Source organism: Zea mays, chromosome 1 (genome assembly GCF_902167145.1).
Source record: "Zea mays cultivar B73 chromosome 1, Zm-B73-REFERENCE-NAM-5.0, whole genome shotgun sequence".
Taxonomy (NCBI): domain Eukaryota; kingdom Viridiplantae; phylum Streptophyta; class Magnoliopsida; order Poales; family Poaceae; genus Zea; species Zea mays.
The window spans coordinates 280,641,242-280,713,118 of NC_050096.1; the positions used below are offsets into that span (position 1 = coordinate 280,641,242).

General features: G+C 48.0%; 2 protein-coding genes across 2 annotated transcripts; one reads left to right on the top strand and one right to left on the bottom strand.

Annotated features, from left to right (window-relative positions):
• Nucleotides 1-26,283: 26,283 nt before the first annotated feature.
• Nucleotides 26,284-29,736, bottom strand: LOC541769 (uncharacterized). The gene is made up of 9 exons (NM_001305810.1): nucleotides 29,492-29,736; nucleotides 29,204-29,386; nucleotides 28,986-29,083; nucleotides 28,125-28,215; nucleotides 27,842-28,045; nucleotides 27,489-27,745; nucleotides 27,124-27,214; nucleotides 26,827-27,040; nucleotides 26,284-26,742 (listed from the first exon to the last, which is right to left on the bottom strand). Exons 1-9 carry the CDS (start codon nucleotides 29,606-29,608, stop codon nucleotides 26,528-26,530), a joined length of 1,470 nt encoding a protein of 489 aa, NP_001292739.1. The 5' UTR covers nucleotides 29,609-29,736; the 3' UTR covers nucleotides 26,284-26,527.
• Nucleotides 29,737-29,878: 142 nt separating this feature from the next.
• On the top strand, nucleotides 29,879-35,296 carry LOC100194389 (Transducin/WD40 repeat-like superfamily protein). Its single transcript, NM_001139420.1, has 13 exons — nucleotides 29,879-30,271; nucleotides 30,365-30,423; nucleotides 30,585-30,665; nucleotides 30,757-30,830; nucleotides 30,910-30,992; nucleotides 32,497-32,600; nucleotides 32,954-33,093; nucleotides 33,165-33,212; nucleotides 33,334-33,386; nucleotides 34,376-34,460; nucleotides 34,539-34,605; nucleotides 34,839-34,949; nucleotides 35,046-35,296. The coding sequence occupies exons 1-13, from the start codon at nucleotides 29,955-29,957 to the stop codon at nucleotides 35,096-35,098; spliced, it is 1,275 nt and encodes a 424-aa protein (NP_001132892.1). The 5' UTR covers nucleotides 29,879-29,954; the 3' UTR covers nucleotides 35,099-35,296.
• The last annotated feature ends 36,581 nt before the right edge of the window (nucleotides 35,297-71,877 follow it).

Genomic DNA, 71,877 nt, shown 5'->3' on the forward strand with positions numbered 1-71,877 from the left:
TCTTCTTATGGGACATTACCCATGTTATTTAAATTCCGCCTTACTTTGATGTTGATACTTGTTAAAGATACAATGATTCAGATGATGTAATAAAGTACTCTACTCTCTTTACGCCTTTATTACATTGTCTTTTGATATATTACACTTGTGACGTCAACATATGTGTGGAAATGGATCTTAGCACACATATGGTGTGCGCTCGGTTCTACCCCCTAGAACCGGGTGTGTCGGGGACCATAATTAGGGGTACCCCCAAGACTCCTAATCTCAGCTGGTAACCCCCATCAGCACAAAGCTGCAAAGGCCTAATGGGCGCGATTAAGGTCAAGGCTCAGTCCACCCAAGGGACACGATCTCGCCTCGCCCGAGCCCAGCCTCGGGCAAAGGCATCCGACCCCGGAGGATTCACGTCTCGCCCGAGGGCCCCCTCAAGCAATGGACAAACCTTCGGCTCGCCCGAGGCCCAGTCTTCGCAGAGAAGCAACCTTGGCCAGATCGCCACGCCAACCGACCGTATCGCTGGAAGCATTTAATGCAAGGATTGCCTGACACCTTATCCTGACGCGCGCTCTTCAGTCGACAGAGCCGAAGTGACCGCAGTCACTTCGCCGCTCCACTGACCGACCTGACAAGAAAACAGCGCCGCCTGCGTCGCTCCGACTGTTGTGCCACTCGACAGAGTGAGGCTGACAGCAGCTAAGTCCAGCCTCGGGCGCCATAGGAAGCTCTGCCTCGCCCGACCACAGGGCTCGGCCCCCGTCTCGGCCTCGGAAGATGGACTTTGCCTCGCCCGACCCTAGGGCTCGGCCCCCGTCTCGGCCTCGGAAGATGGACTTCGCCTCGCCCGACCCTAGGGCTCAGACTCAGCCACGACTCAGAAGACGACGGACTCCACCTCGCCCGACCCAGGGCTCGGACACAGCCTCGGCCTCGGAAGACGGTCTCCGCCTCGCCCGACCCCAGGGGTCAGACTCGACCTCGACCTCGGAGGAGCCTCCGCCTCGCCCGACCTAGGGCTCGGACCGACCACGTCACAAGGGGGGCCATCATTACCCTACCCCTAGCTAGCTCAGGCTACGGGGAACAAGACCGGCGTCCCATCTGGCTCGCCCCGGTAAACAAATAATGATGGCGCCCCGCGTGCTCCATGACGACAGCGGCTCTCAGCCCCTTACGGAAGCAAGGAGACGTCAGCAAGGATTCGACAGCCCCAACAGCTGTCCTTCTGCAGGGCTCCAGCTCTCCTCCGATGGCCACGACATCACATGAACAGGGTGCCAAAACCTCTCCGACTGCCACGACGACATGTACTTAGGGCTCTAGCTCCTCCCTGCTAGACACGTTAGCACACTGCTACACCCCCCATTGTACACCTGGGCCCTCTCCTTACGCCTATAAAAGGAAGGTCCAGGGCTCTCGTACGAGAAGGTTGGCCGCGCGGGAGAACGGGCCGGCGCATGAGGCTCTCGCTCTCTCTCTCTCTCCCACACGAACGCTTGTAACCCCCTACTGCAAGCGCACCCGACCTGGGCGTAGGGCAACATGAAGGCCGCGGGTTTCCCCTTTGCCTGTTTCTTCCCCCCTTCGTGCTCCGTCTCACGCCGACCCATCTGGGCTGGGACACGCGGCGACAATTTACTCGTCGGTCCAGGGACCCCCCGGGGTTGAAACGCCGACAGTTGGCGCGCCAGGTAGGGGCCTGCTACGTGTTGACGAACAGCTTCCCGTCAAGCTCCAGATGGGTAGTCTCCAGCAACCTTTCTAGCCCAGGACGGTGCTCCGTTTCAGGAGTCTTGAGTTCATGTCCCTCGACGGCAGCTACGACATGATACTCCTTCCTCCGCCGTGCGACAGCGACAATGGCGGCCGTCAGCCCGCCCGCCGGCGGCGGAATCAACGACATTCGGGTTTGTCCCATCACCTCCCCCGCCGACGGAGGAGGAGGCGGGGCAACCATGGCCAAGCAGGAGGCGGCACCTCGTCGGCTGTCGAGCAAGTCGACGACGCCGGCGCCCCAGCGGGGGACACGTCGGGCTTCGACCTTGCGTCTGAGACGAAGACGAGCACCGTTTCCCCGCAACACGCCAACCCCAAGCAGACGAACGACGCCAGCACGTTCGCGAAGGACTTGCTGGGCGTCGCCCTCGTACCTGAGACAACGGTGCAGTCCGCCCCTGACGCGACTTCATCACCGCCCGTCGACCAAGAGGTACCGACCGATTCCCATCTTGTGCCTTTGGGATTCAGCCTCGACCCACCAAGCGACTTCGCTTCGGTGGAAGCCTTCATAGAGGCATGTACCAACCCTCCGGGGTACCATATGTGGTCGCCCTAGGATAGACTGACGGCCGTCTCGACCTACGGACCCTCGGGTTCCGAGGAAGATGACGAGCCCGACTTTTGTTGGGATTTCTCCGGGCTCGGTAACCCCAGTGCCATGCAGGACTTCATGACCGCATGCGACTACTGCCTCTCCGATTGTTCTGATGGTAGCCGCAGCTTCAGCGACGAGGACTGCGGCCCAAGTCGTGAATGTTTCCACGTCGATCTAGGTGGTCCCGGCGAAGGCAACCATCTTGGTATACCGGAAAACGGCGATCCCCCTAGGCCTGTGCCTCGCGTTGACATCCTTCGGGAGCTAGCTGTGGTCTCAGTCCCTGTGGGGGGTCAGGACGCACAGCTCGAGCAAATCCACGAGATGCAGGCCAGGCTCGACGAGGGAGCAGGAACACTTGAGCAGTTCCGGCGGAACATCGGGCAGGAATGGGCAGACCAAGCTCCGGCCGGAGAAGCGCGTCATCTACCCCAGGGCATCCAGCACCGCATTGCCGACGACGCCAGGACAAGGCCGCCACCGGCTTCCAGTGGGGTCGGCCAGAACCTGGCTGCAGCAGCAATACTACTCCGCGCGATGCAGGAACCATCGACCACCGAAGGGCGACGTATCCAGGGAGAGCTCAAGAATCTCCTGGAGGATGCCACGGTCCGACGGGCCGAAAGCTCTACCTCCCGAAGGCAGGGGTACCCCTCGGAGCATCGCGCCGCGACTTCCCTATTTATGCGGGAAGCCTCGGTCCACACCGGGCGCACGCGCAACACGGCGCCTGTGGCCCCGGGTCGCCTCGGCAACGAGCACCACCACCGCAACCGTCGAGCCCACCTCGACGAGAGGATGCTGTCGGTGTTTTGGGTCCGACCGCACACCCGGGGTTGCCCCTCAAGGTGTTTTTAGGAGTAGGACGGTGTCGACGACTGTAGCAAAATGGTTCGTGCCGATCGCACGAGGGACAATGGACAAGATTTGCAGGTTCGGGCCGCTTAGAAGTGCGTAACACCCTACGTCCTGGTGAGTATATGAGCGTGGTTACAAAAGGATTCTCTGGATAGAGGGCGCAGAGAGTTTTTGTGGGTGGCTAAGTAGAACAGGGTCGATCGATCTGAAGGGGTGCCCCCTAGGCCTTATATACTCGGCCGTGGAGCATTACATGTGTTACGATAACAACAAGTAGCTGAAAGATAGTGAACCTCTTGAGTTTATCCTTACGTAACCTTCGCCGACTTATCCTCGCATGGCTCCGTTGCATGGGGGCTTCAGCGCGGGAAAGTCGGGTCTCTGTTTGTGATTCATTCGTTCGACTTTGTGGGCCGCTTGTGTTTGCACTAATCAGTCCCACGTCTTCTTTATTGGTTGTCTTTCCCTAGGCCCATGAAAGAATGACCTTACGAATTATTGGGCCCTTGGGCTTTTCGTGAGGCCTTTTACTTCTTTAGTGGACCCAGGGGATATCTATCCCCCACAAGCCCCCGATCTTTGAGTTAATTTAGAGGTAATCAACTCAAAGATCCAAGGTCCAGAAAATGACTTCCTGCTGCCTCCTCTGGCTCTGATCACTCGTTCGACCAAAGTTTAGTTTTGTGCCTGTGCTTTAGAAATCGGCATTTTGGATTATAAGATTCTGGATTTCCTTGGGTGCACCGAAGGTGCACCCAATGGGTGTAGCCCCCGACCTTTGAGTAGATTTTAGAAGATAATCTACTCGAAGGTCTCCTCCGAAGATTTTCTCCATTCGCGCTCCTGCATCTCAGTTGAGGATTGATCTTTCCAATCTTGTTCTACGCCTTAGAGGTCGGCACTATATTGATTTAGAATGATAATCCATGGGGTGCACCGAAGGTGCACCCAATGGGTGTAGCCCCCGACCTTCAAGTGGATTTTTGAGGATAATCCACTCGAAGGTCTTCCTTCTGTGTCCTTTTGCTGAAAATTATCCTTTCTGCTTGTAAAAAATTGGCATGATGTCATCCGTGCTATGTCATCAATTTTATGCTTCAGAGGTCAGCATGTATTTTGTTTTTTGCAGCCGAGTTCGCAATCCATCCATATCTCGCTAGGTAGTGTAATTTATTTGCTCTGTGACTGATTGGACATTTGATGGACGTTCTCTGTCTAATCTTCAAGTCATTTCTGTCGACCATATTTTGCACTCTACTGGCTATATTTGGCTTCCCTCTAACTCTTGTTGATATCTCATTTTTGTCTTGAGGTATTCACTGCATGCCCTGCACGGATGTGACCGTTTGAAAAATATACTGATAATTCCTGGGCGTCCCCCCCCCCAATGGGTGTGGGCAAGGGACGGCTTGGTACGCTGAGTGTTTTAGCCTGGTTGCCTCTGAGTAGTAATGCGATGGGACGGCTAGTGTAATCATATCCTTTGCGCTGTTGACTGGAGTCCCAATGGGTGTAGAGTTGCATGAAACGGCGTCCGCTGTCTGACGTGTCTTCGGGTGGGTGGAAGTGCTTATTGAATGCCTTTCGACTGTTCAGTGACCGCGGTTAGAAGTGAGCGGTTGCCTTTCCCTTCTATAAATAACCCCTTTGCTTCTCTGGTTTCTTCACATCTCTTCGCTGCTCCTTACTGCCTCTTCCCTTTCTTCTCTCCCAAAACTTTAACCATGGGCAAGAACAACAAGCGCAAGCGTGAGCCGACTCCTCCATCGGAGGAGTTTGGTGACTCAGAATACTCGGAGGAGGAGTTCTCCTCCGAGCCTGAGGGGTCTCCGGCTCCCGCCTCTCCCCCGGCGTCGTCCGATGACTCGGACGACTCCCAGGGGATAGCCGCGGAGGTCTGGACATATATCCGGGCCGTCGAGCGCGCCGGGCTCGAAGGCTCAGATGAGTCGGAGTGCTCCTCGGATGAGGAGGACTCGGACGGCGGCGACGAGGGTGAAGACGACGACGACGACGACGACGACGACGACGACGACGACGACGGCTGGGGTGGCGGCGACGGCAGCAGGGACAACACCAAGGGCAGCAGCAGGGGCAGCACCAAGGGCGGCGGCGGTGGCAGCAGGGACAGCACCAAGGGCAGCAGCAGGGGCAGCACCAAAGGCGGCGGCGGCGGCAGGGGCAGAGGCAGGGCCAGTGGCTAGACGCCACTGGTCTTCTTAGATATTAGTATAGTTTAGTATAGCTAGAATAATGTAGTAGTAATTAGTGTAGTTTAGTAGTAGTGGTAATGTAGAGTAGTATATTGTAGTTTAGCAGTAGTAGTAATGTAAAGTAGAATTAGGGAAGTACCAACTCATAAAGAGTTGGTTTGAAAGTTCGTCAACTTCCCCTTAATGAAGTATATCGTTTTATCCCCTCTTTTTGATGACTTGCCACTGCTTTTGCTGAATGCTGAACTGGTTCTTTTGATATAGTAGAAACAGCGCCGAGCGATGTGAAGATTGACATCAGCGTTTTAGAAGTAGCACTGAGCAATCGAACACAAGACCAGCGTTTTAGAGGCAATGCCGAATGATAGAAGGTCGGCATCGGCATTTTAGAAGTAATGCCAAGCGACAAAATACGGGGCCAGCATTTTAGAAATAACACCGAGTGATAGAATATCGGCATCAGCATTTTAGAAGTAATGCTGAGCGTTTGAACACGTGGTCGGCGTGTTTAGAGGCAGCGCCAAGTGATTTGAAGGTCGACGTTGGCATTTTAGAAGTAATGCCGAGCGATTGAACACATGGTCGGCGTTTTAGAGGCAGCGCCGAGTGATTGAAGGTCGGCGTCAGCACTTTAGAAGTAATGCCGAGCGATTGAACACGTGGTCGGCGTTTTAGAGGCAGCGCCGAGTGATTGAAGGTCAGCGTCGGCATTTTAGAAGTAATGCCGAGCGATTGAACACGTGGTCGGCGTTTTAGAGGCAGCGCCGAGTGATTGAAGGTCGGCGTCGGCATTTTAGAAGTAATGCCGAGCGATTGAACACGTGGTCGGCGTTTTAGAGGCAGCGCCGAGTGATTGAAGGTCAGCGTCGGCATTTTAGAAGTAATGCCGAGCGATTGAACACGTGGTCGGCGTTTTAGAGGCAGCGCCGAGTGATAGCCAGCTTCTTCAAGTTTCTTTGAGGAAAATGGCCGAGTGATGAGGTGGCACATCGGCTTTCTTGGAAATAACTGTTAGATATCCACGTGGCATGCTGGGATTTCGGAGATGACCGCCGAGTGATGACTGGGCACTTTTGAAAAGGTATCTGGCTCAAGAATATCCCTTAAGTGTCGCGCTTTCAGCCGCCTTTGCTTTCCGTGCCCTAGTTCTTGCATTTCCGCATCTGAGTCTTCTCTGCCACTCGCCTCCTGCTCTGTTTCGCCAGCGAGAAGCAAGATGGCGCCCAAGAGGAAGACCGCGAACTCGTCTGCTGCAGTGATCCCCGCCATCGATCCCAACAGTCAGTTACCCTTCGCAGGTAACCATATGTTTGTGATTTCTGAAGTTGAGCTTCTCCGCCTTGTTTCCATCGGGGTTCTCCCTCCACGGGAACTCTGTTCTTGGCGCTCTTGCCATGGGACTACTGTCCCAACCGAAGATACCCACGAATCAGTGGTTTACACTCCTTTCCTTCTTCGCGGCCTCGGCCTTCCCATATCTCCTTTTTTCCGTGGCATCCTTGATTTTTATCATATCAACCTGACTCACTTGAACCCTAACTCCATTCTCCAAATCTCTATTTTCGTTCACCTTTGCGAAGCTTATCTTGGCGTGCTGCCGCATTTTGGCTTATGGAAGTATCTGTATCACTGCCGTCCTGGGATGGCCGGGGGGCAAGATCAATTGGTCGGAGGTGCCAGCTTAGAGATGCGTCGGGGGCGGAAGACTGAGTATCTCGAGATACCCCTTAAAGACAGCATTAAAGGTTGGCGTCTGGAGTGGTTTATAATGGATAACTATGGAAATTCTCTCCCTTCCCGCTCGGGAAGACAAGCAGACGTTCGTACTCCGAGTTGGACTGAATCTCCCACGGACCAAGAAGTAGCTGAAGCGGGCGTGTTGCTTACTGAAGTTGGATTACTAAAAGAGAGAGGTCTGACTGCCGAAGCCGTGGTCACAGATTTTGTTTTCAAGAACATTCAGCCACTGAAGGACAGGGCCTATCCGGCATATCTTTACCGAGGGCTGGCCGACTCAACCCGAGTTACCAATAGGAGAATTCCTTCTGTTGATTTGGTGAGCCGACTCGAGATGATCCTCAGGGGTAAAGTTTCAAACGTTGGAGCTCTAGTGGCATACTCGGCTTGGAACCTGCCTTCTCCCAAAGATTTCACTCTTTTTGCGTCCAATCCGCCCGTGACAGATAGCAACTTGGGTCTTAGAGTGCGACCTTCTGCTGAGGAGGTCCGTTCCTTAGTTGCTTCGCTCGGGGAGATACCTGATGACGAACGGCAGATTTATTTTGAAGTGCCTCTGAACCCTAGTGACGCAGACATAAATGACATGCTCGATCTGCTAGCTGAGGATTCATCTGATACTGCTCCTGATGGTACATTGGCAGTGGTGCCCCTTCCAGAGGTTGATGCGACCTTGGACGCCTCGAAACCTGTCAGTACTCGCCCGAGGCGCCCTGGCCGAACCAGTCAGCCCGAGCCTTCTGCTGATGAGCAGAAGAAGAAAAGGAGACGCCTCCGGCGAGTGTCCAGTTTTGACGAGGATACCAGCACCTTAGCTCCTGCTATCGAAGAAATGTCTGCAACTGGCCTAGCTGACATTGATCCCAATGGGTGTGCTCCGCCTGCTGCTGACCCCAATGAGGGTGTTGTTTGTGCTGTTGCTGTGGAAGACGAGGAGGAAGAGAATGAAACTCCATTGACTCGGAAAAACAGTCGGCAGTTCGTCGCTAGCGGCGGTAGTAGTGGGGTTCCTTCTCCTGCCTTGTCTGCTCTTATTGGTCTGCAAGAACTGTCTATGGCCAATTTTGATCAAGCTCTAGAGGATATGGTCCCTGAGAACTTGTTGTTGGAACCTGCAGACGTTGATGCAACAGAAACTTGTGCGGGCGTGCCAGATGCTGGGTTGAGGTCGTCCCGTGCCTCGTCGACCTTAGAGCACGATCTCGAGGGCCGGAATGATGACTTGGATCATCCTGATCCTGCGGAGGTAGCTGAAGGCCCGTCGACCTTAGAGGTGGTCACGGCAGAGAGCTTGGATCCTTTGAATAGTGCTGACATGTGCCCAGCCCCCGAGGGTGTCGCCGGGGAGGACTCAGCTCAGGTGAGGAGCGTAGGCCACTACCCAGCCCCCGAGGGTGTTGCCGGGGGTGACCCGGCTCAAGTGGGCAGTGCCAACCTTGACCCAGCCCCCGAGGGTGCCCGAGCAGGGTCTCCTTCCTGCACTTCTATGGACGTTCACGTGGGTTCACCTCCACACTCTGGCGGCATGGTGGTGGCTCAAACTCCAGATCAGGGGGTCGCTTTAGAGGGCAGCGTCCCCACTGGTCTGGTGTTAGGCTCTGCTGAATGTACTGAGCTCGTTCCTGCTGGTCTACTGCAACCTGCTTCGGGTGGTGGTCTGACACCTGATTATCAGCTGATTTCTCCTGACTTGGGGATCCCTTCGTTCTTTTCCAACCTCCAGGTGTTGTGCCGTGCTTTAATTTGATCTCTATGTTGCATGAATTGCTGTCATTATGCTCATCTGTTCTTCTCGTCAGGCTTTGGTGAATGGATTGGCCAGTCAACTGAAATCATAGGGTGCTTCTACCCCAGAAGTGGCGTCATCTCTCGAGCGTTGGAATCCAGTGTTGCTTCATCGTCGTGTATCTGAGTTGGAGGCCACCAATGCTGGTCAGTGTCCTTTCCTCTTCTTCTTTGTTCTTGCCCGTGGGTTGTTTTACCTCCTGACCTCATTTTGTTTGAGTACTTCTTGATAGGGATGACTCGGCAGATCATAGTTCTTGAGGAAAAACATTTTCAAGATCAAGCTGAAATGGCTCGACGATGCGCTGACTTCGAGGAGAAGTATTCTCAAAGTCAGATCGAGTTGAGTCAGGTCTCTGCGGCTTTGGATGATGCTAACGCTCTGAGTTCTTCTCTTCATGTCCAGCTTAACTCTGAGAAGGTAGCTTACGAACCTGTGCTTCGTCTTATCATGCTCTTGGATTCTGAATGAGTTTGATTTTTGCTTGTAGGAAGAAAAATGTATCCTTGCTGCTTCTCGCGACAACTTGGACAGATTGTACCGAGATTCCAGTAGCTCGCTGACCATCTTGGAGAGGAGCCACCGCTTTACGATGGAGGAGCTTGACAATCAGCGCCGTCAACTGCAAGAATCTTCGGACGAAGTGGCCCGCCTTACACAGTTGCTATCAGCAAAGGATGCCACCATCAAGGAACTCCGAGCTTCCAAGAAAACCATTGCCCGGGAGTTAGAAACTGCTCAGCAGGCTGTTAAAGTTGCTGAAGAAGCTGCTGTTACTTTCAAAGCTCAGCGCGATAAGGCCCTGGACAAGGCCATTCGGGCGGGACGAATCTTGATGAGAAGACCTGGCGTGGTTGTCCCCGAGGATATAAGAGCCGACGTGGTTGCTGCCCCTGATTCCTCGAATCGCCCTTCTTCGTCAGTCGTTCCTGAGAGAGACATTGGAAAATAAAGAAACAGTTCGCGTGCTCTGAGCGCGCAGTTAGCATGAGCAAGCATTCATTTAGAGGACATCAGCTTATCATTCGAATGATGTGATTACTCCCTTATTGTATCAGAATTTATTAGTTTGCAAGTTTGCGGTAACGCTGCATGATGATTATGAAGTTTGCTTGTGGGATATGGAGATCATCCCTTGAACTGTACAAGCGCGAGTTTGCTATTCTGGTTTGAGCCGTCAATGACTTTTAGCCGGTAACTTCCGTTAGTAGGGTTTAGTGATCGCCCTAGGTAAAGTAAGCGTAAGCATGTTGCACCGCCTTAAGTCGTTGCCGACTTAAGTCGATTGTTCCGTTTGTAGGGCATAGTGGTCACCCCGAGTTAAGTAAGCGTGAGCATGTTGCACCGCCTTAAGTCGTTGCCGACTTAAATCGATTGCTCCGTTTGTAGGGCATAGTGGTCACCCCGAGTTAAGTAAGCGTGAGCATGTTGCACCGTCTTAAGTCGTAGCCGACTTAAGTCGATTGCTCCGTTTGTAGGGCATAGTGGTCACCCCGAGTTAAGTAAGCGTGAGCATGTTGCACCGCCTTAAGTCGTTGCCGACTTAAGTCGATTGCTCCGTTTGTAGGGCATAGTGGTCACCCCGAGTTAAGTAAGCGTGAGCATGTTGCACCGCCTTAAGTCGTTGCCGACTTAAGTCGATTGCTCCGTTTGGAGGGCATAGTGGTCACCCCGAGTTAAGTAAGCGTGAGCATGTTGCACCGCCTTAAGTCGTTGCCGACTTAAGTCGATTGCTCCGTTTGTAGGGCATAGTGGTCACCCCGAGTTAAGTAAGAATGCAAGTCAATCATAAACGAACCGAGTATCCTTGAAATCTATCTTTATTGATGACATATTTCCACTTTACAGAGTACATGGCCGCCCCGGCTGTTTTGAAGTACAGCTAGGGGTAAAACTTTCTGAGGTGCTCTATGTTCCAAGAGTTCCCGACTTCTGTACCATCCGTCTGGGTGAGGCGATACGATCCGGGCCGAGTGACCTCTGCTACTATGAAGGGTCCTTCCCATAAGGGTGATAGCTTGTGCCGTCCCTCCCCCGTTAGAATTCGGCGGAGGACGAGGTCCCCTACTGAAAAGAACCTTTGCCGCACAGCCTTATCGTGATAGCGCCTTAGAGTCTGCTGGTATCGTGCTGATTGTATTACTGCATTCAGTCGTTCTTCCTCAAGTATATCAATATCCTCCAGCCTGGTGGTTTCGGCTTCTGCTATGCTTTCGAAGATCAATCTTGGCGCCCCAAACTTGAGATCAGCGGGTAGCACTGCCTCCGACCCATAAACCATAAAGAAAGGAGTGTTTCCATGCAGGGCCCGGCTAGGTTGAGTTCTCAAGCTCCAAACAACATAAGGCAATTCTCTTATCCATTTTCCTGCGAATTTTTCATTTTTATCAAAGACTCTTTTTCTAAGTGCCTCTAATATCATTCCGTTGGCTCGCTCAACCTGCCCGTTGGCTCTCGGATGGGCTACAGATGCATACTTGATCTGAATGCTTTTTTGATCGCAGAAGTCAAAGAATTTTGAGCTGGTGAAGTTGGATCCTAAGTCAGTGATGATGCTGTTTGGTATCCCAAATCTGAATATTATATCCTGTATGAATTCCACGGCCTTAGCAGAGGTTAAAGAAGCAATGGGCTTGAACTCTATCCATTTAGTGAATTTGTCAATTGCCACCAATATGTGGGTATAACCTCCTTGAGCTTTCTTGAAAGGTCCAATCATATCCAATCCCCAGCATGCGAAAGGCCAAGTTATTGGTATGGTCTGTAGCTGCTGTGCTGGTATGTGCTGTTGCTTCGACAGGTATTGACAAGCTTCGCATCTCTGAACTAACTCGGCTGCGTCGTTTTTTGCTGTCGGCCAATAGAACCCTGATCTGAAGACCTTCCCGACTAGTGTTCTGGAGGCTGCATGTATTCCACATTGCCCTGCATGGACTTCCTCCAGAAGTTGCTTCCCAGTGGATGGGAGAATACACTTCATGAGAACCCCTGATGCGCCCCTTCTGTATAATATCTCCCCAATGAGTGTGTAGTGAGCCGACTGTCTGGCAATGCGCTCTGCTGAGTTCTTGTCATCTGGCTCTTCTTCGTTCTTTATGTACTTAATGATCGGCCTCCTCCAGTCATCAGAGTCTGACTCGGGTTGATCTACAATGTTGCACTCTTCTGTTTGGTCTATTGAGATACTCGGCCGTGTAATTTCCTGCACGAAAACTCCGGGTGGGACCTGAGTTCGACCGGATCCGAGCTTGGATAGTGTATCAGCTGCTGTGTTACGATCCCTTTCCACATGATAAAATTCCAGACCCTCGAACTTATCTTCCAGCTTTCGAACGGCAGCGCAATATCTTCCCATTGAATCACTTGAACAATCCCATTCTTTGTTTATCTGGCTAATGACTACCAGAGAGTCTCCATATACCATCAATCTCTTGACGCCTAGTGATATGGCGATGTTTAATCCGTGTATCAAGGCTTCATACTCGGCTGCGTTGTTAGAGGCCGGGAATAGTAGCTGGAGAGCATACTTAAGGTGCTCGCCTCCAGGTGCAGTGAAGAGAATTCCTGCTCCTGCTCCTTGCAGCTTCAGCGAGCCATCAAAATACATTCGCCATACTTCTGCGGTTTCTGGATTATCCGGAACTTGCTGTTCTGTCCACTCTGATACGAAATCGACCAGTGCTTGAGTTTTGATGGCAGTGCGAGGTCGGAACTCGATATCATGGGATCCCAACTCGCAAGCCCATTTGGCTATTCGGCCAATGGCTTCCTTGTTGCGAAGAATGTCCCCTATTGGAAAACCAGTAACTACTATGACTTTGTGATCGTCAAAGTAGTGGCGCAGCTTGCGGGCAGTTAGAAGTACTGCATATAATAGCTTCTGAACTTGAGGATATTTTTTCTTCGATGGGCCTAGAACTTCACTGATGAAGTAGACAGGATGTTGCACCGGGTGAGCATGCCCTTCTTCCACTCGCTCGACTACCAACGCAGTGCTTACCACGTGAGTCGTGCAAGAGATATATAGCAGCAAATCTTCAGCCGGCTGAGTCGGCGTGGCTCGCTGGGGTGGTTCTTCTCCGGGCGCGGTCGGTTCATCATCGGAGACGGCGGGCGACTCTGCCCTCCCGATGAAGAGGACGTCGGGGTAGAACGGTGTTTCTGCCGCGGCGACTTTCTTTCCGTTCTCCTTTGAGGTCGGAGGAACGGGAAGAACGACTGGCTTCTCCCTGATCTCCTTCCTTCTCATGACCTGTGTCCATTCTTTCGTCGGGGAAGTAGACAGCGGAGTCTTCCGGGTCAGCGAGCCTCTAGCTCCAGCCTCCCCGGAGACGATCTTGTTCTGAAGAACCGGAGGTAGCGTTTTTCCAGCATTTTCGGAGTTTGTTGGAGGAGACTTCTGTTCCGACAGATCCGCGAGGCGATGTAGAATTCCTTCTTCGTCCGCCACGGATGAGATTGTCCCGAAGCAGAATGTGGATCCGGGACGCATGGTGATCTTGCTGTGGAAAGTGACGGCCATTGAGCTAGCTTGGATCGTCGACACACCCCCTACCTGGCGCGCCAGCTGTCGGTGTTTTGGGTCCGACCGCACACCCGGGGTTGCCCCTCAAGGTGTTTTTAGGAGTAGGACGGTGTCGACGACTGTAGCAAAATGGTTCGTGCCGATCGCACGAGGGACAATGGACAAGATTTGCAGGTTCGGGCCGCTTAGAAGTGCGTAACACCCTACGTCCTGGTGAGTATATGAGCGTGGTTACAAAAGGATTCTCTGGATAGAGGGCGCAGAGAGTTTTTGTGGGTGGCTAAGTAGAACAGGGTCGATCGATCTGAAGGGGTGCCCCCTAGGCCTTATATACTCGGCCGTGGAGCATTACATGTGTTACGATAACAACAAGTAGCTGAAAGATAGTGAACCTCTTGAGTTTATCCTTACGTAACCTTCGCCGACTTATCCTCGCATGGCTCCGTTGCATGGGGGCTTCAGCGCGGGAAAGTCGGGTCTCTGTTTGTGATTCATTCGTTCGACGTTGTGGGCCGCTTGTGTTTGCACTAATCAGTCCCACGTCTTCTTTATTGGTTGTCTTTCCCTAGGCCCATGAAAGAATGACCTTACGAATTATTGGGCCCTTGGGCTTTTCGTGAGGCCTTTTACTTCTTTAGTGGACCCAGGGGATATCTATCCCCCACAGATGCGCCGAGGCTACCACCCCAGGCGTGGGGGACGCTACGACAGCGGGGAGGATCGGAGCCCCTCGCCTAAACCACCCGGTCCGCAGGCTTTCAGCCGGGCCATACGACGGGCACCGTTCCCGACCCGGTTCCGAACCCCGACCACCATCACAAAGTACTCGGGGGAGACGAGGCCGGAACTGTGGCTCGCGGACTACTGACTGGCCTGCCAGCTGGGTGGAACGGACGATGACAACCTCATCATCCGCAACCTCCCCCTGTTCCTCTCCGACACCGCTCGAGCCAGGCTGGAGCATCTGCCTCCGGGGTAGATCTCCAACTGGGACGACCTGGTCCAAGCCTTCGCCGGCAACTTCCAAGGCATGTACGTGCGCCCTGGGAACTCCTGGGATCTCCGAAGCTGCCGCCAACACCTGGGAGAGTCTCTCTGGGACTACATCCGGCGATTCTCGAAGCAGCGCACCGAGCTGCCCAACATCACCGACTCGGACGTCATCGGCGCGTTCCTCGCCGGCACCACCTGCCGTGACCTGGTGAGCAAGCTGGATCGCAAGACCCCCACCAGGGCGAGCGAGCTAATGGACATCGCCACCAAGTTCGCCTCTGGCCAGGAGGCGGTTGAGGCCATCTTCCGGAAGGACAAGCAGCCCTAGGGCCCCCAGCCAGAAGACGTCCCCGAGGCGTCCACTCAGCGCGACACCAAGAAGAAGAACAAGAAAAAGTCGCAAGCGAAACGCGACGCCACCGACGCGGACCTTGTCGCCGCCGCTGAGTACAAGAACCCTCAGAAACCTCCTGGGGGTGCCAATCTCTTCGACAAGATGCTCAAGGAGCCGTGCCCCTATCATCAGGGGCCCGTCAAGCACACCCTTGAGGAGTGTGTCATGCTTCGGTGCCACTTTCACAAGGCAGGGCCACCTGCGAAAGGTGGCAGGGACCACAACAACAACAAGAAGGAGGATCACAAGGTAGAGGAGTTGCCCGAGGTCCACGACTGCTTCATGGTCTACGGTGGGCCAGTGGCGAACGCCTCGGCTCGGCACCACAAGCAAGAGCATCGGGAGGTCTGCTCGGTAAAGGTGGCGGCGCCAGTCTACCTAGACTGGTCCGACAAGCCCATCACCTTCGACTAGGGCGAGCACCCCGACCGCGTGCCGATCCCGGGGAAATATCCGCTCGTTGTCGACCCCGTCATCGGCAACGTCAGGCTCACCAAGGTCCTCATGGACGGAGGCAGCAGCCTCAACATCATCTACGCCGAGACCCTCGGGCTCCTGCAGATCGATCTGTCCTCGATCCGGACAGGTGCGACGCCTTTTCACGGGATCATCCCCGGGAAACGCGTCCAACCCCTCGGACAACTCGATTTGCCCGTCTGCTTCGGGACTCCCTCCAACTTCTGAAGGGAAACCCTCACGTTCGAGGTGGTCGGGTTCCGAGGAACCTACCACGCAGTACTGGGGAGGCCATGCTACGCCAAGTTCATGGCCGTCTCCAACTACACCTACCTCAAGCTCAAAATGACGGGCCCAAACGGGGTCATCACCGTCGGCCCCACGTACCGACACGCGTACAAATGTGACGTGGAGTGCGTGGAGTACGCCGAGGCTCTCGCCGAATCTGAGGCCCTCATCACCGACCTGGAGAGCCTCTCCAAGGAGGCGCCAGACGTGAAGCGCCATGCCGGCAACTTCGAGCTAGCAGAGACGGTTAAGTCCGTCCCTCTCGACCCCAGCAACGACGCCTCCAAGCAGATACGGATCGGCTCCGAGCTCGACCCCAAATAGGAAGCAGTGCTCGTCGACTTTCTCCGCGCGAACGCCGAAGTCTTTGCGTGGAGTCCCTCGGACATGCCTGGCATACCGAGGGATGTCGTCGAGCACTCGCTGGATATCCGAGCTGGAGCCCGACCCGTGAAGCAGCCTCTGCGCCGATTCGACGAAGAAAAGCGCAGAGCCATATGCGAGGAGATCCACAAGCTGATGGCCGCAGGGTTCATCAAAGAGGTATTCCATCCCGAATGGCTTGCCAACCCTGTGCTTGTGAGAAAGAAAGGAGGGAAATGGCGGATGTGTGTAGACTACACTGGTCTAAACAAAGCATGTCCGAAGGTTCCCTACCCTTTGCCTCGCATCGATCAAATCGTGGATTCCACTGCTGGGTGCGAAACCCTGTCTTTCCTCGATGCCTACTCAGGGTATCACCAAATCAGGATGAAAGAGTCCGACCAGCTCGCGACTTCTTTCATCACACCTTTTGGCATGTACTGCTACGTTATTATGCCATTTGGTTTGAGGAACGCGGGTGCGACGTACCAAAGGTGCATGAACCACGTATTCGGAGAGCACATTGGTCGAACGGTCGAGGCTTACGTCGATGACATCATAGTCAAGACGAGGAAAGCCTCCGACCTCCTCTCCGACCTTGAAACGACATTCCGGTGTCTCAGGGCGAAAGGCGTAAAACTCAATCCCGAGAAGTGCGTCTTCGGAGTCCCCCGAGGCATGCTCTTGGGGTTCATCGTCTCCGAGCGGGGCATCGAGGCCAACCCAGAGAAAATCGCAGCCATCACCAACATGGGGCCCATCAAGGACTTGAAAGGCGTACATAGGGTCATGGGATGCCTTGCGGCTCTGAGCCGCCTCATCTCGCGCCTCGGCGAAAGAGGCCTACCTCTGTACCGCCTCTTAAGAAAGACCGAGTGCTTCACTTGGACCCCCGAGGCCGAGGAAGCCCTCGGGAACCTGAAGGCGCTCCTTACGAATGCACCCATCCTGGTGCCTCCCGCTGCCGGAGAAGCCCTCTTGATCTACGTCGCCGCTACCACTCAAGTGGTTAGCGCCGCGATCGTGGTTGAGAGACAAGAAGAAGGGCATGCATTGCCCGTCCAGAGGCCGGTCTACTTCATCAGTGAGGTACTGTCCGAGACCAAGATCCGCTACCCCCAAATTCAGAAGCTGCTCTACGCAGTGATTCTGACGCGGCGGAAGTTGCGACACTACTTCGAGTCTCATCCGGTGACTGTGGTGTCATCCTTCCCCCTGGGGGAGATCATCCAGTACCGAGAGGCCTCGGGTAGAATTGCAAAGTGGGTGGTGGAAATCATGGGCGAGACGATCTCGTTCGCCCCTCAGAAGGCCATCAAGTCCCAAGTCCTGGCAGACTTTGTGGCTGAATGGGTTGACACCCAGCTCCCGACAGCTCCGATCCAACCGGAACTCTGGACCATGTTTTTCGACGGGTCGCTGATGAAAACAGGGGCAGGCGCGGGCCTGGTCTTCATCTCGCCCCTCGGGAAGCACCTCCGCTACGTGCTGCGCCTCCATTTCCCGGCATCCAACAACGTGGCTGAGTACGAGGCTCTGGTCAACGGGTTGCGCATCGCCATCGAGCTAGGGGTCCGACGCCTCGACGCTCGCGGTGACTCGCAGCTTGTCATCGACCAAGTCATGAAGAACTCCCACTGCCGCGACCCGAAGATGGAAGCCTACTGCAATGAGGTTCGGCGCCTGGAGGACAAGTTCTATGGGCTCGAGCTCAACCACATCGCCCGATGATACAACGAGACTGCGGACGAGCTGGCTAAGATAGCCTCGGGGTGGACAACGGTTCCCTCGGACGTCTTCTCCCGAGACCTACATCAACCCTCAGTCAAGACCGACGACACGCCTGAGCCCGAGAAGGCCTCGGCCCAGCCCGAGGCACCCTCGGTCCCCGAGGGTGAGGCACTGCGCGTCGAGGAAGAGCGGAATGGGGTCCCGCCTAATCGAGACTGGCATACCCCGTACCTGCAATATCTCCACCGAGGAGAGCTGCCCCTCGACCGAGCCAAAGCTAGGCGACTAGCGCGGCGCGCCAAGTCGTTCATCTTGTTGGGGGACGGGAAGGAGCTCTACCACCGCAGCCCCTCAGGCATCCTCCAGCGATGCATATCCATCGCCGAAGGCCAGGAGCTCTTACAAGAAATACACTTGGGGGCTTCCGGTCATCACGCAGCGCCTCGAGCCCTTGTTGGAAACGCTTTCCGACAAGGTTTCTACTGGCCGACCGCGGTGGCCGACGCCACTAGAATTGTTCGCACCTGCCAAGGGTGTCAATTCTACGCAAGGCAAACACACCTACCCGCTCAGGCTCTGCAAACAATACCCATGACCTGGCCGTTTGCTGTGTGGGGTCTGGACCTCGTCGGTCCCTTGCAGAAGGCACCCGGGGGCTACACGCACCTGCTGGTCGCCATCGACAAATTCTCCAAGTGGATCGAGGTTCGACCCCTAAACAACATCAAGTCCGAACAGGCGGTGGCGTTCTTCACCAACATCATCCACCGCTTCGGGGTCCCGAACTCCATCATCACCGACAACGGCACCCAGTTCACTGGCAGAAAGTTCCTGGACTTCTGCGAGGATCACCACATCCGGGTGGACTGGGCCGCTGTGGCTCACCCCATGACGAATGGGCAGGTAGAACGTGCCAACGGCATGATTCTGCAAGGACTCAAGCCACGGATCTACAACAACCTCAACAAGTTCGGCAGGCGATGGATGAAGGAACTCCCCTCGGTGGTCTGGAGTCTGAGGACAACGCCGATCCGAGCCACGGGCTTTACACCGTTCTTTCTAGTCTATGGGGCCGAGGCCATCTTGCCCACAGACTTAGAATACGGTTCCCCGAGGACGAGGGCGTACGACGACCAAAGCAATCGAACCAACCAAGAAGACTCACTGGACCAGCTGGAAGAGGCTCAGGACATGACCTTACTACACTCGGCGCGGTATCAGCAGTCCCTGCGACGCTACCACGCCCGAGGGGTTCGGTCCCGAGACCTCCAGGTGGGCGACTTGGTGCTTCGACTACGACAAGACGCCCGAGGGCGGCACAAGCTCACGCCTCCCTGGGAAGGGCTGTTCGTCATCGCCAAGGTTTTGAAGCCCGGGACGTACAAGCTAGCCAACAGTCAAGGCGAGGTCTACAGCAACGCTTGGAACATCCGACAACTACGTCGCTTCTACCCTTAAGATGTTTTCAAGCCATTCATATACCTCATTTACATATGAAGTCTAACCATCAAGGAAGGGTCAGCCTCGCCTCGGCAAAGCCCGACCCTCCCTCGGGGGCTAGAAGGGGGGAACCCCCTCTGCGTCAAAATTTTCCTCGGAAAAGGTCTTTTCTGCCAGAACGTCTTTCGTGCTTTTCGACTACTTCAAAAGTGGGATCCTGAAAACGACAGAGTACACGTAAGCAGCCAAGGTCGACCGAGCCGAGGGACTCCTACGCCTTCAGGATACAGATACCTCACTCATCACCTTCTGCGATAAGTAACTCACGCTCGGATAAGCGATTCCGCTGACCGAACAAGTCTTAATGCTCGGAAATTTTTCTGCCGAAACGGTTTTTCGTGCCTTCTCGACTATATCGATAGCAGAATCCTACGGACGAGTAAGAGTACACGTAAGCGGCAAGGCTGACCGAGCCGAGGGACTCCTATGCCTCCGGGATACGGATACCTCACTCATCACCTTCCGTGAAAAGTAACTCTCGCTCGGACAAACAATTCTGCTATCGACAAATAAGTCCAGATACTCGAAACAAGAGGAAAAGAAACACAGCTTTACAACGCGACGACAATATGTTTGGGCCTCGGCAGCCGCAAAAAACATATGCACACTACAGGCGGACCGCCATGCAGGCGGCATGCAACCGCACCAAGGGGGCGCACCCTTTCGACTTCGACGCGTCCAGCATGGAGGCCCAGGCCCACACGTCATGTAACCGGCGCGCCGGTTACTACGTGCGAGAAACTGCACCGCCACTCGTGCCAGTACCGCGCCTTCTCGACTGTGGAACCGGTGCCGCGACTCGAGGCGACCCTGCGCATGACCCAACAGTGCCAACCGAGCACATCGGTCACGGGTCAGTCAGCCGCGGGAGAAGGCGCGGCGGTCGATAAGGCCAGAAATGGGCCAGCAGTAATGGCGGTGGCAGGCAGGCGGAAGCAGCAGTCAAGTCGTCAGCAAGCTCACGCCCCCTCCTGGGACAGCGAGAGAACCCTCTCCCACGGCGTGAAGACGACGCGTCCGTGTTCCATTCCTCGAACGGCTCGCGCACGCACAACGACTGCCCCGCGAACCACTCGTCCCGTCGCATTAACTCTACGGCAGGACAGGCGGCACCTTTGGCAGGCGAAGCAGGCGACGCTTCACCTCCGCCATGATGACCGCGTCAAAAAAGGTACGCCACGTCATTCGATTTCGTATCCTTTTCCACTTCCTCTTTCTCTCTCTTGCCACAGGGACCGAGAAAGGGGATACTCCGAAAGGGATCCTTCTCCGCGAAGGAAGCGGGCCCCGAGCCCCCTACTGATCAGAGGTTCGAAGGCTGGCCCCTCGGAAGGGTTCAACAGCCGCCTCAGAGCACTCGGGCTCCGCGCTCACTACTGGTCAGAGGTTCGAAGGCTGGCCCCTCGGAAGGGTTCAACGAGCGCCTCAGGCCACTCGGGCTCCGCGCCCACTACTGATCAGGGGTTCGTAGGCTGGCCCCCGAAGGGTTCTGACAGCCGCCTCAGAGCACACAGAGCGAGGGATGACCCTGGGTACGTTCGATACATAACCAAGGCTCGGGCTACGCTCCCGAGGTACCCTAGGACATTTCCGAGACCGACGGGAACGATTTTGTAACGGAATCCCACCAGAGGGAGGCATCGAGCCCTCGGACCCCGTCAAAAGGGGACCGGGTCCGGTGAATCACCCGCAGGTACTTTTGGAGCGCGCCTCCGGGCCACTAGCCGACCCCTAACGAATGGGGCACGGGCATCCACTCGGATCACCCGTTAGCAACTCACTGGAGACACCATGTTCGGCGCCCTCTGAGGGCAACATGGCGCTTTCCACCCTCCTCCTTGCGGAAAGGCGCGCAGGGGCGTATGAAAAAAGCCGAGTCTATCCTTGATCGTCCTCTCGCTCTATGCGGAGGCTCGGGGGCTGCTCTCGCAAACCCGGCTCCAGCCAAACCGTTGACAGCGTCAACATACCAGCCCGAGAACTTGGGACTCGACTATGCACCCGGGCTACGGCCAGTTCGCATGAGGGAACAACCAGACCGGCCGAAGCATCACGAAACACGCTAAGACCTCGAAGGAGTCAAACCACTCCTCCGAGGCCTCGGGGGCTACACCCGGCGGGTGCGCTCGCGCGCACCCACCGGAACGAAACGCAACCGAGAAAGGTCGGTCCCCTTGCAAAAAAGTGCGACAAAAGCCTCCAAGCGAGTATCAACACTCCCTTCGAGGCTCGGGGGCTATTGTCGGGGACCATAATTAGGGGTATCCCCAAGACTCCTAATCTCAGCTGGTAACCCCCATCAGCACAAAGCTACAAAGGCCTGATGGGCGCGATTAAGGTCAAGGCTCAGTCCACCCAAGGGACACGATCTCGCCTCGCCCGAGCCCAGCCTCGGGCAAAGGCAGCCAACCCCGGAGGATTCACGTCTTGCCCGAGGGCCCCCTCAAGCAATGGACACACCTTCGGCTCGCCCGAGGCCCAGTCTTCGCAGAGAAGCAACCTTGGCCAGATCGCCACGCCAACCGATCGTATCGCTGGAAGCATTTAATGCAAGGATCGCCTGACACCTTATCCTGAAGCGCGCTCTTCAGTCGACAGAGCCGAAGTGACCGCAGTCACTTCGCCACTCCACTGACCGACCTGACAAGAAAACAGCGCCGCCAGCGTCGCTCCGACTGCTGTGCCACTCGACAGAGTGAGGCTGACAGCAGCTAAGTCCAGCCTCGGGCGCCTTAGGAAGCTCCGCCTCGCCCGACCCCAGGGCTCGGCCCCCGTCTCGGCCTCGGAAGATGGACTTCGCCTCGCCCGACCCCAGGGCTCGGACTTAGCCACGACTTAGAAGACGACAGACTCCACCTCGCCCGACCCTAGGGCTCGGACACAGCCTCGGCCTTGGAAGACGGTCTCCGCCTCGCCCGACCCCAGGGCTCGGACTCGACCTCGACCTCGGAGGAGCCTCCGCCTCGCCCGACCTAGGGCTCGGACCGACCACGTCACAAGGGGGGCCATCATTACCCTACCCCTAGCTAGCTCAGGCTACGGGGAACAAGACCGGCGTCCCATCTGGCTCGCCCCAGTAAACAAATAATGATGGCGCCCCACGTGCTCCATGACGACAGCGGCTCTCAGCCCCTTACGGAAGCAAGGAGACGTCAGCAAGGATTCGACAGCCCCGACTGCTGTCCTTCCGCAGGGCTCTAGCTCTCCTCCGATGGCCACGACATCACATGAACAGGGTGCCAAAACCTCTCCGACTGCCACGACGGCATGTACTTAGGGCTCTAGCTCCTCTCTGCTAGACACGTTAGCACACTGCTACACCCCCCATTGTACACCTGGGCCCTCTCCTTACGCCTATAAAAGGAAGGTCCAGGGCTCTCGTACGAGAAGGTTGGCCACGCGGGAGAACGGGCCGGCGCATGAGGCTCTCGCTCTCTCTCTCTCCCACACGAACGCTTGTAACCCCCTACTGCAAGCGCACCCGACCTGGGCGCAGGGCAACACGAAGGCCGCGGGTTTCCCCTTTGCCTGTTTCTTCCCCCCTTCGTGCTCCGCCTCACGCCGACCCATCTGGGCTGGGACACGCGGCGACAATTTACTCGTCGGTCCAGGGATCCCCCGGGGTCGAAACGCTGACAGGGTGTGACACCCTTATTAGACAATTTTATCATATACGCCAAACCAATTCAATTGTCGAGTATGTAGAGCAGTTTGATCAGTTGATGCATCCGTTGTTAGCGCATGAAAACCAGCTGACTCGGCTATGATTACCACTAGATTTATAGATGGGCTAAGGGATGATGTCAAGAGTGTTGTAATTATCCAACGCCCCACTAATCTTGATACTGCTTATGCTCTCACCATTTTGCAGGAGGAGGGGTTGATGCACACGGGGCGTCGAGACATGAGAAGAGCTGATTTCAGTAACTTTGCTCGCCCATCACTCAAGTCAGCACCAATGTTGTTGTCGTTACCACCTGCTATCAACCACAAGGTCGCTAGCAATATTGAAGACCGTCGAGGGAATGTGCAGGGTACTAGTAAAAGTGATGATGGCAAACTTACGGCCCTCAGGTCATATCACAGAGCAAAAGGGTTGTGTTTAAAATGCGGAGAAAGGTGGGGTCATACACATAGATGTTCCACCAGTGCCCCGTTACATCTGGTCGAGGAGATGTGGGAACTGACAATCGAAGGCGAGGAAGTGGTGGAAGAAACTGAAGGTAACACAGAAGGACCAGCACATGAAAATGTTTTGGCCATATCTTTGGATGCAGTAAGTGGTGGTGAAGGTAACAAAACAATTCGTTTATGGGCATCGATCCACTGCCAGCAAGTGCTTGTGCTTGTTGATTCGGGCAGTTCTGCGAGTTTCCTTGGAAGTCACCTGCTAGGAGTTATGCCAGGAATCCAACTTTTGACAACACCATTACAAGTGAAAGTAGCGGATGGAAGGACACTATGGAGTCGATATGAGGTCCCAGATTGTAACCGGTTATGTGAAGGCTTGACTTTTTCTAGCAATTTTAAAATACTACCTCTGGGGGGTTATGATATGATCCTAGGTATGGATTAGCTGGAATGTCATAGCCCTATGGCTGTTCATTGGGCACAGAAATGGTTGGAGTTTGAGTATGACCAAATAAAGGTTCGGTTGCCGGGAGTGCTGCCCAACACACAAGCATGCAACAACATCACATGTTTGTAGCTAGTTTGTTTGATCAGGCACGAAAGAGTAGAGCAGTTACTCGAATTGCAACAGATGGAACAGACAACGACAATTGAAATCCCTGAGCCAATCAAGCAATTATTGAGTCATTATCCACATCTGTTCAGTAAACCCCACGACCTACCACCCAAAAGAACAGTTGATCATGCCATCGATCTGGTACCCGGTGCACCGCCCTTCAGGCTCAGACCTTACCGCTATACACCTCAACAGAAAGACGAAATTGAGAAACAGATCCAAGAGATGTTAGACAGTGGAATTGTTCAACAAAGTTCTAGCCCTTTTGCTTCGCCGGTATTGCTAGTGAAAAAGAAAGATGGAGAATGACGCCTCTGTGTGGATTATAGAAAACTAAATTCGTATACAGTGAAGAACCGGTACCCATGAGATTGTTGATGAGTTGGCAGGTGCATCGGTATTCTCTAAACTTGATCACCGCTCGGGCTACCACCAGATTAGACTGAGAGAAGGAGATGAACCCAAAACCGCATTTCAAACCCACCATGGGTATTTTGAATATCAGGTCATGCCCTTTGGGCTGACCCCCAGCCACCTTCTAAGATTTTATGAATCAGTTACTAGCACCGTTTCTTCGGAAGTGGGTGGTGGTATTTTTAGATGATGTGTTGGTGGATAGTGCTACGATGGAAGAACATGTAGTGCATTTGAAACAAGTGTTAGATCTGATCAGTCAGCAACAACTTTATTTGAGGGAGTCCAAATGTGTGTTCGGTCAGGAAAAGTTGGAATTTCTGGGTCATATTGTAAGTGCAGCAGGTATCACTACAGATCCCAACAAAATCAAGGTGATCAGGGAATGGCCAAATCCGGCTTGTGTGAAGGATGTCCGTAGCTTTTTGGGCATGGCGGGTTACTATAGAAAGTTTGTGCCTAACTTTAGAATCATTAGTCATTTGTGGCTCTGAAAACAACACTAATTCAAGCCCCGGTATTGGCTATTCCAAACTTACGAAAACAATTTATCATTGAAACAGATGCCAGTGGGGGAGGAATTGGTGCAGTTCTACAACAGGAAGGACACCCTATTGCATATATAAGCCGAGCTTTAGGGCCAAAGAACCTGGGACTGTCCATTTACGAGAAGGAATGCATGGCTATTCTCTTTGCAGTGGAACAATGGCGCTATTATTTGCAACATGGTGACTTCATAATTAAAACCGATCATCAGAGTTTAACCCATTTGGATGACCAAAGATTGTCTACTCCGTGGCAACAAAAGGCATTAACCAAGTTGCTTGGTCTGCAGTTCTGGATCAAATACAAACAGGGCAGCGAAAATCGTGTCGCAGGCGCATTGTCGCGCCGTCCAAACCTGGAACAGGATGATCCCAAGATGCAACTGAACGCTACTTCAGTGTCATCAGTCATACCAAGTTGGCTGAGCCAAGTAGCTCAAGGTTATGAACATGATCCGAGTGCTAAAATCTACTGAGTAGTTTGGTTACTGGTGAGACAATGGAACACTACACTCTATCCTAGGGCATCATTCAGTTTAAGGGCATCATTCGATTATTTGGACCCTACACCATTGTGAAAAAGATCAACCCAGTGGCCTATGAACTCGTTCCGTCCACCCAGTATTTCATGTCTGGCAACTCAAAGCGGTAATCAGTCCTCAAACTCGTGTTAGTCTTATTTTACCTAACCACCTGCACCAGGGTATTCAGGTACCAGAAACTATTTTGGCTACTAGACTTCGCCGCCGTGCAGGAAAGGTTGTTAAGCAGTTGCTGATCAAGTGGAGTAGTTGGCATTCATCTCTAGCCACGTGGGAAGATGAGGCTGACATCAAGCGGAGCTTTCCTTTCGCCCTAGCTTGGGGACAAGCTGACTGTTAAGAAGGGAGGGGGGATGTCAACGACTATATTGATAAAGGGAAGCAAGACAAAGGTGCCGGGGAGACGTCGGCCAAGAGATACACAAGGAAGACCACGCTCGTGGGCCGAAAGGAGAACAACTCAGGAGAAGCCATCGAGTACCGCGGCCCAACAAGCGTTTCACAGGTGATGAATGACATATGTGAGGGAGGGCCCATGGGGCAGTGAGAGACGCAGCCTGTAATAACCCTTGCGGTCGTGCGGAGAAGACAGGCAGGCAATACGAACTCTGAACCCGGCTGTTCGTGTGGAGAAGACAGGCAGGCAATACGAACTCTAAACCCGGCTGTGTCCGGAGGCTGGCGGCGCGCCATCGTGTAATGAACCCATAGCTACCTACAATACTGAGATAGAGAGAGGAGACGGGTGCCGGGAGCGGCGCCCAACTCATCCCCATGTCGGTGGTCTTGCAAAGACCGAACTGAGCAGTAAGCCATCAACGGTAAATTGAACACATCAGTTCACTTGTATGTATATTAAACATCAGATTGTTCTCAGAGGAAAAACAAAGAGAGCAACAACTTTCCAAGAGCAATGGAGTACAAAACATCACAACTAACCAACACGTCCTAGTGAGGTACCTAATTCTGCAACCCTGAAGCCTGAAGGGATCCCCGTGTACGCAAATGTACATAGATGGCCAACGATTGAGGCAAATGCTCAGACAGGGAACACACCACAATCACACACTTGGCATTGAAGCGCATACGACGACGTAGGCCAGGTACCGCAGGGCATCTTGTAGCTTGCTGACAGCGCTGGTCTGATCGGAGTTGAGATGGATGGATATGGACTTAACCTTCTCCTGTAAAGACTTCTGATTTGGGAGGTCGTCCTGCTTGTCGGCGAGAGCACTTTGCATAGCTGCCGCATAAGCTTCAGCGACATCCGAGATACCTACGGACAAATGAGGTGGCGTTTGTGAAAATTGAAATTCACCTCCTACATAGAGTCATCAATTTGGTATGAGAGGTCCATTACCTGTAGCGAAACTAGTAGACACCTTTTCCATATCCACAGAGATGGATTGCGCCTTCCATCTGATTATTTTGGCTTTTGAAATGGCATCTTCGGGCCAATCAATCTTAACATCATTTTCACCGTCCTCATTCTTTGATTTATTGGCAGAAGATATTACTGACTTTCCTAGCACCAGAAGCTGAGAAACTGCAAGGCAGCACATCTCCGATAATCTCTGCAAGAAAAGAGTTTTTTCTCCCCTCAAAGAAATATCAAATTTATAAGCAATGAATGACACGTTATATAGTATGTACATACATGAACACCCTCTGAGTGAATGGTCTCAAGCCTACTAGTGGTTCGTTTCATAATCTCGTTTGGAGAAAGCCCACCCAAGGCAGTGGTGAACCTGCGAAGGTGATAGATATAATCACGGTCTCAAGTTTAAATGAGAAGACATTTTTAGAGCCGACTTGAATGGACAATGTCTCACAAAAAGTTAAGTAATGTTGTTTTCATCATGTATACATTGCATTTTATTAAAAAGTTGCTATCTATCTAGTCAACTACATGCTAAAATGGTTCTCTATAAATTGACATGATTTCATCAATACTTGACAAAACTAAATATAAGTACCAACATACTAGTTGTGAATCCACATGGTAATGAAGGATACACATACCCTGCAGCCATCTTAGCAGCCTTGCGAACACTATATTCACATAACTTCTTCATCTCAGCGTCAGTATCAGTGTCAGCTGATTCAGTCTTCTTCCCTTTGTCAGATTCTGGTCCATCTTCATCAGCATTGGTGCTAAGACTAAAAATCTGCTCTATTTCTTTAAGCTTTCCATCGTAATATGTTTTCTGGTCAGAATTAAGTTTCCCCTTTTTCCTATTAAACAACAATGCATAGTGGCTTGATAATGCTTCCAGCTCCTATTACAAACAGAAAAAAAGACCACATCTAATTAAGAGAGAAGGGGGCATATTGAAGACCAAACACATAATATCCATGGGAAGACAAAACATCACCTCTAATTGATCAGGCCCCCCATAAATATAGAAGCATCTGTCAAATGAGACTTCTTCAAACTGTTCCTCTTCTGTCTGCTGGTCACCTTCACCGGTACTGCCTTTATCAACTTCCATACCAGTTTCTTCAACAATAAACTCCATTGTCTCCTTTCCAACACGTTCAAGCACTTCCATTCCTTTTGCTGTAAATGACTTCCCTGTCTGTGATTATTGAACTTTGATATTAAAATATTTGTTTCACGTATATGTAGAGACAATGCAATTACTGACTCCTAGCTACCTCTAAAATGGTCGGTGCTATCGCAGATGCTTTTGCAGGCAGTTCTCCTTGCTGAATGGTTTCGGCCAAGCTTGAAGCTGAATTTTCCAATCTAGGAAAGTAACCATGACATAGTCAGAGATAAATACACCTAGCAAACATGTTACTTATCCAAGGAGAGGCACTTGCAGGGTTACTGTTAATGAACACAATACTAACTATTTAACACTAAAAAGACATTACAAAGGTTAACCTGCTGATAGTTGATGCTCGAAGTTGAGAAAAGACATACAAAGTTACTGGATAACAGACAGCACCAAGTTTATGATGGAAAGTATGTTTACAGAATCTCATCGCTATGTCATGTTATACATGTGCACAAACAGCTGAATACCCATGTATTCATTTATCAACCAGTAACTGAAATAATGGCATCATAATACTGGCACTAGAGACATTTAATACATGTAGTATACAGTTTTGTATCTCATGTTCTCACTTGTAAGATTTAACCAACTAGATCCACAATTTCATAAGTAGAACAGACTGGGTGGATTTACTAGTGGGAGAAGCAACTCCAGGTCATCTAGGCTGTTTCATGTAATGTAAGGACAAGTAACAAGGGTGTGCCTGTCACCACTGAACTATTTTTTTTTTCTGTTCAATCCACAAGGGCTGTACTAGGGGTGGTAATGGATCACGATCCAAATGTTTCTTCACAATTCGTTTAAGCCCTTAAGTAATTTTAGTTAAAAAATGAATAGAAATTGATCTCGATCCTAATCTCTAATCTGATCTGATCCTTAAATTTTATAATGTAAAATTAAGAGTTCATTACCACCCCTAGCTGTAACAGCTTAAACTGAAGGAGATGGGGTGTACTTTTGAACAAATAGTGAACCACTCCTCCATGCGGTCCCAAGAGCTTGCCAAGTACCAGTCGTGATGGTCTCCACCGAGCTATCAAAGGCCTTCAGCCCCTGCAGAAACCCACATACACATACACACATTGTAAACAGCAGTTCACTAACCATTATCACCGGCATTACCAAGCCCAGAAATGCCAGCAATATTGAGAGAGTTGCAAGGCAGGTACTTGCCTGGCCCAGGATTGAGTCCTCACCGGCCTTCTCCAACTTGTCCAGAGCCGCCTTGCGTCTCTCCTCCTCCTCCTCCTCCCCCTCCGGTTCCTTCTCTTGATCCTTCTCGCCACTACCCGGTACCGTGTCCTGCTCCGGCGGTTGCTGAATGTCGGCGATGGCACTCTTAGCAACCTCCACCGCCTGGGACATAAATTCATTGAAACCCTAATCTGGCCTTCCCACCGAGTAAAAATAAAAATATGCGCATGACGAAGCCAGCAGGTCGAAGTGCTACTCGGTACTCACGTTGCGGGAGATCTCTGAGAAGATGGAGAGTCCCCATCCGCCCCAGCCTCCTGCCGCCTGCTCGGCGGGCTGACTCTTCTCGGCCGCCGGAGCTGGCGGCGGCGACTCGTCGGACATGGCGCGTGCCGTGAGATTGACTCCTTCGCTCTGGCTCTGGCTCAGGCGGACGGATCTAACACTGCAACCACCAGTGGGCTCGCGACTCCAACTACCTGGCCGGAGAGATGAGTCAAGTCGCGTGCCGTGCCGTGCACGTGGGGTTGGATTGGGCCCGGCCCTATAAGTCAAGTCTCAGTAGGCCACGATGCCGTTGCGGGCCTAGTCTGCGACTTCGTTTGGGTCAGGCCTGCCTGACTATGATTGCACTTGGTCCTGGCCCAAATGGGAACGACCCAGAAACCCGTCGAAACCCCAGCCCCAGGCCGCCGGTTGCTTTCGCTTCGCCGGAGAAGAGCTGAGCGCGATGGCAGCGGCGCAGGAGGAAGCGGCGGCGGCGCCGCCGAGCACGGAGAGCGATGCTACCGAGACGGAGGAGGCACCACCAGGCGGCGCGGAGAGCGATGCTACGGCGATGGAAGCGGCGGCGGAGTACTCGTGGCTCCAGCTCCGCTTCGACCGCCCCCCTCGCCGGCTCTACCACTTCGCCCGCCAGTTCCGCTCCGCCACTTCCTCTGGCAGCAATAGTAGCGGCGAGAACTTCCTCAAGGGCGTAAAGTGGTCGCCCGACGGGTCCTCCTTCCTCACCAGCTCCGACGATAACTCCCTCCGCTTGTTTTACTTGTAAGCCGCGCGCTTACATTTTTCTGATACGCTCTCTCTTGCGCCCGCGGCGAGTGGCTAAAACTAGGGGCATTCCCTTCTTCCGTTCGACAGACCGGAGGAAGCGTACATTGCGGCGGAGCCCGTTGCCGAGGCCGCTGTCGAAAGTGAAGGTGCGTTTCTGGTTTTTGAGTTGTTTGCTGTTACGATTGTGGGAGTGTATCATGTAAATGCCGGCAATGAATGCTTAGCCGATCCTTTGGTCGTCTCTGTTGGTTCAATTGTCCTCTACTTCCTATCCGCTGTGTTAGTTTCAAATTCTTCCCCCCTGCAGATTCTTATGGAGCTTTCATTCAGGCGAACGAGGGTGAGCCAGTGTACGATTTCTGCTGGTACCCGTGTATGTCCTTGTCTGGTGGGTGATGAATTGCTTTCTTTCATATGTTCATATTCCTTCTTCCTTTATGATCAATTAGTGAATTTGATGCATTTTTATTGTTTTGCAGACCCAGCCACTTGTGTATTTGCAAGCACCAGTCGTGATCATCCGATACACCTTTGGGATGCCACCAGTGGGGAAGTAAGACTGTTCCGCTTGTTGTGTTTCGTTATGTCTCACAATTAATTCTGGTTCTGATTATTTGTTTCGGGAATTGCAGCTCCGGTGCACATACCGAGCATATGATGCCATGGATGAAATAACTGCTGCACTTTCGATTTCTTTCAATTCTTCAGGATCTAAGTATGTGTGGTGCACTCAAACTCTAAGTTGAATCCGTGTTACATAAGGAAAAATTCTGATTTTTTGATACATGAAACATACTGTTTGTAGTCATGGCATCCTGTTAGGTCTTGTTCTCAGTATAAGAAATTAATGGCCTTTTACTCATTTTGTTGTGTGTGTAATGCTTACTGTCAGTATCATACTTTGGTGTCTTAGGATAACATATGGGGTTCTATGGGTGAAAACGGGTTGGGTATACCACTATACCCGTCAGGTACCGGATACGGATAATACAAATATCCATTTTTTGGATACGGATTCAAATATTTTTATACTTAGTATGGGTAGTACACGTATAGTGTAGCTTTTGATTCAGGTTGGATTTGAAGCGAGGACTACCCAGTAAATATTTGGATATTTGGATTGGATATGGGTACTCGGGTTTTGGATGCCCACTTTCCTTTTTCTGCACAATATTTTTTATAAAAACATAACCTTTACATATGAACTCGGATGAAGATAAAGTTTACATGAAAATCATAGAGCTTGAAGAGATCAACAACCTTGTAGTACATCACATTTTTGTTTGAACATATCTTCACGTCAAAATCATTGAAATAATATCCAAATTTGTATCAAAGTAACAAACTATACATCACATGTGTAACTCCAATACTCCATAGCTTATTAATGTTATCATTTGCTTTTTTTTAAGGCAAAGTATTGGCGCCTCTAGTAATTTGATTAGCCTATATATAATATACTACCTCCATTCTCTAAATATTTGTCGTCCGCTAGTTCATTTTTTAACTAAAACGCGACAAATAAAAAACAGAGGGAGTATATGCTAATTCTGATAGTAACGCATATAAAGAATTGTGTCGACGTGTCTAATATGTTCACAATTGATGATTATTGAAGATAGATGTTGCGATTTGAGTTCTTCAATCATACATTATATAAACTATTTTTTGCCAATTTAAAACTATCACTATGTGTTATATTGGACTATTGTGTGATTAGACATTGCCATCGTATTATGAACTATAAAATTGGACTATTGTAGTATTTAGAAGCATGTAATTAATTCAAAGACTATCCGACAAGTATCAGATATCTGTATGTATCCGTCTGAATAATATCTGATATATGTTTTCTACCCGTCCCCTTTCTCTCTCTCTTTTTGGTGACATCTTGTTGGGTTCAACTTTAGCCTACCCCAACTTGCTTGGGACTAAAAGGCTATGTTGTTGATCCGTTTTCTACCCGTCCGAATAATTCCGATCTTGTGCTATATCTGACCCGCACTTTTACTACCCGAACCTGATCCCGAATCCAAGTGAAAATAATTAGGGTAGGATACGAGATGACCTACTATCCGCCCGTCCCGTTTTCAGAGTTCAACTGAAAGCTAGTGGCCTAACTTTGAGAATTAAACTGAGGTATTTGTTTCAGAAAAAAGAATTAAACTGAATTAAAATCTTCTTGAATATTTATTCATGGGGGGTATGTTATTTTACAGGCTATTTGCTGGATACAACAAAGCTATAAGAGTGTTTGATGTTCATCGGCCTGGCAGAGACTTTGATCAGTATTCTTTACTCAAGGGGGGTGAAGGACCAACTGGTATGTGACAATTCCAGTTGTAAGTTTGGTGCCCTTGACATGCTTCCAAGCATCCTTGATCATAGATTCTTGAAATGTACTTCACATTGTTTTTCCTCAAACAATAACATTCAGTGAAACCACCAAAATAAGTTTCTGCTAGAACCTTGTCTATGTAACTATTGTTTAGAGCACTATGATCAATGAGGCTGCACTATCAACAACTCTGCACTAAGATTTACTTATATAGATTTTGATCGCTTCAACTCAGCTCACTTTTGGCTAGTGTTATTGAACTTATCTTTGTATGACATGTGAAATTACTCAAACTATTCTATAAGTGCTTGGCTTCTGATCACACATTTTCATGTCAGGTATAATATCTTCAATTTCCTTCTCTCCACAAAATGGGATGCTTGCTGTTGGTTCATACAGCCAGACAACTGCTGTGTATGCAGAGAATAATATGGAGCCTTTGTATGTCTTACATGGCCAGCTTGGTGGTGTTACACAGGTTGTGAAAGTACTGTATATTTGAATCTTACGGACGGTATGAATAGCAGATAACATTGATGAAAGTTTCAGGTGCTTTTTTCGAAAGATGGGAACTATCTGTATACTGGAGGGCGCAAGGTACCTATTTTCTCAACATTTGGTCAGTTAGCTTACAATTGGGCATTTCAGGGTTCGTATAACTTGCATTACTCGATCTTTTTTGGTCTATGGTATTAATTATCTATTGGTCTTTTATCAGGATCCGTACATATTATGTTGGGATATTCGCAATACTGTGGACATTGTTTACAAGTAAGAGCTTAATTTTTTTTTTGCCTTTATGGAACAGTTTCTTTCTTGGATTTTTTAAAATGATTTTATGGTTCCATACAAGGCCTTATCTCATATGATAGTATCAGAGTTTTTGTTTATTTCTTTTGGTACATGAAAAATGTGTTCTTTGGTCATCTTATTTTATCTTAAATATTTCATTTGGGCAGATCTTATAGCTATATTTTCAGCCATGGGTTTATGACGTCTTGTGGCAGATATGGTTTATTGTTTCAATGGTTGCTTACTTCTATATGGCATACTTAGGGGGGTGTTTGAATGCGCTAGAGATAATAGTTAGTTGGCTAAAAAGTTGCTGGTGAAATTAGTTTGCTAACAAATAACTAGCTAACTATTAGCTAGTTTGCTAAAAGTAGCTAATAGCTGAACTATTAGCTAAACTGTTTGGTTGTCTTCAGCTAATTTTAGCAGCTAACTATTAGTTTAGTGCATTCAAACACCACCTTAAGTGGTTATACAGATGAGCTATTCGATTGGTTAGGTGTAGTAAGCTTGCTTTCCAGTGCAGGTTAATTAGATATATTCACTTGCCATCATAATTGAAGCAAGCCTGTTCTTCTATTGATCATATATTATTCTAGCAATATTTCAGTGTTTATACCAATCCATTATATTTTACATCAATTAATAAGGTCATGTTTGAATGCACTAGAGCTAATAGTTAGCTGCTAAAATTAGTTGAAGACATCCAAACAATCTAGCTAGTAGTGCAATTATAAATTATTATCTATTTTTAGCAAATTAGCTAATAGTTAGCTAGTTATTTGTTAGCTAGCTAATTTCACTATCAATATTTTAGCCAACTAACTATTAGCTCTAGTGCATTCAAACACCCTGAACTACTATGCCGATACAGTATACTGGGTTTTTAAGTGGAATTATTCCCCTTCTAGTTTTTCTGTGGAAGTTTTTCTTATGTTCTTTTTTGTATATGTGGTTTCCATAATAAGGTTGTACAGATCAGCTGATACTACTAATCAAAGAATACATTTTGATATTGAGCCCTGCGGTAGACATCTAGCCACTGGTGGGCAGGTGAGGGACAATTTTCTCATTTGAGTTAATTATGTTTTGAACTAGCAAAAACTGAAAGACGAATTTGTGTCTCCATAGGATGGCATGGTCCATGTATATGACCTTCAAGGTGGTCAATGGGTAACCGGCTACCAAGCAGCAGCTGGTATGTCTCTTCTGAACATGTGTTTCCAGAGGAGGTTTAACAGTGTGTTTGGTTGTGAACCTGGCAAAAGGTGCTGTTCCAGGTGGCTCCCCAGGCCATCGATTTCCAGCTCCTGGTGGCTGGATCGACCTGCCTGGGCGAGCGCCCCAGGCCAGTCTCCCAGCCAAGCATGCCTTAGTCTGTCTCTATTTCTATATTATATCCATTTTAATCTTATATCAACTTGATCTTAGATACTGTAAACGGGTTCTCGTTCCATCCATACCTTCCATTTGCTGTAACATCATCCGGGCACAGAAGATTTGGCATGCAAGATGAGTTTGAAGACGAGTTAAACTTGGCAGGTGCATGTTATATTGACTCTCAAAATTGCCTTGCAAATCATAGGTCTCATGCTTGAATGGGAGTTGTGACACATTTAATTTCATGTGCTCTATTAGGTGATGAGAACAGCTGCTCTGTCTGGATGTTTTCTTCCTCACAAGAAGCTTGAAGCATTTAGTGAAAATATTGGATCAGGCTGAAGCTAAGCGAAGCATTGGATGCACATTCAAATCTATTGTCACTTTGATGTTCGTGTGCAGAGAGCATCGCGGCATTGACCACTTCCTGTTGTGTTGGCTGTAATTGGTGTCTGCAAAATGCAAATGTATTCACTGAGATCTATAGAATTAATGACTTATTTTTTTGACGAAGGGGCAGAGCCCCCTATTTCATTAGGAAATAGGATAAGTGACATTACAGTCCGAAATGATGAGATACAACCCATCACCAAAAGAACACCTAGTGGAACTAACCCCTACATACTATCATACTAGATAAGCATGGGTCAACCTCCACTAACATCAGTCCAGACGAAACCACAGTTTTTAAGCCGAGCTTATATACAGCGGCAACATGCCAACGAGCAACTACAAAGCTAACACGCCAGATAAACCTAGATCACCAAAATAACATTCCAGCACTTGAGCGACATGCGCCAAAATCACCTTTCAACCAGAAATACGGCAGTCTCTCAGACACCACCCAAACGACCTGTTCATCACTTCACTTGCTATCTTTTTGATTAGTCGGCTTTCTTGGACCACCATCTTTTTTTCCCTCTCTCTCTGACGAATAGTCCAAGAATCCAGCCAAAAGGAGAATTTTCTCACCAAAAAACTAATCATTTCTGGTTCTCCAAATAGCCCAAAACATAGCTCCACATCCAAATATCATTAAATTTTGAGATTCTGTCTTTAGATTTGTTCAGCCATCTGTCACAAAGTTCCCCAATGCTTTTTGGAATGAAATCAAGATTTAAGGCAATTTGGATCAATCTCCAAACAAATCTAGCAATAGAACATTTAAAAAACAAATGCTCAATCGATTCCAGACCACCACAAAAACAGCACTCACTAGAACCATGCCAATTTTTTTCAGGTTATCTTTTGTAAGAATTTTATTTCTTATCACAAGCCAAATGAAGACTTTGATTTTTTGTGGTAACTTAGATTTCCACAAGAATCTGTAGGCCTGATCAATCGAATTTTTCTTATACAAAGAATTAACAGTAAAACCTTTGTTACCCATACACCAATTAACTCTATCCTCTTGATCTGACAAAGTATACATAAAGCAACTAATTCATCATAGAGCACTTGAAGGCTACCCATCATTCTTCTTCTGAAAGAAAGGGCATCAAAATTTGATGACAAGACCTTATTTACCGAGACGTCTTTATCCAGAGCCAAATCAAACAGAACAGGAAATTTAACAGCTAGAGGACCATCACCAATCCAAGAATTTTTCCAGAAACTAGCTTTACAACCATTACCAACAACAACTTTACAGTACTTAAAGAAAACCTCTCTGAGACTTAGAAGCTTTTTCCAAAACTGAGAATCATTTTGTCTTTGCTTAACTGAGATAAGAGGTTTTCCCTTAATATATTTTTCAGTAATAATACTTTGCCATAAACCATTTGAATTTTCCAAATTCCAAAGTCACTTTGTCAACAAGGCATCATTCATATAACCCAAATTCAAAACCCCTAATCCTCCTTGACTTTTAGGAGAGCAAACCAAATTCCAGTTAACCAAATGAATTTTTTTTGTTTGCGAGCCACCTTGCCATAAAAGTCTCTTCTTGTATAAATCCAGTTTCCTAATAACAGATTTAGGAGCCGGATAAATCGATAACATGTATAAAGAAACATTAGAAAGACAACTATTCAATAAAGTCAATCTTCCCCAGGCTCAAAAATCTTCCCTGCCAACCAGCAAGCCTTTTATCCATTTTTCCATCATGGGACACCAAAGAGACTTACTGATTTTCTTGTTATCAATTGGAACACCAAGATATTTCATCGGAAGACACCCCACGGGACAAGTAAAAATGTCAGCATACAAATTAACAAACTCATTAGCTTTCCCTAAGCAGAAAATTTCACTTTTGTGAAAATTAATTTTCAGACCAGACATGTGCTCAAAGAGACAAAGAATAAATTTAAGATTTCTAGCACCTTCCAAACAATCTTGAATTAAGAAAATAGTATCATCACCATATTGAAGGCAACAACAACCATTTTGAATGATGTGAGGAATAAGGCCACAAATCAGACCTCTTTCTTGAGCTTTTTGAATAATACAGGCCAGGCCATCTGCAACAAGGTTAAACAAAAGGGGCGAAAAAGGATCACCCTGTCTAACACCTTTATGAGTAGAAAAATAGGGACCAATCAAATCATTAGTTTTGATGGCCACTTTACCACCTCTGATAGTCTTCATAACCCAATCACACCAAATATCACCGAAACCCTTTTTCCAACATACAATGAAGAAATTGCCAATTAACTTTATCATAAGCTTTTTCAAAGTCAATTTTAAGAATCACCCCACTTTGCTTTTTTTCCTCACTTCATGAAGAATTTCATTCAGAGAAACCACACCATCCATAATGTACCTCCCTTTAATAAAGCCATACTGATACTCACTAATCACTTTAGTGATGCAGGAAGCAAGTCTATTAGTCAGGACTTTAGTAATGATCTTATAGCAGACATTCAGGAGACAGATAGGTCTAAAATTTCTCATATCAATAGGGTTATCTACTTTAGGTAATAGTGTCACTAAACCAAAGTTAAGCCTTTTAATGTCAAGAACCCCATCATAAAATCCTTGAATAAATTCCACAGATCAATGTGAATGAGATCCCAAAATTCTTGAAAAATTCAGCTGGAAAACCATCAGAACCAGGAGCGCTATTGTGTTTTAAACCAAACACGACCTTTTTAATTTCCTCAATAGAAAAACAGTGAGTAAAGCACGATCTTCATCACTTAGTTTATTCATATGTAAATTCGACATATTGATACTGGAAAGAATAGAAGGACCGAATAAATCTTTATAAAAAGCAGTAGCCACTTTATTAATATCATTGTCATCAACAACAGTGTTTTCCTCATGAACTAAGGAGAGAATTTTAACTTTCCTTCTTTTACCTTTGGCGATAAGATGAAAATATCTAGAATTTTCATCACCCTCATTAATAAATTTTTCTCTCGCCATTTGTTTTCTCTTACAACACTCTTCAACCATCAGATTTTTAAGTTCCACTCCATATCCAACTTTTCAAGTCTTTCCGAGTTCGAAATACCGGTACTTTCACTTTTTTATCTAAGTTATCAATTTTTTGAAGTAAATCTTTTTAAGTCTAGAATATTTTCCTTCTACATTGATATTCTACCCCTTCAATGTTTTTTCAGTCTCTTAGTTTTCTCCTTCCAAATATCGATACTTGATCGACTTCTAACTGGAAGAGACCAATTGTTCCAGATAATATCTTTGAAATCTGGCCTAAATTTCCAGCAAAGCTCATATCTAAAATCTCTCTTCAAGATAGAAAGAGAGTCAGTTTTGAGGCACAAAGGAACATGATCAGATAAGGTCCTGTCAAGACCAGTGACCACCACATTTTTGAATTGAAGGATTCATTCTGGACTAGCCAGAAATCTATCCAATTTTTCAAATGTGGGAGGATCCATATTATTGGACCAAGTATATAATCTACCACTCAAATCAAGTTCAATAAGGCTATGAATGTCAATGATAGAATTGAACAGGGAACTCCAACTGTTAGTCCCCCAGGCTTGTTTTTATCAGACTCCTTCCTTAGGATGTTGAAATCACCCCCAACCAACATTGGATATTTACATTTGGAACAGAAAGAAGACAGCTCAGCAAGAAATTTTTGTTTATGATCATTCTGAGCAGCACCAAAAACATTAATAAAATTCCAAATAAAGCCATTATCTTTATGAACCAAAAGAACCTTTATCATGAAATCCCCCTTTTCAGTTTCTCTGACATAAAAAACCTCAGCATTAAAACCAACAAGAAGGCCACCAGATCTACCATTAGCAGGTGTCCAAAACCAGGCAAAATTTCTATTACCACTAATATAATTCAGCCAAGTATCCTCAAAGGATTTTTATTAGTTTCTTGTAAACCAATAAAATCAATTCTTTCTTTTCTAATCAATTTTTTTAAGAATTCAATTTTTATTCCTTTTCCCAACCCCTGACAATTCCAGATAAGACCAATCATTCTAAATAGTTAAGGTTGGAGACAGAAGGGATCCTTTTCCCTTTATTAGGAGAATACCTAATTTTGGAAGAAGATTTTTTCTTCTTTTTCTTGACTGAATTTTTCTTATAACGAATTTTCCTGCCTTTTCTCAAGACCATAACATCATCTAAGTCAGTCAGCTGATTGTTTCCATTCTCATCTTGGATAGACTTATCCAACTCAGAGTCAGAACCAACTTGGAGATTATGTTCAACAGAATTTTTGACATATCGAAAGGCAAGAACATTTCTGGACAATTCTAAAGATTTAATCAACTCCAAATTTGCTATAGATTTATTAATAGAATTACCTAAATCTATTCCTAAATCTGAAGCAATAGACATAAGCACATGATTTTCAGTATTAAGAACAGAAAAAGGATTAGAATTCATACCTTTGTTCATGAAGGCATCTTTAGCCATAGCTCTCGTCGCAGCTTTATCAGCAATCTTCATATCATCATTGGATTCAAGTCTGCTGCTCCTCCTAATGCCTTCACCATGCTCCACTTCCATACTCACAACTTGTTTTTCAGCTTCAGTTTTTCCAGAACCCTCAGCTTGAGCACCCAAAGGAGACTTGCTGATTTTCCTTGGCAAGGAGGTACAACCCCCTCATCATCTTTGGCAAACTCCTCCAAATCTTGAGAACTTAAGAGGTCATATTCACTCTCATGAAACTCTTCATCTTCATTTATAGGATCTTCAGAAATCGGGTTCAAGTCCTCATTGTTGTCACCCAATTCAGGTCCCCGACCAGAAGATTTGCCTTGAGACATCATATCTCCAATGTTTCTCGAGCCTCATCTCTTCTTTAACAGATTTTTCTCCTACATTTCTAGCCTTTTTGTCAGTTTTTTCATAAGAGGGGTCATCAAGACCTTGCCTGTCCACCGAAGCTCTTTTGCCAAGATTTATAGACTCATCATTCCATCCCTCATCAGTGATATCATCAATTTTAAAGAAAATGTCATAGAGGAAGGGTTTGACACCAACTTCTATAATAGGAGGAATCATAGCAACACTTTTGACATGAACCTTGAATCTCACAATATCCTTAGAGCCTAAGGATAAGATATCCACCTCTTAAACAGCCCCAATTGTTGACCCCAATTCACAAATAGCCTGGTAGTTTTGAAGTTCCTCAGGAACATTTTTAGCCACAATCCACACAGCATGAAGCTTGGATTTAGGTCTAGCCTGAGAGCTCCAATATGAGACAGAAATTTTTGCTCCAGACATTTTCATTTTAAGTTCAGGAAAATTAATCATCTCATCAAGTTTTTCTTGAGAAGAAAATTGCATCAAGAACCCAGCATGGCACTTGGTTGCTTTCCAAGTTTTGCCCCATGGAAAATGAAAACCAAAATCCTTCTCAAGGTCTTCAGCAGAAATCAGACCCTCGACAACCTTCACCAAACCGATGAAGCTTCTTTTTGGTTTTCTTGATAAGGGTTTCGCAAAATGAGAAGAATAAAACCCTAATCCATCAGTCGCCATATGTGGGGGACAGATATCCCCCGGGTCCATCAGAAGGATAAAAGACCTCACGAAAGGCCCAAGGGCCCCATAATTCGTAAGGTCATCCCCTTGTGGGCCTGGGAGAGACAACCAGTGAAGCGTATCGACATAAGGCCGGATCGGTGCAAGCCCGGATGGCCCAATGACTTCGAGCAAGTAATCACAACAGTGACCCGACCTTCCCGCGCTGGAGCCCCGTACAACGGAACCGAGCGAGGATAGGTCGGCGGAACTGTAGGAAGATAGACTCAATCAGTTCACTATTTCTTAGGTGCACATTGTTATCATACCTGCATGTATTGTCCCACGGTCGAATATATAAGGCCTAGGGGGCACCCCTTCAGAACAGATGCTCAGTACTTAGCCATCCACCCAATTCTCTGTGCTCTCGGTACTAGAGAACCTTCTTGTAACCCACCACATAAAGCACTCTCGCCAGGACGTAGGGTGTTACGCATTTCAAAGCGGCCTGAACCTGTAAACCATTATCCACTGTTTCTCGTGCATCTGGCACGAACCATTGAGCTACAGTCGATAACACCGTCCTACTCCTAAAAGCACCTCGAGGGGCTACCCTGGGTGCGCGGTCGGACCCAAAACACCGACAGTTGGCGCGCCAGGTAGGGGGTGTGTCATCGATCCAAGCTAGCTCAATGGCCGTCACCTTCCTGCACAAGATCGTCTTCCGCCCTAGGTCTACATCTGTAGCGGATGAGGAGGGAACTCTGCATCACATTGCGGATCCGGCGGAGAGAAGATCTTCCTCAAAAATCTCCAGGAAAATCGGGGCATGGCAGGAAAAGGCGCAACCTCCAATGCTCCGAAAAAAGATTGCCTCTGGCAAGCTAGAGGCCCAGGGTCCGTCAACCCGGAGAACTCCACTGTCTACCTCTCCGACGAAAGAATGGACACAAATCGCAAGGAAGAAAGAAACAAATAAAACCGGGAGGAAGCAAGTTCTTCTTTCTGTGCCTCTGCCCTCAAAGGAGAACAGAAAGAAGATCGTCATGACAGCTGCACCATTCTACCCCGACGTCCTCTTCATCGGGAGAGTGGAGTCACCCCCCGTCTCCGACAACGAGCCGACTGCACCCGGAGAGGAACCTCCTCAGTGGGAATCCCGCCGACGAAGGAACCGACGCCGAAATATCCAGCGACATCACGAGGCCGGGGAGCGGGACCCGACGCAGCCTGTATCGCGAGACGAGGTCTCAGAGATAGGAGAAACTCCGGAGGAACGTGTCTTCAGGGAACGAAGGAATTCCCGATGGCGCGATCGTCGACGGGCTCAAGAACAAGCCGAGCAGGAGGCAAGGCAACGTCGGGAAAATCCACTCTTCGGGCGCAACCTGAACCCCGACTTCACCCGAGCCATGAACATGCCAAGTGAAGTCGAAGGGGTGCTGGCTCGGATAGCTGATGGGCTCCCTCGGACTCCCGACGCCAAGGGCTATCGGCGGCTGTTCACTCAGGCAGCCAATCACCTTCTACCTCTCGCTCACCCGCCGAACGATCTACGACACGCCATCAACAGTCGCCGGGACGCGCGGAGCTCCATCAATGCCTCGCGTGAACGACGACACGAGAACGAGATCCGCCACCGGGAAGAGTACGACAGGGACCACGGCGTCCCAGCCCGGAGTCATGCCACCAGAACTGAATCGACAACGACTTCGACTGGCGGAACCACCCGGGGACGGTCGAGGCACCACGACAACCACTCCCCTCCCTGGGACAAACAACATCATCGACGCCAGGAGGAAAAGTGTGGAGTATCGGCGCTTACTCCACGCCTCAGGGCCATTCAATGGCCCCCTAACTTCAAGGTATCCAATGTCGACAAATATGAACCTAAGCAGGATCCAGGAGGCTGGCTGGCCGTCTACACCACCGCCGCTCGAGCTGTTGGGGCGACCGAGGACGTAATGACCGCGTACTTACCCATTGTCCTCGGGCAAGACGCGCTGCAATGGCTGCGACATCTACCTCGACACTGCATCGACGACTGGAGCGACTTCAGTCGGCGCTTCACCGCCAACTTTCAGTCCCTCTCCGACAAACCGGCGCAACCATGGGACCTCAAATCCATCAAGCGCCGGGGGGACGAAACTCTCTGGTCGTACCTCAAAAGGTTCCAGGCCATGAGAAATCGCATCCCCGAGGTCGCGGTGGCGGCAGTGATCGAGGACTTCTACAGAGGATCCAATGACTCGGCCTTCGTCCGCACTATATTACAGAGGGCACCGACTACCTCCGAGCAACTATTCCGGGAAGCCGACCTCTACATCACCGCCGACGAGCGAGCTCAGGACCTCATTGGAGGAGTGAAACCAACACCAGCGGCACCGCGACGCGACACGAATCAGCAGCCTGACAAGCGTTGGGAGAAGAGACCTCGCGAAGAAGTCCACGCCGCTGGACCACCTGCTTCTCGCGCCTGGGGAGGACCTCATGGAGGCGAACACACGCTGGACGACATCCTCGACGCCCAGTGCCCGTACCACAAGGACATGCGCCACACCCTTCGGAACTGCAGAGACTTCAAGCACTCCATCGGGCACGGCCGACCCTTCCAACCTCTACCTCCTCCTCCGCCGCGGGGAGGACCAGGAGAACCGTGACAACCCCAACAACAGGAGGAGGGAGGAGGTGGAGCCTTCCCGCGTGTCGATAGAGAGGTCAACGTCATCTTCGGCGGACACGGATCGCAGGAGAACAAGAGACAACAAAAGCTCAACGATCGCCAAATACTGGAGGCGACCACCGGTCCTCCCGCCCCATACCGGTGGTCGAGACACTCGATCACCTTCACTCGGGCAGATCAATGGCTCAACTTCGACCACCCAGGCAAATACCCGCTCCTCGTCGATCCGGTGATCCGAGAGAGCAGGGTGAAGAAGGTATTAGTGGACGGGGGAGCAGCATCAACGTCACCTTCCCCCGTACACTCTAAGGCTTGGGAGTTCACCTCAAAGAGCTCCACGAGTCAGATACTCCTTTCTTCGGCATCGTGCCGACTGAAGGAGAATACCCGCTGGGCCACATCTACATGACGGTCACCTTCGGAACTCCGGAGAACTATAGAACCGAGTTCCTAAGGTTCGAAGTGGCAAACTTCGACTGCGGGTACAATGCCATCATCGAGAGGCCTGGATTGGCGAAATTCATGGCCATTCCGCATTACACATACATGATATTTAAGATGCCACGGCCGCAAGGGATCATAACTGTGCGCGCTGACTTCCAAGGCGCCGCAGAATGTTTCCGAGTGGCCATCCAGGCGGCCCTCACCACCAAACCGTTGGCGACTTCTTCTGTGCAGGCAAACTCTAAGCCTGAGGAAGACCTCACGGTACCCACGAACGAGGCTCAAGCCGCGACCTCTATGCGACCGACTGAAGAAACCAAAAGGATCAACCTCGGGTTCGCTGATGAACGCAAGACCACCATCATCAGCTCCAGCTTGGATGACAAATAGGAAAGCACGCTCGTCCAGTTCCTGCAAGATAACCGAGATGTATTCGCATGGCAACCTGCGGATATGCCGAGAGTCCCGAGAGAACTGGTCGAGCACAAATTGAAGGTCTACCCCCAGGCGAGGCCGATTCGGCAAAAATTACGTCGTTTCACGCCCGACAAGAGAGAGGCCATTCACGCCGAGCTGGCTCGCTTGGTCGCGGCTGGATTTATTAGAGAGGTGTTACATCCCGAGTGGTTAGCCAACCCTGTTCTTGTACTCAAAAAGAATAAAGTGGATTGGCGCATGTGCGCTGACTATACGGATCTCAACAAACACTGTCCAAAGGATCCCTTCGGGCTCCCTAGGATAGATCAGGTGGTAGATTCCACCGCTGGATGTTCTGTGTTGTCCTTCTTGGATTGCTACTCTGGGTATCATCAGATTAGCGTGGCGAAAGAATACGAGAAAAAAACAGCGTTCATCACTCCATTCGGTGCTTTCTGCTATACCTCCGTGCAGTTCGGCCTCAAAAACGCTGGAGCGACTTATCAGAGAGCCATTCAAACATGCTTAGCCGATCACTGGGGCAAGCGTGTGGAAGCTTATGTGGACGATGTGGTAATCAAAACGGAAAATTTGGAAAATTTCATTGAAGATTTACAGGTGGTTTTCAACAGTCTACGACGATATCGATGGAAGCTTAATCCCGAAAAATGTGTCTTCGGGGTACCAGCAGGAAAGTTACTCGGGTTTATTGTCAGCCACCGGGGAATTGAAGCTAATCCAGAAAAGATCGAAGCTATCATGAGGATGGAGGCACCGCGATCACAAAAGAAAGTTCAAAGACTTACCGGATGTTTGGCAGCCCTGAGCAGATTCATATCTAGGCTGGGAGAAAAAGGCTTACCATTTTATAAGTTACTCAAGAAGGTGGACAAGTTTCAGTGGACTTCAGAAGCACAGGAAGCCCTAGACGCATTGAAAAAGTTCTTGACGACATCACCAGTGCTGAAACCGCCACGACGGGCCACGTCGACTCAACCGGCTGAAGATCTGCTACTATACATCTCTTGCACGACTCACGTGGTGAGCACCGCGTTGGTAGTCGAGCGAGCAGAAGAAGGACATGCTTACCCAGTGCAACATCCTGTTTATTTCATTAGTGAAGTTCTGGGTCCCTCGAAGAAAAAATACCCTCAAGTTCAGAAGCTATTATATGCAGTACTTCTAACTGCACGCAAGCTACGTCACTACTTCGACGACCACAAAGTCATAGTAGTTACTGGTTTTCCGATAAGGGATATTCTTCACAACAAAGAAGCCATTGGCAGAATAGCCAAGTGGGCCTGCGAGCTGGGATCTCATGACATTGAATTTCGACCTCGCACTGCCATCAAAACTCAAGCACTGGTTGATTTCATATCAGAGTGGACCGAACAACAAGTACCAGATAACCCAGAAACTGCAGAAGTATGGCGAATGTATTTTGATGGCTCGTTGAAGCTGCAGGGAGCAGGTGCAGGGATTCTCTTTATCACACCTGGAGGTGAACAACTCAAGTATGCTCTTCAACTGTTATTTCCGGCATCTAACAACGCGGCCGAATATGAAGCTCTGATTCATGGACTGAACATTGCTATATCACTAGGCATCAAGAGACTGATGGTCTACGGAGATTCTCTGGTAGTCATAAGTCAGATAAACAAAGAATGAGATTGTTCGAGCGATTCAATGGGAAAATACTGCACTACCGTCCGGAAACTAGAAGATAGATTTGAAGGTCTGTAATTTCACCATGTAGAGAGAGATCGAAACACGACAGCTAATGTATTGTCTAAGCTAGGATCCAGTCGAACTCAGGTCCCACCTGGAGTCTTTGTTCAAGAAATACCACACCCAAGCATCTCACTGGATCAGGCAGAAGAATGTAATACCTTGAGCCAACCAGAGTCAGATTCTGATGACTGGAGAAAGCCGATCATCAGATATATATAAAGAATGAAGAGGAACCAGATGACAAAAATGCAGCCGAGCGTATTGCTAGACAGTCAGCTCACTACACACTCGTCGGGGAAACGCTATACAGAAGAGGCGCATCAGGAGTCCTCATGAAATGTATTCTCTCAACTACTGGAAAGCAACTTCTGAATGAGGTCCATGCGGGACAATGTGGAGTGCACGCAGCATCCAGGACGCTGGTCGGGAAAGTCTTCAGGTCGGGATTCTACTGGCCAACAGCAAAAAGTGATGCAGCCGAGTTAGTTCAGAGGTGCGAAGCCTGCCATTACTTGTCAAAACAACAGCATCTACCAGCGCAACAACTGCAGACCATACCAGTAACTTGGTCGTTCGCATGCTGGGGACTGGATATGATTGGACCTTTCAAGAAAGCTCAAGGAGGATACACTCATATACTGATAGCAATTGACAAATTCACTACATGGATAGAGTTTAAACCCATTGCTTCTTTAACTTCAGCTAAGGCCGTGGAATTCATACAAGACATAATATTCAGGTTCGGAATACCGAATAGTATCATAACTGACCTAGGATCCAACTTCACAAGTTCAGAGTTCTTCGATTTCTGTGAGCAAAAGAGCATTCGATCAAATATGCTTCGGTGGCACACCCAAGAGCCAACGGGCAGGTTGAAAGAGCTAACAGGATGATATTGGAGGCACTCAGGAAAAAAGTCTTCGATAAAAATGAAAAGTTCGCAGGAAAATGGATAAGGGAGTTGCCTTACGTCGTTTGGAGCCTAAGAACTCAACCTAGTCGAGCTCTGCATGGAAATACTCCTTTCTTCATGGTCTATGGTTCTGAAGCAGTACTACCTACTGATCTCAAGTTTGGGGCGCCAAGGTTGATCTTTGAAAACCTAGCAGAAGCCGAGGCTACTAGGCTGGAGGATGTTGATGTACTCGAAGAAGAACGACTGAACACGGTAATCCAATTAGCACGGTACCAACAAACTCTGAGGCGCTATCACGATAAGACCATGCGACATCGATCCTTCACAGTAGGAGATCTCGTCCTCCGCCGAATTCTAACGGGGGAAGGACAGCACAAGTTGTCACCTCTATGGGAAGGACCGGTCATAGTAGCAGAAGTCACTCGGCCGGGGTCATATCGCCTCACTCAGATGGACGACACGGAAATTGGGAACTCATGGAACATAGAACACCTCAGGAAGTTTTACCCCTAGCTGTATTTCAAAAGCTATTGGGACGACAATGTACTCTGTAAACTGGGAAATATATCATCAATAAAAAGACTTCAAGGGCGCTCAAATCATTCATCGTCGACCTGCATTCTTACTGAACTCAGGGTGACCACTATACCCTACTAACGGAGCAATCGGCTTAAGTCGGTGATGACTTAAGACGGTGCAACATGCTCGCGCTTACTTAACTCATGGTGACCACTATACCCTACTAACGGAGCAATCAGCTTAAGTCGGCAATGACTTAAGACAGTGCAACATGCTCGCGCTTACTTAACTCAGGGTGACCACTATACCCTACTAACGGAGCAATCAGCTTAAGTCGGCGATGACTTAAGACGATGCAACATGCTCGCGCTTACTTAACTCAGGGTGACCACTATGCCCTACTAACGGAGCAATCGGCTTAAGTCGGCGATGACTTAAGACGGTGCAACATGCTCGCGCTTACTTAACTTAGGGTGACCAGTATACCCTACTAACGGAGCAATCGGCTTAAGTCGGCGATGACTTAAGACGGTGCAACATGCTCGCGCTTACTTAACTCAGGGTGACCACTATACCCTACTAACGGAGCGATCAGTTTGAGTTAATACTAACTTAAATTGGCGCAACACACTCGGCGTGTATACAGTTACTCATCCAAGGGCGGCCTCTATGTCCCATGAAGAAATCTCGAAACCATCACGCTGCATTTTACTTCTACAAATGTAGATACTATTGAATTCTAAACAATAGGAGAACAATAGTAGCATTCAGTACTAAAAGGTGTCCTCTAACAAAAACATCCGAGCACGTTAACCACGCGCTCAAAGCATGCAATGTTCTTCTATTTTGCAACATTCTTCTCAGGAGCATCCGACGAAGAAGGGCGACTTGAAGAATCAGGAGCAGTGTTCATATCAGCCCTTATGTCGTCAGGGATAACCACACCAGGTCTCCTCATCAGAATTCGCCCCGCGCAAATAGCTTTATCCATAGCTTTATCGCGCTGTGCCCTCAGAGTAGCAGAAGTCTCTTCAGCAACCTTGACAGCCAACTGAGCGGTCTCTAGCTCCTGGGCGACGGATTTCTTGGAAGCACACAGATCCTTGATGACAGCATCTTTGGTCGATATCAACTTCCTGAGGAGAATCACGTCATCCAAGGATTCCTGCAGCTTATAACGATGATTGTCTAACTCCTCCCTGGTGAAGCGATGACTCCTCTCCAAGATGGTCAACGAGTTGCTGGAGTCACGGTATAGCCTGTCAAGATTGTCACGAGAAGTAACAAGGGCACGTTTTTCTTCCTGCAAACAAGAATCAGCTTCTTCAAACGTCAAGCAAGCAATAAGAACACAGCAAAACAAAGCCCGAATTCATAGGTCACCTTTTCAGAGTTGAGCTAAGCACGGAGAGTAGAGTTCAGCGTGTTAGCATCATTCAGAGAAGCAGAAACCTAGGCCAGCTCAGTCTGACTTTGAGAATACTTTTCCTCAAGATCAGAGCATCGTCGGACCAGTTCAGCTTGACCTTGAGAATGTTTTTCTTCAAGATCAGAATACTGCCGAGCCATATCTGGCGAGAAACAGTCAAGCAAAGGTGTTAAAGTAAGAAGCAGTTTAATGGGGTAGCCAAAAGGAAGCAAAAAAGCACTGACCAGCATTCGTCGCCTCTAAGTCAGAAACACGCCGCTCAAGCAGCACCAGTTTCCAACGCGCCAGAGACAAAGCTCCTTCTGGGACAGAAGCACCCTACAACTTCAGCCGACTAGACATCTCATCGACCAACGCCTGGCATTAAAAGCAGACAAGCATGAGAATAATTATCTGCCTGGGTAAAAGACAGACTAGAAAAAACCAAAATACCTGGAGGTTGGAGAAGAATGAGGGGACCCCCAAATCATGAGATATGAACTGATGGCTCGGTGAAGGATCACCACCTGGGGCAACTTGCAACGAATCAACAGGAACCAATTCAGTTTCATCAGCAGATTCCAAAACTCTGTCGTCGGGAACGCTGGCCTCTAAAGCGACTCCATGACCAAAGGCTTGGGCTATCACCATGCAACCAGTGTGTGGAGGAGAAGATCCCACGTGAACATCCATGGAACTGCAAGAGGGAGAACCCGCTCGGACACCCTCGGGGGCTGGGTCATAGCTTGCGCTACCCATCCGAGCTGGATCATCTCCGGCAACACCCTCGGGGGCTGGGTCACAGCTTGCGCTACCCATCCGAGCCGAATCATCCCCGGCAACACCCTCGGGGGCTGGGTAAGCGCCAGCACCATCCTTGAGGGTCGAGTTCTCTGCAGCGGCCACCTCTAAGGCTGAAGGCCCCTTAGTCACTTCCATGGGAGCAGGGCAATCCAAACCAGCTTCCTGACCCTCAAGACCGCGCTCCAAGGTCGATGAGGCGCGGGAAGCTGCTCGGGATGACCCCAACCCGGCGTCGAGCACATCAACACAAACATCCATCGCGCCACCATCTGCCGGTTCTGATAACAGATCTTCTGGAACCATGTCTTCAAGAGTTTGATCAAAGTTCGCCAGAGATAATTCTTGCAGACCAACGAGGGCAGACAAGGCAGGAGAAGGAACACCACTACTTTCCCCACTAGCTATGTAACGCCGGCTGTTCTTCTGAATCAGAGGGATTTCGTCCTCTTCTTCATCATCCTCATCAACAACACGGACAACACACCCATTGGGGTCAGTGTCAGATGGGTCACACCCATTGGGATCAGCTTCAGTAAATTCAGGCACGGGCACTTCCTCAACAACAGGAGCAGAAGGACCGGCACCCGGATCTAAGCTAGACACCCGACGAAGACGTCTCTTCTTCTTTTTCTCCCCCTCAGCAGGAAAAGAGGCTTGATCGGCTCGGCGAGAACGTTTTGGACGAACATTGATAGACTTCTGAGCGTCCAAAGCTTTGTCAGCCTCAGGGATGGGTACCACCACCAATGTTTCAGCAGGAGCGGCATCAGAAGAATCCTCAGCTAACATATCAAGCATGGTACTTATCTCTGCATCACTGGGATCCAAAGGCACCTCAAAGTGAACCTGCCGTTCATCATCAGGAATTTCTTCAAGCGAAGCAACCAAAGCACTAACTTCTTCGGCAGAGGGTCTAGGCCCAAACCGCCATCACCAGCAGGAGGATTTGACACAAAATGGGTAAAGGCCTTGGAAGGAGGCAGGTTCCAGGCCGAGTATGCAACAGGGGCGCCAACATTTGATACCTTGCCTCTAAGTATCATTTCGAGCCGGCTCACCAAGTCCACAGCAGGAATTCTTCTGTTAGTTACCCGGGTTGAGTCAGCTAGGCCTCGGTACAGATATGTCGGGTATGCACTGTCCTTAAGTGGCTGAATATTCTTGAAGACAAAGTCAGCAACCACAGCCTCTGCAGTCGGACCCCTCTCCTTCAACAATCCAACTTCAGCTAGCAGAGCCCCTGCCGCAGCCACCTCCTCGTCTATGGGGGATTCGGTCCAGCTCGGAGTGCGAACATCCGGCTGTCTCCCTGACCGTGGGGGAGAGAATTTCCGTGATTCTCAACGATAAACCACTCCAAGCGCCATCCCTTGATGCTGTCCTTGAGGGGGATGTCGAGGTAATCAGTCTTCCTTCCGCGGCGCATCTCCAAGCTCGCACCCCCCACCAGCTGATGCTGTCCTCCGGCCATCCCAGGGCGACAGTGATACAAATATTTCCACAGTCCAAAGTGTGGCAGGATGCCAAGGAAAGCCTCACATAAATGAACAAAAATGGAGATTTGCAGAATGAAATTGGGGTTCAGATGGGTCAGATTCAAGTGTTAGAAATCAAGGAGACCGCGGAAAAAGGGAGAAATAGGAAGAACAAGACCGCGGAGAAGAAAAGGAACATAAACAACAGATTCGTGGGTGTCCTCCATTGGAACAGTGACCCCGTGGTAAATCTGCCAAGAACAGAGCTCCTTCGGAGGAAGAACCCCGATGGATACGAGATGAATGAGGTCAGACTCGGATACAACAGACATATGATTACCTGCAAAAGGCAACTGGATGTTGGGATTGATGGGGGGAATGACAGCGATGGACGAACTCGAGGCTTTCCGCTTGGGCGCCATCTCAACCTCGCCGGCGAGCGGGAGCGGAAGTAGAATCGCAAAAGGGCAGAGAGGGCCTAGATGCAGGAAAGCAAGAACTAGGGCACAGAATGTGGAGATGCGCAACAATGCAGTACATGTGGGGTTTTCCTCGGGCCAGATACCGTTTCCAAAAAATGTCCAGTCATCACCCGTCGGTTATTTCTAAAATGCTAGCGTGCCATGTCATCACTCAGCTGCTATTTCTAAAACGCTGGCATGCCATGTCATCACTCAGCTGCTATTTCTAAAAAAGCTAGTGTGCCATGTCATCACTCGGACGTTATTTCCGAAACGGCCGACGCGGCTCAAATTGACTCAGCTGCTGTTTCTAAAAACGCTGACATCATCTGACTTCACTCGGCTATTACCTTCAAAGTGGCCGACGCGGCCCGTTCTAACTCGACCGTTACCTCTAAAACGCCGATGTTGCCGTCAGTGACTCGGCTGTTACCTCTAAAACGCCGACGTTGCCATCAGTCACTCGGTTGTTACCTTTACAACGCTGATATCACCAGTAACCACTCGGTCGTTAATTCTAAAAACACTGATGTGGCCCCGCCATCATTCGGACGCTACTTCATAAGCGCCAATGTTGTCAATAATAACTCGGCCATCACCCCTAAAAGCGACAATGTGACCCCGAATGACTCGACCACTACTTCTGAGGCACCGACGTTGCAGGCAAAGCGAACGGAAGAATGATTCGAGAACTCCAAGTTACTACCTAAGCGTAGCAGACAAAGAACATCATGGACAATAAATATTGCAACAATCGTCAACTGACCAGGAGGCAAAGTAATTAACACAGGAGGAGACGAAATCATTCTTCATAAAGGGAAGCTACAGAACTTACAAATCAACTCATTACGAGTTGACGCTTTCCCTACTACTACTACATTACATTCCACTACTCTATACTACTAACTACTACTGCATTATTTTGTTAATACTATTTCTACTACTAATCTGCACTAACATCTAAAAACCAGTGGCGTCTACCCACTGGCCTTGTTGCTGCCCTTGCTGCCACCGCCATTGCCGCCCTTGCTGCCGCCGTCACCACCCCTGCCGCTGTCGCCGCCACCATCACCGTCGCCTCCGTCGTCATCGTCATCACCACCATCGCCGCCGCTGCCCTCCTCGGATGAGTCCGAGGAGTCCTCCTCGTCCGAGGAGTACTCCGACTCATCCGAGCCCTCGAGCCCGGAGCGCTCGACGGCCCGGATGTAGGTCTAGACCTCCGCGGCAAGCCCTTGGGAGTCGTCTGAATCATCAGACAACGCCGGGGGGAGAGACGGGAGCAGGAGACCCCTCGAACTCGGAGGAGAACTCCTCCTCCGAGTACTCCGAGTTACCGAAGTCCTCCGAGGGAGGAGTCGGCTCACGTTTGCGCTTGTCACCAGAGCGAGGCGAAGAACCGCTACCTTTCTTACTCTTGCTCATGGTGGCAGTGGAGGGAAGAAGAGGAGAGTAAACAACAGTAAGAGATGTGAAAAAGCCGGAGAGGCAAAAGCACTATTTATAGAAGAAGAAGGCAACCGCTCACCTCCTACCACGGCCACTGAACAGTCGCAAAAATTCAATATGCAATTCAAACCGTCTGAAGACACGTTAGGCGGCTGACGCCGTTTCACGCAACACAACACCCATTGGAACTCCAGTCAACTGCACGGGCGATATGATTACACCCGTAGTCACATCAAGTTACTACTCAGAAGCAGTTCGCTAAACACTCAGCGTACTAAGCCGTTCCTTGCCTACACCCATTGGGGGGACGCCCAGGAATTACCAGTATATTTTTCAAAACCGTCACATCCGTGCAGTGCGTGCAATGAATACCTCAAGACAAAAGTGAGATATCAGCAAGGATCAAAGGAAAGCCAAATATAGCCGGTGAGGTACAAGTCTGATCGACAGAAGAGACATGAAGACTAGCCAAGGGACGTCTATCGAACGACCAATCAGTTGCAGATCAAATAAATGGCAAGACCTAGCAAGATATGGGCAGATCGCGTACTCGACCTCAAAGACAAAAATGTGTGCTGACCTCTAAATGCGCAATATCAATTGTACAATGCTGACCTCCAAAGCATCCGGCATAAAGGAAGGATGATTCTCGGAAAAAGGTTTGAAACGAAGACCTTCGAGTGGATTATCCTCAAAAATCCACTCGAAGCTCGGGGGCTACACCCATTGGGTGCACCTCCGGTGCACCCAATGAATCGTCATCCCCAAAGAAGCTACATGCTGACCTCTAAGGCATAAGGCGAGATCAAGATAAGGCTGACTTCTGAAAAGGCACAAATAAAAGATAAAAATGATTTCTGATAATACTCGAAGTGAAGACCTTCGAGTGGATTATCTGCAACAATCCACCCGAAGCTCGGGGGCTACACCCATTGGGTGCACCTTCGGTGCACCCAACAAATCTCGAAGCCCTGCAGTGCAAAATGCTGACCCTCGAAGCACAAACCCAAGACAGAACACCAAATTTTGAGGAATAATAGCAGGAGAAGACAATAAAAAGAAGACGTGTCGACCGAATCGCTCAGAATTCTGGAGCAGTGGCCCGACATAATTATTTCCAAAAGCATTCCCTGGTAAAATCAAATACCGCAAACTGGACCTAGGATCTTTGGGCCATTTATTTCAAAATCGACCCAAAGATCGGGGGCTTGTGGGGGACAGATATCCCCCGGGTCCACCAGAAGGATAAAAGACCTCACGAAAGGCCCAAGGGCCCCATAATTCGTAAGGTCATCCCCTTGTGGGCCTGGGAGAGACGAGCAGTGAAGCGGATCGACATAAGGCCGGATCGGTGCAAGCCCGGACGGCCTAATGACTTCGAGCAAGTAATCACAACAGTGACCCGACCTTCCCGCGCTGGAGCCCCGTACAACGGAACCGAGCGAGGGTAGGTCGGCGGAACTGTAGGAAGATAGACTCATTCAGTTCACTATTTCTTAGGTGCACATTGTTATTATACCTGCATGTATTGCCCCACGGTCGAATATATAAGGCCTAGGGGGCACCCCTTCAGAACAGATGCTCAGTACTTAGCCATCCACCCAATTCTCTGTGCTCTCGGTACTAGAGAACCTTCTTGTAACCCACCACATAAAGCACTCTCGCCAGGACGTAGGGTGTTACGCATTTCAAATCGGCCCAAACCTGTAAACTATTGTCCATTGTTTCTCGTGCATCTGGCACGAATCATTGAGCTATAGTCAATAACACTGTCCTACTCCTAAAAGCACCTCGAGGGGCTACCCCGGGTGCGCGGTCGGACCCAAAACACCGACACCATACCAACAATAGGCATGCTTGGCTTGTTTTGTTTGGGCAGGACACAGCGAGCAGTCATATGGGTTTCTTTGCGACAAATATCGCACCACAGAGATCTGAAACAATCTCTAGCATGATGACCCTCCACCCCACATTTTTGACAGAAAGGATGGCGCACATTCTCAATCTCTTTTTTCAAAGCAGCAGGGGGGTTTTAAGAATACCTGATTGGCCCCCATCGCCAGAAGACGAAGTCACGATGTCCTCCTTGACATCAGATTTGCCAAGATTTGGCTTCAATCTCCAGCTTAGGTTCCGATTCTTGTTCCACGATTGGGATCCTTGAGGCGCATCCTTCTGACCCCATCGATCCCAGTTAGGGTTTCGACCTTTTGGATCCATCTTCAACGCGGACACCGAGCGAGGCAAAGGCGGCCACTCTTCTTCCACAAGTGGCGGACGAATCGTGGACTCGAACCAACTGCCGTGAAAACTGGAGCGGACCGACGACAGGAGCGACCAAAGCCGAGAAAGTGAAGAAGCGAGATGCGGAAAGGAATACGAGCCAATGAAATCTGGAGGAAACCCTAACTCGGTACTAGAAGAACTCACCGCACCACGGGGCGAGAGAAGTGAAGTCTTCTGGGCCGCGCCAGGGAAATGTTTGCCCGGAGAGCCGCTCGCCCATGAAACGTGCGAACAAGGGAAAGAGCGGAGAGCGCACAGAGCGGGAGATGTCGGCCCAAGAGGCCGCCGGTCCACAACACCAAGGGAGGAAGACGACAAGAGACCTTCTGGCCGCCATTTCTTTTTTTTTTCCTACGTCCCATCTCTCCGTCTCCGGAACATTGCTAGAGATAGCCTCAATCGAATTAATGACTTATTTGGGGGCTAATTTGTATCATGGCATTGTACGACACACTGAACTTTTTGCCCTGACCCAACTGTTGTTGCAGAGTTCTTACTGGGAACCTTTGGGGATTGTCATGATCAGGGACAAATTTCAGACTTGCAACTGAACTGTTGACCAAGCCAAAATTTAGCCATGCCTTAAACATTTGGCTGTAATTTGGTTCAAGGCCAAAATTAGGGTGATTCTACAGATTTTTACCGGCCAAGCTACTTCATAAAAACTGCGACATGATCTGAGCTGCCAATTTGCTGCCCCAATCTCGTTGCCAAAGGTGAAGACGTATATTTATTGCTTGAGAATATATCACTGAAAAATATTACATTTCGTAAACCAGAGTTCAATTTATGTGCCGTTTAAATTATTGTATTCTTTGCAATTAAATATGCAAAACAGATCTATATGTACTACATACAAAAAGATATTAGGGTTTGTCTTATTAGAACTAGTCCATCCTTGAAAGCCAAAACAAAATTCATAAGGGACATAAAAATCATAGATTGCATAAACAATATTCATTATTCTGCCCTAAATTTAATTTTTCCGCTATAAACACACACCAGTCACAACAATCTTGTGTTGCCGCTAATCACCAAAACCACAGAGGGCATGTATGCTTTCAGTTTCTCCATTTTTGGTGATCGATTGCAACACCATCTCAAGAATGTGAGAAAGTTAGATTTTTAAATGAACCTTATTTATATGAGGCCTTAGGCTATCTCCAACAGTCTCACTATCTCACTCCTCATTTCAAACTCTATTTTATAAACAATATAGTCTACAGTGTAAAACATTGTTTTGCATGGTCGTATACACGCTCTGTTGGACATGACCCAAGTGCTGAAACATAAAATGTTAGTGTAAGATCATATAATCAAGATCCATATATAGGTACCATGTAAGAACAAAATCAGGCATGTATACGAATAAGTAAGCTTTTTTGCGATATATTTGAAAATGAAGAGTCATAAACAATCATATGCGACATGTTATAGAATATGAAATAAAAACAAGACATGTCATAATATCATCTAAAGTCATAAAAGACACTCCAGTTTGGGCACCCCTCCGCCGTTCGGCGGGCTCTGCGTCTCTCCTTGGCGTGACGCATGGGAGCGTGGAAAAACAATTGATTTCGGCTGCAAAACGTTGTCTTTCGCGCGCGTCAGTTCACTGCACACTATAGGAAGGTATGAGTGCGGTCGTGCCGAGTGATGGTTATTAAATGCCGAACTTTAGATTTTACAATAAGAGGCTCCTCTTTGCTATCAAGAGGGTTTTGAATCAAAACACAAGTTTAAAGTTTAAAACATTTTTAAAACTTAAGTGGTGGTCGATCTAGTTGCTTTAGCCTCTAATTTCTCCCCCTTTAGCATTAAGCACCAAAACAAAGTAACTAAGTGGCCTAACCGCATTGCTTCACCAAAAATAGCGAATGAAAGCCTGAAGCAATGGGAAACAAGGGAATTTGAAAGAAAAAAACCTTGATACCGTTTATGCAATTGAAGTGTCTTCCTTTGTCCAAATTCACATTTTCCCCTTTCAATCTACCTTTGAGACTACATGAGAGCACCTAGAGGAGGGTGAATAGGTGATCCTGTAAAAATTAAGTCTAAACAACACAAACTTGGTTTATAATAAATGTTAGTGAGATCAAAACCAAGGTGAATAGAGAGGATAGAACTCTTCACTTGATTGTTCCTTTAGAATATGTATTGAACTTAGGAACAATAGCGCAAGTGAATATATGAGAACTCTATAGAAGAAAACAATCACAAAGAGAGATGCACAAGTGACACGTTGATTTTATCCCGTAGTTTGGCCAATGCCTACTCCACGTTGTGGTGACCTCCTTCGGTCAAGGATTGCACTCAATCCCTCTCAAGTGATCTAACGATCGAAATTGAGTACCATAATTTTCTTCCTTTTATCAAGTTTTCCCTTTGTGAGTAATCTCCACAAGTTGGAGTTTCTCACCCTTACAAGATTGATCACAAGAACCACAAGAGTAAGAGAGAGAATAGAAATACACACAAGAACTAGAGTCGCAGCAACAACACACACACAAGTCGAGAACTGAGCGCACAAAACAACACAGTGGAGTCGCAGCTCAATGAAGTGCTCAAATCTCAAACACAATGAACTGAATGCGTGCTTGCGGAGTATAGACGTTGTAGGATGTTCAATGGAGGCTTGGTGTGCTGCTCCATGCGCCTAGGGATCCCTTTTATAGCCCCAAGGGAGCTAGGAGTCGTTGTAGCTCCATTTGGAAGGCCCTGGTTGCCTTCTGTCCGATGGCGCACCGGACTGTTCGGTGCACACTGGACAGTGAACAGTACGTGCATTGGACGCGGTAGAGAATCACCTGATTGGTTGGTTTCCGCTTCTGTTAGGCACCGGACCGTCCGGTGTGGGGCACCGGACTGTCCAGTGTGCCATATGACCGTTGGCTCGAGGTCGACGTGGCAGCTAGCCGTTGCGTGGCTGATACACCAGACTGTCTGGCGCCTCGCATGGAATGTCCGATGAATTTTTAGCCGACGTAGGCTGAAAACCCCGAGAGCAGAGAGTTGGTCCGGACTGTGCACCAGACTGTCCAGTGGGTGGCACCAGACCGTCCGGTGCTACACAGTCCAGCAGCTTTTCCCTATTTCTTTCTTTGTTTTCTTTTGATTCTTTTGAACTTGACTCTACTAAGTCCCTCGCATTTAGACAAACATTATTAGCACACAAAACAATTTACTAAGTGTTCAGTGCTTACCTTTTCACTTAGTCCATCAAGATTTTCATTATGACCTCTTGGAGCTCAATTTGCTTCGCACACCTTTGCTCATTAATCATGTTAGTTAAACATAATGTGTTGTGCATCTAATCACCAAAACAATATATAAATGACCCAAGGGAACATTTCCCTTTCAATCTCTCCTTTTTGGTGATTTATGCCAACACATCAAAAAGCAACTAATATTAAACTAACATACCCAAAAGAGCTAAGAAGAGCAAATTGATGTCAAATTGAAGACAAATAAAATCGTTATAGGATTTGGCATATTTGGATCACTTTTGCCACCACTTGGTTTATTTTCGCAAAGCAAATTTATTTTTCCTATCTTTATGTCAAAAACACTTGTTTTGGCAAATCAAAAGATCTTTCAAGACTAGTTTTGATCAAACACCAAAAACTCCCCCTTTCCCATAATCGAATCCCCCCAAAAGTGAGTGTTTCTTTTGCAATAAGAGTGTTTTGATCAAAAACCATGTATTCTTACACTTTAATTTTTTCAAAAATTCACAAGTGCTAGCTGGTCGAGTTGCTTTGGCCTTAATCCCTCCCCTTTGTCAGTAAGCACCAAAACGGAAGAACTATTAGGGCCCTTTAACCCCATTGCCTCAAAAAAAAATTCAAATAAGATCAAAGGCAATGAGAAAACATAGATAAGTGAGAGCACCTAGAGGGGGTGAATAGGTGATCCTATAAAAAACAGCTTAACAACACAAACTTGGACTAATATTAGATTAGTGAAAGCTAAGGCCAAGTTCGAGGGAGGAGCACTAGCGGAGTAAACTTCTTCACTTAATTTCTCTTCACAAGAGAGTATTAAACTTAGAGCAATTATGCAAGTGAAGTGAATGAAGGTAGAGAGAATCGCACAAGAATGAAGACAAGTGACACAACGGTTTTTATCCCATGGTTCGGTCAAGTAGAATACTTGCCTACTCCATGTTGTGGCGTCCCAATGGACGAGGGTTGCACTCAACCCCTTTCAAGTGATCTAAAGATCAACTTGAATACCACGGTTCCCTTTATCTCAACAATATCCCTTTGTGAGGAATCTCCACACTTTGGAGTCTCTCACGCCTTACAAATCATCTCAAATAGCAACACACACAAGAGCGAGAGTTGCAGCAACAACATGCACACAAGACAAGAACGAGCACACAAAAGTAGCACAACAGAGTTACAACTCAAAGAAGTGCTCGAATCTCTATCGCAATGAACTAGATGCGTGTATGCGAAGTCTCGACGTCTTAGGATGTTCAATGGGTGCTTGTTGCACTGCTCCATGCGCCTAGGGGTCCCTTTTATTGCCCCAAGGCATCTAGGAGCCATTTGAGCGCCATTTGGAAGGCACTGGTTGCCTTCTGTCCGTGTGCGCATCGTACAATGAACAGTGCACGATTTCTTCCTTTTCTAGCGAAGCCGACCGTTGCAGTCACGGCCCTCGTGGCACACCAGACAATCTGGTGTGACCTTCCGACTGTTGGCGTGGGCGTGGCTGACTCACCAGACAGTCCGGTGAATTAAAGTCATGACACGCTGAGTTTTTCCCGAGAGCGGCCTGTTCGCCAGGACGCCAGCCTAGGCACCGGACACTGTCTGGTGCACCACAGGCTGGTTCAAGTCTGACTCGCCTGAGCCAAACTTCTCCATTTCAAATTCTCTCGATTTGACAAGGTTCCTAGCACTTAGTAGAATAATTTTAGTACCAAAAACAATTTACTAAGGCTAGAGTCATACCTTGCTTTTTGAAAGGGAAATGGGCTTAACCATTTCCTATAATCAATTTTGGTGTTTGACGTCCATCACAAACCTTATGGACTAACTAGTTTGCCTAGTTGCTATTTCTCTCATGTGCATAAATGATCAACTAGGCTTAGAATAGTTGTAGATGAACTTATGCACCTGAGAAATGATCAACTAGGCTAACTAGTTAGTCCATAAGGTTTGTGATGGTCATGAAACACCAAAATCGATTATAGGAAATGTTGAGGCCATTTCCCTTTCAAACTCTCCCTTTTTTGGTGATTGATGCCAACACAAACCAAAGCAAATACAAAGTGTAGAAATGTAACTAGTTTGCATTTTGACAGATGTACATAAGTTACTTTGAAATGAAAGCATTTCTAAGCATATATGTTTGATTTGATATTTTTAACATTTCGTACCACATTTGCACCACTCAGCTAGTCTTTGCAAATCTTTTGTAAACGTATTTTCAAATTCTTTTGCAAAGAGCCAATGGTAATAATATGATTTCGAATAGCATTTTCAAGATTTTGAAAATTCTCCCCCTGTTTCAAATGCTTTTCCTTTGGCTAAATAAAAGCTCCCCCTGAAGAAGTTCTCCCCTTAGTTGTCAAGAGGGTTTTTGCAATTGAAATAATTTCTTCCTCTTTGTGAAATAGTTTTTGAAAATTTGGAAATGGGTGGTGGTGCGGTCCTTTTGATTTGAGCCTATTAATTTCTCCCCCTTTTGCATTAATTGCCAAAAACGAAGAAACTTGAGAGGCCTTTTAATTCTCCCCCTTTGGGCCTATTTTCTCCCCCTTTGATAAATGGATATGAGTGAAAGTTTATGAGGAGGACAAAGGATAAGTGATACCGTCAGAGTTGTGGTGGAAGCTTTGTCTTTGCCGAATACTTCATTTCCCTTTCAATCTAAGACTAATCATGGAGATACTCATGAAAGCACATTAGTCTTAGCCTTGGCACAAGAAGAATAAGAAATATACATTTGTACCAAATGAAAGAGACACGATCAAAGATATATAAATGAGCAATGTGTACAATGTTTCAATCAAAGTTCCGAGAATCAAGAATATTGAGCTCATTCCTAAGTTTGCTAAAAGTCTTTTCATCTAGGGGCTTGGTAAAGATATTGGCTAATTGGTTGTGGGTGCTAACATAAGCAATTTCGATATCCCCTTTTTGTTGGTGATCTCTCAAAAATTGATACCGGATGTCTATGTGCTTAGTGCGACAGTGTTCAACAGGATTATCCGCCATGCGGATTGCACTCTCATTATCACATAGGAGAGGGACTTTGCTCAACTTGTAGCCATAGTCCCTAAGGGTTTGCCTCATCCAAAGTATGTGCACAACAGTGTCCTGCAGCAATATACTCGGCTTCGGCGGTGGATAGAGCTACTGAGTTTTGTTTCTTTGAAGCCCAAGACGCCATGGATCTTCCCAAAAACTGACAAGTCCCTAATGTGCTCTTCCTGTCAATTTTACATCCGGCATAATCGACATTAGAATACCCAATTAAATCAAAGGTAGATCCCTTGGGGTACCAAAGCCCAAACTTAGGAGTGTAAACTAAATATCTTATGATTCTTTTCATGGCTCTAAGGTGAACTTCCTTAGGATTTGCTTGGAACCTTGCACACATGCATACGAAAGCATAATATCTGGTCTAGAAGCACATAAATAGATTAAAGAACCTATCATCTACCGGTATACCTTTTGATCTATAGATTTCCCTCCTGTGTCGAGGTTGAGATGCCCATTTGTTCCCATGGGTGCCTTGATGGGTTTGGCATTCTTCAGTCCAAACTTCTTAAGAATGTCTTGAGTATACTTAGTTTGGCAGATGAAGGTGCCCTCTTGGAGTTGCTTGATTTGGAATCTAAGGAAATACTTCAACTCCCCCATCATAGACATCTCGAATTTCTGTATCATGATCCTACTAAACTCTTCACAAGAGGATTTGTTAGTAGACCCAAATATAATATCATCAACATAAATTTGGTATATAAACAAGTCTTTAGTGATAGTTTTAATGAAGAGAGTAGGGTCAACTTTACCAACTTTGAAGCCATTAGTGATAAGAAAGTCTCTCAGACATTCATACCATGCTCTTGGAGCTTGCTTGAGCCCATAAAGCTCCTTTGAGAGCTTATAAACATGAGAAGGATTATCACTATCTTCAAAGCTAGGAGGTTGGTCAACATACACCTCTTCCTTGATAGGGCCTTTGAGGAAGACACTCTTCACGTCCATTTGATACAACTTAAAGCCATGGTAAGTAGCATAGGCAAGTAATATATGAATTGATTGAAGCCTAGCTACGGGTGCATAGATTTCATCAAAATCCAAACCTTCGACTTGTGAATAAGCTTTGGCAATAAGTCGGGCTTTGTTCCTAGTCACCACACCATGCTCATCTTGTTTGTTGCGGAATACCCACTTGGTACCTGAAAGGGAAATAGGGTCAAACCTTTCCTAAATGATTTTGGTGGTTGAATTGCCCAACACAAATAATTGGACTAACTAGTTTGGTCTAGATTATATATTCTACAGGTGCCAAAGGTTCAACACAAACCAATAAAAAGGTCCAAGTTAGGGTTCAAAAGTAAGGAGCAAAAGAAACTGAAGAGAACCCTGGTCTGGCGCACCGGACTGTCCGGTGCACCAGGGTGGATCAACTCGAACTCCTCACCTTCGGGTTTCTGAGGTGACCCTCCGCTATAATTCACCGGACTGTCCGGTGTGACACCTGACTGTCCAGTGTGCCAAGCGGAGCAACGGTCACCAGCGCAACGGTCGAGTTCAACGGTCGGCTGACACAGCGAACAATGCGCGTAGAGTCAGAGCAGCGCCAGAAGGCGCACCGAATAGTGAACAATGACTGTCCGGTGCGCCACCGGACTGTCCGGTGGCCCAGGCTGTCAAAGCTCCAACGGTCGAACCCTAACGGTTAGGTGACGTGGCTGGCGCACCGGACTGTCCGGTGCGCCCATCGACAGCAGCCCAACCCCAACGGTTGGTTTGGTGGTTGGGGCTATAAATACCCCCAACCACCACCACTTCAAGGCATCCAAGTTTTCAGCCATTGCATTCAATACAAGAGCTCCATACATCATTCCAAGACACAAACAAGAGATCAAATCCTCTCCCAAGTCCAAAATCACTCCAAACAATTAGTAGCTAGTGAGAGAGAGATTTTTGTGTTCATTTGAGTTCTTGTCGCTTGGATCACTTTTCTTCTTCCTCCATTCTTGTTTTCAAGCAACTTGTAATCAAGCAAGAGACACCAAGTTGTGGTGGTCCTTGTAAGGGGTATAAGTGACTCGTTGATTAAGGAGAAAAGCTCACTCGGTCTAGGTGACCGTTTGAGAGAGGGAAAGGGTTGAAAGAGACCCGGTCTTTGTGACCACCTCAACGGGGAGTAGGTTTGCAACAACCGAACCTCGGTAAAACAAATCACCGTGTCATCCGCTTTATTTGCTTGTGATTTGTTTTTGCCCTCTCTTTCGGAGTCGACTTTACTTCTAACTCTAACCCGGCTTGTAGTTGTGCTTAAAGTTTATAAATTTCAGATTTGCCTATTCACCCCCTCTAGGCGACTTTCAATTGGTATCAGAGCCCGATACTTCATTAGAGTCTAACCACTCGAAGTGATGTCGGGAGCATCCGCCAAGAGGGAGATGGAGACCGACACAAGCCGCGGGAGAGCTCCATCAAAGGAGTCCGACACCAAAGGAAGGGAGGAATCACCTCCCCGTGTCAAGTCGCATCAGAGTGGCGACAAGAAGAAGAAGATGAAGAAAGTGGTCTACTACGAGACCGACTCTTCGTTGCCATCCACCTCTGGCTCCGACACGTCGTCCATCACTTCTAAGCGCCATGAGCGCAAGAAGTTTAGTAATATCCCCTTACACTACCCTCGCATTTCATAACGTACTCCATTACTTTCCGTCCCATTAGGCAAACCACCAGTTTTTTACGGTGAAGATTATTGTATGTGGAGTGATAAAATGAGGCATCACCTAACCTCACTTTACGGTAGTATTTGGGACGTTGTTGAGTTTGGAGCACAGGTACCATCCGTAGGGGATGAAGGATATGATTCGGATGAAGTTGCCCAAATCCGGCACTTCAACTCCCAAGCCACTACTATACTCCTCGCCTCTCTAAGTCGAGAGGAGTATAATAAGGTGCAAGGGTTGAAGAGTGCCAAAGAGATTTGGGACGTGCTCAAGACCGCGCACGAAGGAGATGAGGTGACAAAAATCACCAAGCGGGAGACGATTGAGGGGGAGCTCGGTCGATTCATCCTCAACCAAGGAGAGGAGCCACATGCCATGTACAACCGGCTCAAGACCTTGGTGAATCAAGTGCGCAACCTCGGGAGCACAAAATGGGATGACCATGAAATGGTCAAGGTTATTCTAAGATCACTTGTTTTTCTTAATCCTACACAAGTTCAATTAATTCATGGTGATCCTAGATACAAGCTAATGTCTCCCGAGGAGGTTATAGGAAAGTTTGTGAGCTTTGAATTGATGATCAAAGGCTCCAAACAAATCATCGAGCGAGGCGCCACCTCCACACCCGAGGTGCAACCCGTCACATTCAAAGCGACGGAGGAGAAGAAAGAAGAGTCTACATCAAGTAGGCTCCCCATCGACGCCTCCAAGCTCGACAATGAGGAAATGGCGCTCATCATCAAGAGCTTCCGCTAAATCCTCAAGCAAAGGAGGGGGAAGGATTACAAGCCCCGCTCCAAGAAAGTTTGCTACAAATGTGGTAAGCCCGGTTATTTTATTGCTAAATGTCCATTATCTAGTGATAGTGACAGGGGCGACGACAAGAAGGGAAAGAGGAGGGAAAAGAAGAGATACTACAAGAAGAAGGGCGGCGATGCCCATGTATGCCGGGAGTGGGACTCCGATGAGAGCTCCACCGACTCCTCCGATGAGGACGCCGCCAACATCGCCGTCAACAAGGGTCTCCTCTTCCCCAACGTCGGCCACAAGTGCCTCATGGCAAAGGACGGCAAAAAGAAGAAGGTAAAATCTAGAGCTTCTACTAAATATGCAACATCTAGTGATGAGGCTAGCTCTAGTGAAGATGAGGATGATTTGCTTAGTCTTTTTGCCAACCTAAACATGCAACAAAAAGAAAAATTAAATGAATTAATAGGTGCTATTCATGAGAAGGATGAACTCTTGGATAGCCAAGAGGACTTCCTTATTAAGGAAAATAAAAAACATGTTAAGGTAAAAAATGCTTATGCTCAAGAAGTAGAAAAATGTGAGCTTAGCACTTGCCATGACACTATTTCTAACCTTAAAATTGAAAATGCCAAATTAATTGCTAAGGTTGAGAAATTAAATGTTTGTGATGATTCTCTTGTCAACCTTAAAAATGATAATGCTAGTTTGATTGCTAAGATTGACAAGTTGAATGAATCACTTTCTAGCCTTAAGATTGAGAATGATAAATTAATATCTAAGGCTAAAGATTTAAATGTTTGCAATGTTTCTATTTCCAATCTTAGAGATGAGAATGCCATGTTACATGCTAAGATTGATGAATTAAATGTTTGCAAACCCTCTACATCTATCGTTGATCATGTTTCCATTTGTACTAGATGTAGAGACATTAATGTTGACATTATCCATGATCACCTAGCTTTAATTAAACAACAAAATGATCACATAGCTCAACTTAGTGCTAAAATTAATGAGCATGAGAGAGAAAATGAAAAATTTAAATTTGCTAGAAGCATGCTCTATAGTGGGAGACGCCCTGGCATTAAGGATGGCATTGGCTTCCAACTGGAAGGCAATGTTAAAATTAATGCCCCTAAGAAATTGTCTAACTTTGTTAAGGGCAAAGCTCCCATGGTTCAGGATAACGAGGGCTATATTTTATATCCTGCTGGTTATCCCGAACATAAGATTAGGAGAATTCATTCTAGGGAGTCTCACTCTGGCTCTCATCATGCTTTTATGTATAAGAGTGAGGCATCTAGTTCTAGGCAATCCACTCATGTTAAATTGCCTAAAAAGAAAACTCCTACTGCATCAAATGAGCCTATTGTTTCATTTAAGACTTTTGATGCTTCATATGTTTTAACTAACAAATCAGGCAAAGTAGTTGCCAAATATGTTGAGGGCAATCACAAGGGCTCCAAGACTTGTGTTTGGGTACCCAAGGTGCTTGTATCTAATGTGAAAGGACCCAAGACCATTTGGGTACCTAAGAACAAGGCTTAAACTTGTTTTGTAGGTTTATGCATCCGGGGGCTCAAGTTGGATCATTGATAGCGGGTGCAAAAACCACATGACTGGGGAGAAAAGGATGTTCTCCTCCTATGAGAAAACGATGATTCCCAAAGAGCTATCACATTCGGGGATGGAAATCAAGGTTTGGTCAAAGGACTTGGTAAAATTGCTATATCACCTGACCATTCTATTTCCAATGTTTTTCTTGTAGATTCTTTAGATTACAATTTGCTTTCTGTTTCTCAATTATGCAATATGGGCTACAATTGTCTATTTACTGACGTAGGTGTTATTGTCTTTAGAAGAAGTGATGTTTCAATAGTATTTAAGGGAGTGTTAGAGGGTCAGCTATAATTAGTTGATTTCAATAGAGCTGAACTCGACACTTGCTTAATTGCTAAGACTAATATGGGTTGGCTCTAGCATTGCTGACTAGCCCATGTTGGGATGAAGAATCTTCACAAGCTTCTAAAGGGATAACACATTTTAGGACTAACAAATGTTCATTTTGAGAAAGACAGGGTTTGTAGCGCATGCCAAGCAAGAAAGCAAGTTGGTACCCATCATCCACACAAGAACATCATGACGACCGACAGGCCGCTTGAGCTACTCCACATGGATTTATTCGGCCCGAACGCTTACATAAGCATCGGCGGGAGTAAGTATTGTCTTGTAATTGTGGATGATTATTCTCGCTTCACTTGGGTATTCTTTTTGCAGGAAAAAACTCAAACCCAAGAGACTTTAAAGGGATTCTTGAGACGAGCTCAAAATGAGTTCGGATTAAGGATCAAGAAAATAAGAAGCGACAACGGGACGGACTTCAAGAACTCTCAAATTGAAGGCTTCCTTGAGGATGAGGGCATCAAGCATGAGTTCTCTTCTCCCTACACACCTCAACAAAATGGTGTAGTGGAGAGGAAGAATAGAACTCTACTTGACATGGAGAGGACCATGCTTGATGAGTACAAGACTTTGGACTGGTTTTGGGCGGAAGCAATCAACACCGCTTGCTACGCCATCAACCGACTCTACCTTCACCGAATCCTCAAAAAGACATCATATGAACTCCTAACCGATAAAAAGCCCAATGCCTCATATTTTAGAGTCTTTGGTAGCAAATGTTTTATTTTTGTTAAAAGAGGTAGAAAATCTAGATTTGCTCCTAAGGCTGTAGAAGGCTTTTTACTTGGTTATGACTCAAACACAAGGGCATATAGAGTCTTTAACAAGTCCACTGGACTAGTTGAAGTTTCTTGTGACATTGTGTTTGATGAGACTAACGGCTCTCAAGTAGAGCAAGTTGATCTTGATGAGCTAGATGATGAAGAGGCTCCATGCGTCGCGCTAAGGAACATGTCCATTAGGGATGTGTGTCCTAAGGAATCCGAAGAGCCCACACAAGCACAAGATCAACCATCATCTTCCATGCAAGCATCTCCACCAACTCAAGATAAGGATCAAGCTCAAGATAATGAAAATGAAGATCAAGAAGAGCCATCTCAAGAGGAGGACAATGATCAAGGGGGAGATGCCAATGATCAAGACAAGGAAGATGATGAGGGTCCAAGACCGCCTCACCCAAGAGTCCACCAAGCGATACAAAGAGATCACCCCGTGAACTCTATCCTCGGCGATATTCATAAGGGGGTAACAACTCGATCTTGTGTCGCTCATTTTTGTGAACATTACTCTTTTGTGTCTTCTATTGAGCCATACAGGGTGGAAGATGCATTAAAAGATTCGGATTGGGTGTTGGCAATGCAAGAGGAACTCAACAACTTCACGAGGAATGAGGTATGGCATCTTGTTCCATGTCCTAATCAAAATGTTGTAGGAACCAAGTGGGTTTTCTGCAACAAGCAAGATGAGCATGGTGTGGTGACAAGAAACAAAGCCTGACTTGTGGCCAAGGGCTATTCACAAGTCGAAGGTTTGGATTTCGGTGAAACCTATGCACCCGTAGCTAGGCTTGAGTCAATTCGCATATTACTTGCCTATGCTACTTACCATGGCTTTAAGCTTTATCAAATGGACGTGAAAAGTGCCTTCCTCAATGCACCAATCAAGGAGGAGGTCTATGTTGAGCAACCTCCCGGCTTTGAAGATAGTGAGTACCCTAATCATGTTTACAAACTCTCTAAGGCGCTTTATGGGCTCAAACAAGCCCCAAGAGCATGGTATGAATGCCTAAGAGATTTCCTTATCACTAATGGCTTCAAAGTCGGCAAAGCCGATCCTACTCTCTTTACTAAAACTATTGCAAATGATTTGTTTGTATGTCAAATTTATGTTGATGATATCATATTTGGGTCTACTAATAAATCTACTTGTGAAGAGTTTAGTAGGATTATGATTCGAAAATTCGAGATGTCTATAATGGGGGAGTTGAAGTATTTCTTAGGATTTCAAGTGAAGCAACTACAAGAGGGCACCTTCATCAGCCAAACTAAGTATATTCAAGACATACTCACCAAGTTTGGAATGAAGAATGCCAAGCCCATCAAGACACACATGGGAACCAATGGGCATCTCGACCTCGACACGGGAGGTAAATCCATAGATCAAAGGGTATACCGGTCGATGATAGGATCTTTACTCTATTTATGTGCATCTCGACCGGATATTATGCTTTCCGTATGCATGTGTGCAAGATTCCAAGCCGATCCTAAGGAAGTTCACCTTAGGGCCGTAAAAAGAATCTTGAGATATTTAGTTCATACACCTAAGTTTGGTCTTTGGTACCCCAAGGGATCCACCTTTGATTTAATAGGTTATTTAGATGCTGATTGGGCAGGGTGTAAAATTGATAGAAAGAGCACATCAGGGACTTGTCAGTTCTTGGGAAGATGAGAGCACCTAGAGGGGGGGTGAATAGGTGATCCTGTAAAAATCAACACTAATAACCACAAAACTTGATTATGAAGGTTAGAACAGCTAAGTGCTTGAAGCGAGTTCTTGAACACAGATATTCAAAGGTAAAGCACACAAGAGACACGCGATTTTTATCCCGTGGTTCGGCCAAGTAATACTTGCCTACTTCCACATTGTGGCGTCCCAATGGACGAGGGTTGCACTCAACCCCTTTCAAGTGATCCAATGATCAACTTGAATACCACGGTTTTTCCTTTCTTTGACTTTCTCCCGTTTGCGAGGAATCTCCACAACTTGGAGCCTCTCGCCCTTACAATGATGATCACAAAAGAAGCACGGAAGTAAAGGAGGGGAGAGCAACACACACAAGACTCAAATCACAGCACAATCACGCACACAAGTCACAACTTGAGCTCAAAACATAACCCACGGAGTTCACAACTCAAATGGAGCTCAAGTCACTATCTCAAAGAATCAAATGCGCGAAGTTGGAGTCTTGGAGGCTTAGAATGTTTCTTGAATGCTTGGGGTGCTCCTCCATGCGCCTAGGGGTCCCTTTTATAACCCCAAGGCAGCTAGGAGCCGTTGGAGGCCAACAAGGAAGGCTATCCTTGCCTTCTGTCGGGTGGCGCACCGGACAGTCCGGTGCACCACCGGACAGCCACTGTTCATGTCCGGTGCGTGATCTCCTTCCTATTCTGGCGTAGAAGACCGTTGCAGATTCATGGCAGTTGGCACACCGGACACTGTCCGGTGCACACCGGACAGTCCGGTGCCCCCTGCCGACTGTTGGCGCGGGCCACGCGTCGCTTGCGGATTGCGCGGCCGACCGTTGCGCTTGCGGCCGTTGGCTCACCGGACAGTCCGGTGCACCACCGGACAGTCCAGTGAATTATATTCATACGCCGCCAAATTCTCCCGAGAGCGGCCTGTTCACCGGAGTCCAGCCTGGCGCACCAAACACTGTCCGGTGCACCACCGGACAGTCCGGTGTGCCAGACTAAACAGAGATTTGGCTGCACCAAGCCAAGTCTTTTGGTTCTTTTCTTTTCTCTGTTTCTAGCACTTAGACAACATATGTTAGTACTCAAAACAATGTACTAAGTCTAGAAACGTACCTTGTTACATGATTTGCATCTTTTGCTTGTTTGGCACATATTATTTCACTCACTTTGTGTTGGACACTTAATCATCAAAACATTATAGAAATGGCCCAAGGGCACATTTCCCTTTCAATCTCCCCCTTTTTGGTGATTTATGCCAACACATCAAAAAGCAATGCAAAACATGCAACATCGATTCAAATTGAAGACCAAATTGTTTTTGACTCTAATTCGGCATATTTGGATCATCCTTTGTTACCACTTGGTTTGTTTTTGCAAATCAAATTCATTTTCCTATCTCTAAGTCAAACTCACTTGTTTGGGCATAAAGAGAGATATTCCAAAAGTGAAATTGAACAAGATCCAAAAACTCCCCCTTTTCCCCATAATTATAAATTCTCCCCACAAGAGACCAAATTTTGCAATAAGAGTATTTTGGCAAACCAAAAATTCTAACTCTACTATTTTCAAAATTCTCAAGTGGTAGCTGATCCATTTGCTTTGGCTTTAATTTCTCCCCCTTTGGCATCAAGCACCAAAACGGGATCATTTTTGGCCCTTTAACCCCATTGCCTCACCAAAAATTGTCAATTAAGAGCAAAAAAGGCAACTAGAGCATAAGAATGAACTTGGAGGTGTGTACACTAATACCGGAGTGCGGTGGAAGTCTTTGCATGGTCCAAGTTCACCTTTCCCTTTCAATTCACCTTTGAGACTACATCAAGTACACTTAAACAAAGGTTAGTCTCAAAAGGTCAAGTTGTAGCACTTCTCCCCCTAAATATGTGCATCATTCACACATGGACTTGTGAGGTCCAGGGATCCCTTGCACAACTTGAGCACCATAAATAATCAACAAATTTCATAAATGCATAAAGTAACTTGATCAAAGGCATAAAACACATGTATGCTATAGATCAATCCAAGTTACGCGAATCTAAGACATTTAGCTCACTACGCAACCTGCAAAAGGTCTTCTCATCTAATGGCTTGGTAAAGATATCGGCTAGCTGGTTCTCGGTGCTAATATGGAAAACCTCGATATCTCCCTTTTGTTGGTGGTCTCTCAAAAAGTGATGCCGGATGTCTATGTGCTTAGTGCGGCTGTGTTCAACAGGATTATCCGCCATGCAGATTGCACTCTCATTGTCACATAGGAGTGGGACTTTGCTCAGATTGTAGCCAAAGTCCCGGAGGGTTTGCCTCATCCAAAGTAGTTGCGCGCAACACTGTCTTGCGGCAACATACTCGGCCTCAGTGGTGGATAGGGCAACAGAGGTTTGTTTCTTTGAACTCCAAGACACCAGGGACCTTCCTAGGAATTGGCACGTCCCTGATGTACTCTTCCTATCAACCTTGCATCCAGCATAATCGG

Excerpts from the sequence above, each read along its gene's own strand:
- LOC541769 (NM_001305810.1), bottom strand. The coding sequence starts at position 29,608 with ATGTCCGACGAGTCGCCGCCGCCAGCTCCGGCGGCCGAGAAGAGTCAG. Across the intron at positions 29,084-29,203 it reads AGGACTCAATCCTGGGCCAG|GGGCTGAAGGCCTTTGATAG; the intron begins GCAAGTACCTGC and ends GGGTTTCTGCAG. Across the intron at positions 27,746-27,841 it reads GGGGGCCTGATCAATTAGAG|GAGCTGGAAGCATTATCAAG; the intron begins GTGATGTTTTGT and ends TGTTTGTAATAG.
- LOC100194389 (NM_001139420.1), top strand. The coding sequence starts at position 29,955 with ATGGCAGCGGCGCAGGAGGAAGCGGCGGCGGCGCCGCCGAGCACGGAG. Across the intron at positions 30,272-30,364 it reads TCCCTCCGCTTGTTTTACTT|ACCGGAGGAAGCGTACATTG; the intron begins GTAAGCCGCGCG and ends TCCGTTCGACAG. Across the intron at positions 34,461-34,538 it reads ATCTAGCCACTGGTGGGCAG|GATGGCATGGTCCATGTATA; the intron begins GTGAGGGACAAT and ends GTGTCTCCATAG.